Raw genomic sequence first — 72,089 nt, forward strand, 5'->3', positions numbered from 1 at the left:
AAAAGTAAAGCTTTCCTTTCTAGGTTTTAAATTATTTTTGCACATTTTTTTTTTTTTTGTCTACATTAGTGACCATTTTAGTCCCATCTAGAGCCCTGCAGAGATTACCTAATAATGCGTAGCTGCAGTTACAGAGCAATATGCCAGCTATAGCCTGAATTTTTAATGTATCGACCAAATTGTTAGGGCTATTTAAAAACACTCTGGTAACAGGTTGCCTACATGTTTGACAGTAGATTACATTATCTAGATTTAAATAGATTTTTGAGGCACTGTAAAGGTACCATGAAGTGAACCAAGCTGGTAAATTGAGCTGTGTGTCAAGAGGAGATAGGACCTCCCATGATGATATTAGTAATTTATCGCCAAGCCGAATTATGATGTGCTTAAAATGGAATTTTTAATGTTCTGACAGCAGAAAATTAAATAGGGCCATGGTTAAATACACCCTCATGACCTCATTAGCCTCGAGCTAGCAGGCGATTAATCAACTGATTGGAGAGGCTTTAAGTATGAGGAAATCTCTGACGGCAGAGACTGGATCAGCTGAAACTCTGCTTCAGGTTATTTGTTCGAATTTTATAATGTTTGTTTTCTTTACCTTTCAAAATGGCTTTGCAAAGGTCATGTCTCGCAAGTAGCGCCAGGAGGGGTTGTTAAAAAAAATCTTCTCATGAATCTTGTATGGATGGTTATATATTCAGGTGTCCAAGAAGTAATTTGTAGGCTGTTTACTACATTTCAGCAGAAAGTGATTGACTCACACAGTTCATCATTTATCTCCAGTTGTCAAAAATATCTAGGTGTCAGTTCAGAACAATTTATTGCTCTTATGGAACGCGCCTAGAAATGGCATCTCTGTTAGGACTGAGAATTGTGGTATAGGACATCTTCCTGCGGCTCAGGCCTCATGGTGAGAAAGGAAGCCTATAGAAACTCTATAACGGTGAGATGGATGAGAGGGCTGAGGATCACAGGAACTGTAATTTATCACTCCCTACAGCTGGCCTACATGGCAGCCAGAGCCAATCAGCAGTAGCCAAATTGCTTTCTGCACCCCATTCTCACCAAGTGGAACTGCGTCTCAAAGCTCATGTAGAATCACCCAGTCCTGCCGTTTCTCAGCGGTTCTGGCACAAGTGTTGGCTGGGTGTGGGAGTAAATACTATGTGTTTTATGTTTGTGCTGAAGTTCAATGTTAGCTGGATCTGCATTTGCTGTTTTAACCCTTTGAGCGTAACGGTCCCACATATGAACGTTAGAACCGTCAGTGACGTCACATAACTGCCAGATTCAAACTTTTGCGCTTTGGCTGCGAGACGGAGGCGTTTAGCTCTTGTCATATATCACAGCTATGCAGTTTTTAGCCACATAATGTTTTTTTTTAAGGTTTCAGACATTTAAATACGCATAAGCACCAGTAAAACAATACATTTAGAGTTTATAAAATACACATTGATGTCAGACATCAGTGGAAGCAGCAATAACAATCAATTCAAATACAATTTGCCGACATTTATTCATATCAGACACACATAAAGTAACTATAAAGTTTACTCTATTATTCTTCCAGTTCACCAGCCACTTACTTGCATATATTTCGGGAGAAACTGATGAATTCACCTGCTGTAAATCCGACTGACAGGACTCGGGCGCAAACTAAGATGGCGGCGCCCGTCTCGCGTTATAGATCTAGATAAAGATCATTTATAAAGGGTTTTAAATGACAAAACACACTCACTTACACATATTTGAGAATCGGAATATCTGATAGTTGATGACATGGTAAGCAAGTTTGTGAATATGTTAAATAAAAAAGGAAAAACTAAATAATAGCGATCCATCTGTCACACAGTGTTATGTGGCTGCGTTCAGCGTACGTGACACGCATGACGCGTCGCCATGGAAACAATAAGAGCAAATGTTCTAAAAAAAACTCACTCTGGGGGGTCAGTAGTTAGAATATTTTAAACTCACGCTTAAATAGGCACAATTCAGCAAACATGCCACAATTTCAAGATTATGGAGGTTTTATTACACTTTGCAACATTTAAAATGTCACATCTAAAAGAAAAGAAAAACAAGATAATAATAATAATCATAATAATAATACAATGATCCTCTTTAAAAACATGACTGGACTGTATATTAATTCATGTATTATCATCCAATATTATCTGTTTTTTCTAATGAACTCTCTTCCGTACTCTCTTCCATTCTATCCACCCACACATACAGGCATACAAAACTTAATAAAGACTGAAAATTGTTTTTGGCTAATTAAAAGTTTCTAGTTTCCATTTGAATCCCCAGGAAAAGAATCCTGTGAGAGTTGTTTTACTTTAAAACATGCTCACATCTCAACACGCAAAAAAATGATTTTCATCTTCAAATCACACAAATCTTTCAAACATAATTTGAAGTTCACTTCTTGCCTCAGATCTGTTTACAGATTGTGGTAAGAGGAGTGGACTTAACTACTTGGTGTGCTTCGTTTCTCATTTTTCACTCATCAGCAAGCCCAGATGGGAATTTCCTCACATTTTATGCACAGATTTTCGGAGGGAAAATCAGCAGAATTGTGTGAAATTGATTTAAACATGATGAGCTGAGAGTATTGATAGCAGAAAGCATATTCAAACTAGCCAAAATATTTTATAAATGAACACACAAAGGGCAGGGCAACTTTGAGGAACTTTGAAAACGACAAGCATTCAGATTCTACAGAAATCTGTGCAGATTCCAAGGTGATCCACCATCACACAAATCTCTTTAAAAACATCCCATATCTAACGTCACAAAACAGCTGCGTGAAATTACAAAATCTGGTTAAAATCAAGATCTTGTGAGCTGCCATTTGTGCATCCGAGCATCAATGGCCTTTGAACACTCAGCCTAGATGAGTTGCACTTTAAAAATATTCTTCAAAAACTCCTTGCTCAGTAGTAAAGGGACCAGAAGAAGGATACTTCATATTTTCCTGGTCTAAACTAACTAAGGTTTTCTTCTTCCCCCCTTAACATTAAAGTCTTTGACATTTTTGTCAGCTCTGGTCACGTGTCAATGACCTCGCGGGCCGGTGAGTGCTCTTCGGGAAGGGTGGTCGTGGCGTTCGGTAAAGTTTGATTGTGTGGCACAGAGTTCTGCTGTATCTCCATTGCAATCCCAGCAGGATCTTGCGGGGGAAACTCCTTAACTTGCCGCCGGTACTCCAGGAAGGTGCAGGCCTTAGTGGCGATGGCAACGACATTCTTCCCGATGAAGATGGTCGAGACTCGGCTGTCTTGGAACAACACCATGTTGACACCTCGGATGAGGATGGTGACAATGTTGATGGTCACCAAGCTGAGGACCGGGTAGAGCATCATCTTCTGAGGCGACACGTGCTCGCCCTGCACGCTGATCTCGCTCAGAGAAACACAAGGCAGGATGAGCAACAGGATGTAGCAGTAGAAGAACATCAGACCCTCGGCCCAGATGGGCAGACCTGTCCGCTGTGGCTCCCAAAGGTTAGCCTGGATGTCCAGGACATCCAGAAGGTCAAGAGCCACCCAGAATAGTCGACCCCGCATGTCCTCCTTCTTCCGAAAGGTTCTTACGTACTCCATGCTGTCAAGTGCGACCAGGACAAGGTAGAGTCCGGGTACGCAAACCGAGAGCAACAAAGTCAATGCTTTCCGAGCTACCGTCTCCAGACTTTTACGGTCAGCCTTGTAGTTCTGGAAGACGAAGTAGAGCTTGATCTCCAGAACGAAGATGTAGAGGAACCAGAGGATCATGGCGTAGCCTCGCTTCGCAGTCCTTACCTCAGCACCCACCCAAACCGCCACATAACGCAGCACTATAAGAAAGCAAATATCTCCGACCAGGACGATGATGCAGACGCCGATTTTGCGTGGGCCCTGGTTCTGCTCCACAAGGTAGGCATCCATGAAGGCCATGCTGGTCATGATCACAATGGTGGTTAAACACACATGCCGCTTGTCGGGTGGCGGCAGAACCATGGTGCTGTCTGTTTATCGAAGTAAAATAACGAACAAATCGTATCCTTCAAAAAAAGTAGCAAGGTTAGTTCATGGTGTGCAATCCGTTGTCCATCGATGCTGGTGGTGACTGAGGAGCCCGTTTAGCAAAGCTCCACACAGTCCAATGGCCGCTCTTTACCGCATTTCGAGCTTCACATGGCCTCCACAGTAGTTTAGTATGTCAATGTCTCTTCAATGATTCAACGTGACCGTGATATATCTGTACGTGTATCCACTGCTGAGGCAGATTGTGTCGATTTCCTACCGACATGGGCCTGCTTGTCTGTGTCAGCTGACCCATATAAACAGCATGGCTGTGCTGGTCTCTTGTTGTCTCTTACTCCAGCATCGGAGCCAAGCGTGCACAGGAGTATCGTCAGTCGTGAAGACGGAAGGGGAGGTCACAGCTCTCTTTCTGCTCTGCCGGCTTGGAGCATCTGTTAAAGAAAGAAAAATTTGTTCTCTTCAGAGAATGTTTTTGACCTTGTTCCAACTGGTGAAGCTTTAAAACAAAACACTAGGGGTCACTGTGGTAATTTAGCACAATCAGGTGTAACTAACCATCCCACAGGTCCTTGGGTTTGTTTCACATTTCTCTGAAGCCTTTTATGTTGAATAGGATTTAGCAGTTTTGAAGGACACTGCATTTGTCATGTTTAAATATCCAAACAGGAATACGTTTCTGTGCGTAAAGGTAAGCATTCAGTCACTTACAGTACATAGAGCAGGACACAATATAGCCTGAATTATGATTTCAAGGTCTTTTTTCTTTAACATCTAACCTCATTCCTCAGGTTCTTTCTGTGATTGAACACTTCTGAATACTTTTAATTTAAAATTCCTGCTTTTTATATGAGTTCTATAAGCTCGATCTCGCTATGCTGCATTATCCATATTTAGGTATGACACTGTCAGCTACTAGAATATCATTCCCTAATATTCCTATGAGGTCTGAGTCACCAGCTTCCATAGCAACAGTTTCTATTGAGAGAGTGATAATAAGTGATGATGAGTCTAACGCAGCAGGGAACCCTCGGATTTCTGGAAAGCGAGATATTATTGGATGTGCGACAGGCAGAGGGTGCGCACTCGCTCTGATATCTAGGTGTGAGGTGGCCTGATGTGAATGACAATAATCAAAAACTGATTTCCAACTGATTCTTTGCGAGTCTCAGTATGCACGGTAGACACGAAGTGTTAAAATAAACTGCATCACATTTAAAGTGCTGACAACTTCCTGGAAGCAACTGTTTTAAGATAAAGCAACTCTAGTGTTCTTATTAGGACTCGACTCACGGTCACAATCTGGATGTTACCGTGACAAGATTTCCTCTTCAGATGGAATATTAGGGAATAACAGATAAATTTGATCAAGAGATTAGCATTGATATACTGTCTGTTTTATGAAATTCCAATCACAGCAACATTTCTTGCACAGAAGCCCTTCGCCATCTCCTATTGCTAGTTAGTTCACGTCAATGCCGCTCATGTTTGATATATATGGAAGCAAACACTGAGACTATTTGCTCACGCATCTTCTCAAGTGATTGATTTCTATCTCAAAGAGATACACAATAAATCAGTACACTGAGAGAAATACATGGATCCATAGAAAACTAATGGATGTTAAAGGAAAATACAGAGTGCATGTGGCAGTATATCTTGTATTGTGTATTCTGCTGTTCCACAATCGTAATTTTTACCTACATTTATCTTGCATCTTGAATGCATTTAGCTTTAGATAGGAATTCTGGATCCACCCAGTGTAAATTGTGCTATGGATCGATATCTCTTCTGCAACATTATGTAAAGCACAGATGCGGCCTGATGCACATGCTCTTACGTTGCCTTGTGACACATAACTGAGTGACCCCAGTTTCATTTTCTGATCCTACACATATTAAAATAGAACAGAGAATTGGTCTGTTCTTTTAATATGACTGCTCTTTTAAATTCCTCAGAACAGAGTCTGGTTATGCATTGTACACTGATTCTGGCCCCCTTCTCCTTCCTTTCATTTCTATTTTAGTGCACAGATTTTCGTTTCTGACAACATGACTCTCTGACCTTGTGAACTTCTCTCATCCGTTCAGTTTCAGAATGTGCAGCTGAGTGGAAGACTGAACTAGCTTATTTATTTTGGAGAGGGTGGAGAGAACCAAAGAATGGGCCTCATTCATGAAACATGATCTTTCGTAAAGACGTTATGATTAAAATGTTCGTATATTTTCAAAATGTTAGTTGGTATGAAAGAAATTTACACCTTCTCCCTACCACGTGTAAATGGTAAGTAAAACATTTGAATGTTGTGTTCTTTTAGGCAAACTGATGACACTGCATTTTGATGCACTATGTAATATATCATGAGGTTGTTTGCCCCATCTTTTTATTTATTTATTTATTTTTTGTAACTGAGAGTTGAAAACTGTTCAACTGGGTACAACCAAAGACTATAGATATAGAAAGACGGTTCACTCCTATTAGTTATGAATGGGAGAAACTGCAACGCACAATATGGCGGAATACATCCCGCCTTCTAAGTAAAAGAGCCAATCGCTGATTGATAAAGTCATTGCATCACTGCAGCTGCCGTTAAAAGCTCCGGTTCCCACAGAAACCTGAGACTCACGCTTAGGACTGCACATACGCATTGGCTTGTCTAGCCTGAAAAATATGCTTTTTTAACACTATTTGAGCATAAGAAACAACATTTATGGAACAGTTCATGTCAGATTTTGTTGCTGATTTGAAATATGTTATTGTGAGTTCGCCAAGCAGTTTTTGAGATTTCAAGATTGATGGCCTTGGTCTTGGATGGCCGAAATAGCTGCCCGGAGGCATTGCAAATATGGCCGCCGAGTAAACAGACTTTCCTTAAAAGGGACTTTGGTACAACGCAGCGCTCGTTACTGTCACTTTCACCCAGCCGTCCAATCACAGTGGAGGAGGGGTGGGACAAATACTACACCGACCACTTGTACAGCGACTGAACAACAATGGAGAAGTTAATATTTCTGGTTACTGCATTTTTATATTCAATAATATTCTTCAAAATTAGATACTAGTAACACATTACTGCCTGGCATATTCTGTATCATCATATCAACCAAAGTGTCTCAGCAGGGAAAGCGCTGCGCCTCCAAAACGCTCGCAAGCACCATCTGCTGGCCGTTTTCAGAAGAGCGGCTGTCTTTTTTTTTTTTTTTTACCTTGTTAAAAATGCTTTGGCGGACATTTGTTAATTGAATATTTATTGTTAGGCATATGGGCTAATTAGTCTCTTTAGCATTTATACAATATATATTGGAGCCAAACTTGAGAATGAGTCCAGAAGATTCCACAGCTTTCTTGGACACGTGATTTGCGTAGTTGTAATTCATAGGCGGGGATTATGCTAATTGTGAATGAGTGCGCTCTATTTAAGAGTGATTGGAATTCATTAACATACACGTTTAACTATCAAATCTGATGTTTACGAAGTGTTTGTGAATCTGGAGGAGAGTTTTTGGAATGGTCCGTTTTATGCTCGATTTACTCCGAATTTACTCATTTACAAAAATTTTATGAATACGTCACACAAAGTATGTTTTGTGGATTCGTTTTTTTTAAATGATGTATTTTGACATAAAATACATTGAATTAATTACTAGATATCAATCCTAGTATAATTGTTGCGACCACACTGGACGGGTGAGCCCTGAGAATAGTTTCCACTTTCGACGCCTTTATTTATAGCACAAGTGAATCTTGAATAATATAGAAGAATGGCTCAAACAATATCACGTGCTCACAAATAAACATATGAAAAAGGTATTAATGTCAAACTTCTTTGAATATGACATTATATATTTCATATGTGTCCAGATATTGAGTATTTGTTTTCCTTGAGTAGGTTTCCTTTTGACAAATCTCACACACCTTGCAGTGTGTTCTGCACTTTCTGGGGTTTCACACAGAAGGGATGGGAGTTTATTTATTGTAGATTTCTAACTGATATCTTTGTGGTGGTTTGCAAAATAAAGAAAGTATGTAAATCTGTTTCATGTATCATCACTGTATTCTATTTTTAAAGCCAGTCTATCTATCTGCATGGCAAGTTTATGTCCACAAAGTCAAGCCATATTTTCACTTATCATGTCACTTTTAGGAAATTTAGGAACAGATAATATTCCAATTTACTCCATTTTGCTGTAATTTAAGCCAATGTTTTAAATGCTTTTCAATTTGGTATGCTTTAATTGAATTTCTATCCTAGGGCTCTATAAAATTTGGTTTCAGTGGAAGTCTGTTTCTGCCTAAGAGTAAAAAAGGTAATTTTGAGATAAGTAAAGCTGTGAAATATAAAGTTGAATTGGGAAATATAAGTTTGCAGTTACAAGAAAAAAAGTTGCAACTCTGAGAATTAAAGTCTCAATTATGAGAAACAGTCACAATTGTGAAATATAAGTCAAATTATAAGATATAGGGTCAAGCTTTTTTTTTACTCTGAGGTGGAAAACAGGCCTCCATAGGTTTCTGAGCACAAGCATAACAACAATTATTTAATAGTTCTGGCTTTTGGTAGAAGACCTGGCTTTTCCACAGCTGGTTCTGGAACAGTTCTACAGACACACAAGCACATGCACACACATTCCTCCCCCAATGTACCGTACTGTAAGTGAAGAGAGCAATGGAGTGAGAGCATTAAATCAAGAGTTTAATTAAAGTGGCAAAACACATGGGAGCAAATAAGTGTCTGGAGTAGTAGAGAGCGAGCTCATCAGGCCAATCAATACACACATGAAGAATATTCCCCTCCTGTGAAGCAGACAAACCCAAGACACTCACAGGAGCCAATAAGGCAAAGCATTACAGGCAGTGCTCTATGTTTGCTAATGGCTTCAAAATGCAACACAGTTGCACAGAACATAAATTGCACACAAAGTTGCTGCATTGCAGCTGCAACCCGTATAAATAACAAATGAGACCTCTATAATATCTCAGTCTTTTCTCCTAGACAGCAATAGGAATAAAGGATGCACAACAATCCTCCTTCTCAGATGTTTCTTCAGAGAAAAAGACCCCAGTCATGTCACATCTCTACTAGTTTCAGATCTCAACACCTTTACCAAATACATCTAGAGATAAGTCTGCAGAGATTTCAATATGAGCTCAAATAGTTCTCATCCATTCTTCTAATATCAAATGATCTGAGATGCTATTTACATTTTGTAGTACAAAATAAACCCTAATGCTCAAAATAATTAATTGGTTTGAGTAGGACAAATTAAATTAAACAAATTAGTTCAGTCAAAGTAACTTTTATGAGTATTTAGCACTTTCTTTTTCTTTCAAGTCCACAGAACTGATATATTTTAAGTAAACTGAACTGTTTCATTGTTTTGAGTTGTATTAACTTATTTCTTTTAATTTAGACGAACTTAAGTTTAACTGAAACTGGGCTGGGATTTCTATTTCCCAGCATGCTTTGCTCATGACACTCGAAAGCCAGAGTAAATGCTAAAATTAAGTGTTATATAATGTTTTTGTGCAAGATTAATGTTAAGTGGGAGATTTAGTAGTGATTAATGTTTTGTTATGCTGTTAATGTGGGTTTTTGGAGAGTTACCATCATGGTGACAAGTGGTGCATGCAAGTGGTGTTAAATGCTTTATACTGCTGTACTCATTCATCAAGTGTTAAACCACGCTATTGTTAACATATTAACAAATTAGCAAGTTAGCATTTTCTAAATTAGTTTGTTTTTTAGCTAGCTAAGTTTACACTAATAAAAATGTTCACATTGGTTACAATATTCACATTGAGGCAACTAATTGCCTCAAAATTTTTGAGTTTTGCCAACTTATTCGGGCTTACAGTGTAGCTCACTATTAGCTAATCAATAACTATTCCATACCTACCAGAGGACTACTAAGATTTACAGGTTCATAATTAATGTGAATAATGCATAATGTATAATTAATTCTAAAGTGAAGATCATAACCCACTAGTAATAACTCAAGTGTTACCAAATCATTCTAAAGGAATTACTAATTATTTGGATCAGTATTCTAAAGTGAAAAGCATGAAAACTCCCTAATAATGACTGAAGTTATTGTAAACTTGTTTTGAGGTTTTTGTAAGGTTTTGGATTCTAAAGTGTTACCAAATGTTTATTTCTTCAAAGGAATTTTTGGAGGAACATCTGAGACAAGTAAAGTAAGTAAAGTAAGTAAATAAATAAATAAATAAATAAAATGCTCATAATAAAAATCTATCTAATTATTTAACTGGCAAAGTATTTTTACATTATGGCAGGCCCATCACATTTTAAACTGAGCTGTCTGGCATCTTTAGTTATTTACACCTCCGTTTCCCTGGCTGACACAGATCTAGCAACTTCCAAACAAGCTTAGCAGAGAAAGTATGGACAAAGCTTACTAAACAGTTTAAACACGGGGTGATTTGCATTCCGCTTCAGCGCCAGAGACACTTTATTAATTTTCAATGAGCACACAACAAACTTTCCCGAAAGATATTTTCGAGAGAAAGTTTCTAAATGATGTTTAATGTTTAATTTGTCACGCATACTTTACAAATGGAAAAACAATTTAGTTTATTTAAAAGCCAGAAGCCTGTGGCTCTGTCATACATTCACTTATAGCTAAACAATTAGTGAGGGGCTAAATATACAGTAATATATATATATATATATATATATATATATATGCTTAGAGGTTGCTGTGTTGCTGTGGTAACAGGCATCCATCAGACCAAATGAAAGAAACAAAAGAAGAGAAAACAATAATGAGTGTGACTCTTATTTTTGCCCAGTAATGAAAAATAAAAAAAAGACTCTCTGTGCTTCAACTTGAAGTGGAGGATTTCGTGCTCTTTCCCTCTTTTCATCTTGGTGTTATTACAGCAAAAGACTCTGAGATCAGACAGAGCATAGTTTTAAAGCCCTTTCTGTGGGATTTACACAGAATGGATATATAGCCTGGTATTGCAAAACATAAACACAGACTGCTGTTTGAACATTCCCAGCGCATCTGTGTTTTCTGTGAATAATATGGCACATCTTTACTGTGAGTATAAAAAGAGATTAAACTAAACATTATATGAATCAATTCAACGGTCAGTTATTCTTATAGAAAGTGATTCAACCATCAATTATTCGAACAGAAATTGATTTAACACTCAGTATTTCTTACAGAAAATGAATCAGCCGTTAATCCTTATAGATTTCAGGAGAATGTGACTTCAGTCGTATACAAACTGAGGTTGTCCTTGTATCTCCTCGCTCTCTGCCCACCTTCATCTGGTCCGTCATCCCCCAACCCTCATGAGCCAGGTCTCTCATCCTCCTCCATCCCTTTGGAGTCCTCTCCAGGGCTGTTTCATACTCTCTTTTAACTCTCCTACTCATTGATTGACCTCTCTCCCTCTTTCCACTGCATTCCTCCCCCTCATTCACTTAATTAAAATGGCGAGCGTCTGAAAATCTGAGAGGGGCTTTGTAAGGTAATGAATGAGCATGCATTCTGTTCTAGTTGGGAAAATCTTACAAAAAACAAATCCAGGTCACTTTTCACATCAAAATGAAACTGTAAGGTATTTTTGCACAAAGAAAATAAGGTCTATTATTATTTTTGCTTTTTATTTTAATTTTCTAACATTATTTTTGTGACAATTATGCACATTTACCTCCCCAATTTCGCATCTGTATGCTGTATTATTGATTTTTTTTATAGTTGTTTTTTTTTTTTTTTTTTTTTTTAGTAGGGATGTAACGGTACACAAACATGACGGTTCAGTACAGCAGGGGGAAGAAAAAAATCATCCAATGCTGTAAACTATATACACGGAGCACTTTCTTGCACATCACTATCATATTAAAGGTTACAACAGATCCCAAACAATTAAAGTCAGTTGCTAATTATTTTTTAGATATAATAATCAACACTAAAAAAACAAACATGTAAATTGCACATAAGGCAGGTTTTGCATTAACTTCTAAATCTAATTATACAATTATTTTTCAATTATGTTTCAACTCCAATTCATTTTTGAAATATAATAATTTACACAGTTACTGTCATAACTTGTTTTCATGACAAATTTATTTAAACATATATTAAGACATTACTAACAGGTAAAGTAAACATAATGAATATATAAGCTAATATAGTGCAGATATTTAGTGAAATGCTCCCCTCTACAGTTTATTTCTCTAGTGAACTAACATGCTGTGGACACAAAACGACTTGCCTGAGGTAAATGTTATGCTACGCGAGATATTATTCTCAAGCTGTTTCATTGATGTCTTTCTGCAGTTGAAACACTAGTTGAGAGATTACACATAAACATATCTAAACATAGATTGTCTGTTGTTCTTCTTCTGCACTTTTTCCTGTTGTGGCGGTTAGCAATCAGCATTGCATTACTGCGCACACGCCCTTCTGGATTGGAGTGTGGATCACCTGTGACCGACTGCATTCGTCATCTGACTGTATGCACTGAACCGTGACATCTGTACTGTAAAGGTTCGGGATGAATATATGTACCAATACACCCCTGTTATATAGATTTAATTTTGTTCAGTCATTTAACTGTATAACAGTACTTTTTTATTTAATCTGGATTAATTAAAGGCAGTTAAACAAATACTGGGCCCTGTGATGGCAAGATGTGATGGGAATTTTTTTTTATTTTTTTTTACGATTTTAAAATCTATTTTTTTTATTCCAGAAACGATATTACGTCATATTAAATTGCTTTGTTTTAGTCCTTGCTTATAGACGAGGCTGAGAAAAGTTACCTCTTTTATTTCAGTAGAGGGCGGTATGTGTTGTGGACAGGAGAAAGTGAAAAATGGCGGACGGAGAGACATCTACAGATATACGACCTGCACCATCATGTTTAAGTGTATCATTAAACTTTTCCCCATGGTCTAGAGTTAAAAAAGCAAACACAACTCTCAATACATAGCAATATCAAATCACAATACTTGTAGAATTGCAATACTTAAAAATCACAATATATATCGTATCGGCACCCAAGTACCGTGCTAGTATCGAATCGGGAGATAGGTGTATCATCCCAGCCCTACTATATAAGAAAGCATATATTTTCATGACTATTTTTTTACTGTGAAATATAAAATTGTGTAAAATATTATTCTTAAAATATTTATTTTCAATTAAGCTGACATCTGTTTGTCTCTTATCTGTCAATATTATAATTTGTGATTATTATTATTGCTATTGTACTTAATATACATACATACATACTTTTTATTTTATTCTACATTAACTGCCAAGCATTTGGAGGTCCCTAGACCATGATTTAAAAATACTTTAAAATTTTACAATATTATTATTATTATTATTATTATTATTATTGCAATTGGAAGGAAAATCCTGCTTAAATGTTGAAAAATAAAATAAAATAATGCCACAATAGCTGGGTTTCCATCCAAATGTTCGAAGAAAAAAACAAAAAAAACAACTAACAAATACAAATTTGGTGTGTTTCCATCAAGTTGTTCGAGCGGATGATGGTGGTATTGGTAACCTAGTAACCAACAGTAAATAAAACACCATCAGCGGAAACAGCCGATAAGTCACGTGGGTTTAATGTTCGCTACGTCAGAATTTATTCGGCAAATGCGTTTCAATCTCCCATAATTCGCCTAAGTCAAAAACCACCTCAAGCGAGCGAAAAAACTTTTTTGTGTTTCCCCAGCGTTTCCATCACTCGTTTCTGATGTGATACTTCAAAATGCACATAAAAACAGGGTGCTGGAAACATAGCTTATGAAAAAAAAAAAGCTTTGATTTAAAAAAAAAAAAAAAAAGTAAAATAAAATTTCTCATTTTCTTCTGATGTTGAGGATGAAATATGTCCCAGGCATGTTCTTGACATTGGTTTCCTGTGTAATTTTCTCCCCTGTGACTGTGTATGTATCATTGGCACTGTGAATGGGCTCTGTGAGTAGGTCAGTCAGGAACAGACAGGACCGGAGGGGAGGAAACAGAGCTCAGCAGAATCAGATAGAGAGCTTGACGGCCTGAAGGCCTCTCCAGTAATCATATCAACATGTTCATCCAGCCTGGCAGCCGCAATGAGCAAGAACTCCCTGTGGAGCTATATCAGCAAGAGCAGTCTGAGCTCAGCAACACAGACTCATAATGCTATCTTGTCTCTGCTCAGAGACAGGCCAAGACCCATCCTTTAAGACAAAGTCCCCTCTGTGGATTTGGGCTATTTTAGTGAAACGTCAGTTCATCTTCCATTTGATGTTTACACGCTTTCTGGGTTAAAGCCGTATGGAACAGCATTTGCACTATCAACAAGCTACCAACACTATAATGTTTTTGCATACTATTTATCAAAATTAAATCACATCAAAGCAGTGGCAGCTGGTGGGTTTTAAAATAGGGGAGGCACACTAAATTGTAGCAGTCTTGGGATCCCCTCCTGAGTTTTTTTTTTTCCCCTTAAATGCTTTAAATGGCTTTTTTGTTCGCTTTTAGACAAAAAATTTAAAGGAAAATGACACAAGACAATATAAATATAGGCTAATTTCACTAATCTTTCACTTGAAACAAAAATCCATCCTTCTGTCCTTTTAAATATCAGTGTTAAAAGAGAATGTTTGGCTCTTTATTGAAGCTGATTTCTGTAGCCTATATGTCCAACTTTGGCATGGCGTCCTCCTTGATTTTTAATTTGTAGCTGCTGTTCGAATGGTAGCTTGGTAAATTTGTTTACAGTTTCACAGACAAGGCTTAAGACTAAAATGCATCTTTGCATGTTTTAACTGAAAGCAACTTGCACTGGCATATCGACTGTCTCTGGGCGCATTCATATGTAAATTGCGCAAGCTAATATTGTCCATTAGATAAAAAAAATCATAGACCCTCCCCTCGAAGACATCAGGACAGAAGTGGTTGAAAGTGGAAAAAAAGAGATGGATTACATTACCAGGTGTATGTGTCTCCCTCGTCCAGGTGTAAAAATGGCCTAAATGACTTGCCTGAGGTAAATGTAATGCTACGTGAGATATTATTCTCAAGCTGTTTAATTGATGTCTTTCCGTGGTTGAAACACTGGTTGAGAGATTACACGTAAACGTTTCTATGCATAGATCATCTGCTCTTCTTCTGCGATTTTTCCTGTCATGGCGGTTAGCAAACAGCGTTGCATTACCTCATGCGCCCCTTTCTGGATTGGAGTGTGGATCGCCTGTGACTGACTGTTTTCGTTGTTTAAATGTGTGTACTGAAACGTGACATCCGTACCATGATAGTTCAGGACTAATACATGTACTGTTTCACCCAAACATAGTTGTATTAGTTTTTATTATATCCTGTTATTTTATTTTATGGTAATTTTTTTTGCACTACATCTAATGTGGAGCACTTTGGTCATGTTGTTTTAAAGTGCTATATACCAAAACATTTTATACTTTGCCTCAAAAACAGTAACTACAATACTACAGTAAAAAAGCATATTTAGTTTTTATTCTTACCACTGGCCTATTATTTATAGTCACTTCTTTTTGGACCATTAGTCAACAATCCTCAGTCAACACCACATGTACAGTAATGGCAGAAAATTGCAACTTTAGTTTAACAGAGCTCAAAAGAGCTCATCATGTTATATACTAGAGATGCACCGATACTAAATTTCTCTGCCGATACCGATCATTCAGAATGATATTGGCCGATGCCGATACCGATAGTTTGTTTTTTCTTAAGGAAAAAGAAATCTCCCAAATAATGTCCCAAACAATACAGGGAACCCTCTCATTTGGTACACTACTATATTAGAGGTTACAATTAACAACAGAGGTATTATATTCAGCTGTTGTTTATTTTCAGATATAATAATTACACTCAAATAAAAACTGAAATGTTTGTATTAGTATCACAAAAGGTAGTTTTCATAAGCACTTGTTGTCTTTATGGCAAATTTACACAAACATATAATTAACAGTAAATACGCTCCTCTGTAATGTTTTTTATATAGATAGATAGATAGCTAAGGAACTGTGAACATTGGAAAACATTCCTGAGGTAAATGTGACATGATGGGACATAGTCTTCTACTCAAGCTGTTTATTGACGTCTTTCCGCGGTTGAAACACAAATAAAGTGATTACATGAGACATGACACATTCTGGTAAGTTGTACTATATCTTTCAACATACCTTTGATATTCATGCATGTTTTTCGAGATATAACTTGTATTGAAGAGGAAGAAAAGACTCGCGCTCAGCGCTGCCGCCTGAACTGAGGCATGACAGCGATCTGACACGTCACATTTAAGAGCGTCAAAACGCCATTTATTGTTTGAATTTCATGATAAAATGGACAGAATTTGAAAACTGAAACTTTTATTCTTATCAGAAGTAATAAAGCACAAAGCTTTTTGTAATTATTGGATGGGAGGCGCTACAAATAATTTTTGATGTAGGAAAAAAAAATGCAGACCTGGCAACCCTGGCTTGAACTATGGGTGATTCATAGGGTCAAAAACAGCCTGCTCTAACGTCACTATTTGCAAACAGTTAATGCGTTAAAATTCAACACGAGTAATTTTCTTCACACACAGTATGTATGAGTTGCAGTCTAAACATGTTTTCCTGCACCCTTTTGATTGACAGGATATAATCGGCCCTGATCATCGGCGGTTTTTAAACAATCGGCCGATGGCCAATAGTGATAATAATAGCTTTTATCGGCCGATACCGATTGTTGGCCAATACATCGTTGCATCTATATTATATACAAGTGATTATTTTCTCATATTCCTGAGAAGGCACTGCATTCTCAGAGAAAACACCTCTGGCATATACACACTGCAAAGTCTAAATGAATCAGCTAAATTACTGTGTATGTAAAGAACAAGATCAAGAACAAATGTTCAAATGCAAAGTGAAATCAAAAGAATGAATCTTATGCGAAAGAGAAAGCAAAGGAAAGCCAACTGCCACCAAAAGCCAGATACATACAATATTTTACAAAGAGCGCAGCTGTTCTCAGATCTGCGGCACGAATTTCCGACTTGGCACAGAGAGCCTAGAGCTTTCAATATTTTGCCGACTGGAACACAGAAGAGTGTAAAACAGAGTGCATTACGTCTGTCGGGGATGTGCCCCAAGCACTACTTCTGCCTCCCTCTTTCTGCCGTGACCTCGTTCATTTTGTCCTTTAAATGCCTCACTTCCACTTGTCTCCCTTCCTCTTGTCTCTGTGGCTGCACTCAGAGCAGCTTTATCCCTATGAAGTGTGCAGTAACAGGATCTGTGATGACTGGTTCTGTGAGGGGGACCCTTAGGGGTGCTGCTTACTACTGTTGCATGTTCAAAGCTCTTCCAACAGCCTGGAAACAGCAGACGTAATGCCATGTTGAATCCCTTTCCATGGTTTAAACACCAAACGCCGCTTGTCATCTGCCTAAATAATCAAAGTAAGACCTCCCCGGGTGCCAAGCAAAGCTGTCTGACAGTCTCCATGGTGCCTGAAGATGGTTGACCTTGCAGCATCTGCTGGAGCGAGGAAGAATGGGAAGGTATACCACTGAGATATGAGAAGACAGATATAAAGTCTGCATCAGCATACATTCTCAGCAGGACAAGAGTGAATGTGCAGAGTGCGCAAAGAAACCAGACTCTACAATTTTGTGTAGCACATAAGGAAACAACCAGCGCATGGATACTTGATGATACTATATTTATTCATGTCACATAGAACATAGACAAACAATATTGTTGTTACTAAATTATATTTCTAAGTGACCAGACTTACAAAAATCCCACAAATGTACAGTAGGGTACAATAGGGCTAAATGTAGAAAAGGTGCATTAAAGGCACAAAAACTTGCCTCAGCACTTTCCTAAACATCCGCTTTTCAAGATGCATGTGGAAATTCGGCTAATTCTTGACGCGATCGCGGGTATCAACGCAAAGTTGATTATGTGCTAAATTGAATTAATATTTAATGTTGTTTAAAATGTTGTAGATTTAAGTAGCAATTGAGAATCGCTAAAATTACTGAATATATTTTGAGACAAAGGTCTTGTTAATAATTTTCAGTTTTGTTCAAGGTTAATTAAAGCAACAGATTTTTGATAACGGAAGAATATGTAATAAGTATGGGATTTGGGGTAAAAAGCACCCCTGTTGTTGGGGCAAAAGGCACAATAATTAACATGATGATAAAAAGCTGGCATGTTTGTTGACATGACATGGTAGATTAGGATGGTAAATATCATATATTAAATTGGGTGTCCACTTTAGAGATAAACAAATATGATATTAATCATATATAATAAAATATATTTATTATTTGTTACTACTGTAAAGCTATATTAAATTATGAAATCTCATTCAATGCTCTGAGAATCTTTACTTTTTTAAATAATTTTGTTTCTGTATGTTTAAAATGAGCATATTTTAATGCCAGTATATTCAGTGAACAAAAATGAATTGTTTTATTTCATTAAAATAACCCGAAAATAGTGTACAAACTTTGCCATTGTTTTGAACATGTATTAACTTAGACATTATTCAAAACATATTATTTTAGCTCAAATACTTTGTGCCTTTTGCCCCATGCTGGTTTTACCCCGTGTGTGGGATTTTTAAACAAAACAAACCATTTTTATGATTTATTTTCACACAAAATCTGTTGCTCCATCAATGTTTAATAAAAAAACACACATCTTTTTTCTGCAATCATACACTATGGGACTAGAGAAAATCACATTTTTCTTAAGGAGTGCCTTTAGTCCCTACTGTTTAAAAGTTTGGGTTCAGTAACGTTTTTGTTATTTAAAGAAGTCTCTTATGCTCACCATTAAGACAGCATTTATTTGATCAAAAAACAGTACAACAGTAATATCCTTAAATGTTATTACAATTGTTTTCTATTTTCATGTATTTTAAAATATAATTTATTCCTATGATGCATTACTCCAGTCTTCAGTGTCACATGACCTTTCAGAAATCATTCTAATATGCTGAGAAAACAGATAAAAACAGCTGCACTGCGTATTATTTTTGTGGAATCTGTAGAATCTGTAAAATAATACATTTTTTTTCAGGAGTCTATGATGAATAGAAAATTCAGATGAACAGGATTTTTTTGAAACAGAAATCTTTTGTTACATTATAAATGTCTGTACTGTTACTGTTGATTAGTTTAATACATCCTTGCTGAATAAAAGTCTTAATTTCTCTCCTAACTATGACTGAGGTGGTTCTTTTATGAATACTTCAAAAAGATGAGTTAGTGGTATAATTAACAGAATTATTCTCATTTGTAAGTTGCTTTGGAGAAAAGCGTCTGCAAATGACTAAATGTAAAATGACTAAATGTAATTATTTAGGAGATTTTTTTTTTTTTTTTTTTTGTAAGTAGCTATAATGAATCATAATCCAATCAAAATTAATTGTTTTCTAATCAATATCTATGTAGTGAACAGCACATTCCAGGGTCCAGTTTTATGGCAGGGCCTCGCTCTTACTGCAACAGTGGATCCTGGTGGACTAGCACAAACAAATGTCCAACAGGAATTCCCAGTGGTCCACAGGCAGTTTCTGCCCTGCCCCCATCATGAGACTAATCCCTAAGGTTTAAGCCACCCACAATAAAAATTCTTTAGGACTTTTTGGATTCAAGAGCAGTGGCTGAAACAAAGTGAGGCCACAATCAATCCAATCCATTCATAACTAAGTTTGGAAACCTTAAAACTGATGTAAACTACACACATCCATTTCATATTTGTTCAGAGAAATAAGTATTCTCAGTGACAGCTATTTGTACTGCAACATCTTACACAAATCCAGCTGTAAATGTACAAATGAATCCAATCTTGTTTGGACTATTTGTTTAGAGCATTTCCAGAGGGGTTTTCTGGTGGTGGTTTGGAAAGTGAGAAATGCATTAGTAAAACTTTAAAGACACTTTAAAGACTTTTATGCAAATGAGTTCCACAGGGGAAAGAAAGGTGGGCCACACTGTGTGTGTGTCCCCTCTGAAGCCAGCAGCCAATCACAGCACTGGAATGGAGAAGCGCCAAATTGCAATCTCCTCATTGAAAAGGAAACAAATGTACCCTTTCAACAAACGCTCCTTGTGCTAAGTCTCCGGTGTGACAACAGCAGATATACCATTCTGAGTCTTGCATCTGCTATAACAGATACGCCATCCTGAGGCCCTGTTTACACTAGTGGGTTTTCGTTTTAAAATGCATAACTTTTGCTATGGTTACGCCTGGCGTCTACACTACTCCGGAGTTTTCGACCCTCGAAAACGGAGACTTTTTTAGTTGCGTTTCAGTGTAAACGGACCAAAATGGAGACTTTTGAAAATGAAGGCATGGCTGCCCACATGACGCAACCAGAACACGACAATAACAGACCAAAACCGTCTCCCTCAACGGCTCTGTAGCCTTGACGACCGTGTAAACAATAACATGGAGACGGAACTGCAAGATTTGCTGACTTTGTTGCCCTTTTTAGCAGCCATTGTGCAGTTAAATTATGCAGTTTTTTATACTGCAGCTGCCTACATGTGCAAGAGGCAAGGTAGTATTAGAGCAATCGGCAACTGTTTACACTATGCGTATGCCAAGTGTGCATGAATGGTTATGTGACATGCATTTTCGGTCATGTAATGTGGTCGAAAACGAAAACACACTAGTGTAAACAGGGTCTCAGTCTCCAGCCTGCTAAGGTGAGACAGAAACAGATTCCATTCTGAGTCTACAGCTTGTGAGGAAGCAACAGATTCGACCATGTTCTGAGTCTCCAGTCTGTGAGGAAAGAGACATTAACAAACACTATGTTCAGGGTCTTCATCCAGCTAGACAGTAACAATTACAACACGTCTCGAGTTTTCATGCCACAGAGACCAAAGCGGATTGACCAAGTTCTGAGTGTCTGGTCCAGAGAGGCAGAAGACATACAGAGACGTTTGTAACAAGGTTAATCTCAGGAGAGCAAACCTTCCTTCGTCTGCGTGTTCCAGATTGTTAAGGACCTTCTGAACCTACTTCAGGACCTCATCTGCATGTTCCAGATTTTAGGACCCTTTTTGATGCTCTAGGAAATCAGCATCCCACAGGAGCTTCGTATTCAAGGCTGTTGAAACAGATTCCGGCTCTTTTCTCCACTGCATTGTCACCCAGCACAACCAGTGGAAGACGTCACCGCCGTAAATATTACTTTACCAAACCTCTTTCTACAGACCTTGTCGAATATTATCAGTATATGATTTTCTTACATTAGAGGTAATACAGCTGATGCTAGTTACAGTAACCTCAAATAATCTTTCGTTTATTTGTTTGATGCCTGATAAGGTTCTTCATCTTATTAGTTTCAGAAAAACAACAGTTTATCTTTCCATAAGATAACATAACTTGGGTCTTTTCCTGGGTCTAAAATGGTCTTCGGTGGAGGCGGGGCGAACACAGTCATCCACACACACAGTACAAAGTACCCAACACACGTTAAATTTTGAGCTCAGTACTGACAATAAACCTAAAGTAAATGCAAAGTAACACTTTACACATTACATAGAAAATGTGGCAGCTCTATTATTTTGCATTTACACTCCAAGACTTAATGCACAGATCATTTGACACACAGTATCAGATTATTTTGTTCCATCCATTGCTATGGTTATCACTGTCAATCGGATTCAATCGAGCATTTATATGGTTGTCAATCCAGAAACTCTGTGTAGTCAGCAGCATGAAAAATATACTGAATATACAGAAAGGAGAAAGCGAGCAAAGATTGCTGCCATTTTAAACACTGAAGCTATCAATTACTATGAGTTATCAGATACACAAAGCTGCACTCTTGCGAAAACTCCCGTTATAATCAATGAAACCGTAGAATGAATCTCTTATTGACGTTGAGTTTATACTTTGTTGGTTATAATGAAAGGATTTGTGAGCTTGCAGAACTCGCGCTGAACAAAAACTCTGGTGTTCTGAGCAGTGTTGAGTGGATTCTGACTAACTTAAACACATCTGATTGGCCAGTGCGTTCACACGCACAACAGACATGTCTGTGATTGGCTACAAAACTCAACGCTGCAAAAACATGTTGTATATAGAAACCTTTGACGCTCTTCACAGAGCGCTTACACAAACACTCACGGGAGCGTTTTAAAGTGCTTTAAAGAAGCTGGCTATCAGCAAGTACTGGTAGTGAAGAACGGCAGGTATCGTCATTCGCCACATTAAATTATCAAATAAATCTTTGTCAAGACAAAGATTAATTTTGGTGGCCGCCAACAAATTTTGAATGCAGGACAAAACCTGCGTATAGCCACACCCAACTTAATCACTTGTATGCACTTTTTTCTTCTCCAATTTTTATTTTTTCAACAATGATTCCTCAAAATTCCTTAGCTGGTGCCCTGAGGAAAAGGGAGTAAGAGGTCACCTGACGCTCTCACACTCACCTTAAGTGTTGTGAACAAACATCACAATATTAATTTGGCACTCATATAGACAAAATCATTACATTTATGGTGTCCATTTTAAGCATAAATCACCCAGCCCTAGACTTGAGTCATATCTAGGAAGCAGAATATCATAGAGATTTAGGGATGGGCTTTTTAGCAACCACATAACTTAGCAACTAAGCACTAAAAGCATTTAGCATCATGATGGTGCAGCACTCTTCAGATATAGTCGAATAAGTGCACTGAAGTTTTACGTAGACAAGAATCAAAGCATCAAAATCGCAAGACAGGGTTAATTAACAAAATCCCAAAGGCACTTTCTAAAAGCAATACCAGACAAAGACATTTCACACCATTTAACCAAAACAAAGGCTTTGACAGTAATTTTTTTTTTTTACAGAAAAACAGAAAATTCAAAGATGTCCCTTATTGCAACAATTATTCGCAAAGTACCTGACACTTTCTACATGGAAATGTAAAGAGCTATCAAGTCTAAATGCAGCCCTGCAAAATAACAGCTTCCAGTGACAGTTTTCTAGTCCATAGAGAGTTTTTGTCACAAACAGCTTTTTTTTTTCTTCTTCTTCTTCTCGACTTAGCATTTACCCCTTAACCTATTGATTTGTCTCTTCGAAAGCTGCCATTTCATTTCACTGGAAGTGGAAACAAGAATCACAAGCACCTCTCCTAATAAGCTGCGCACTACTCTGTGAAAAAAGAAAAAAGAAAACTAAAGAGATATCAAAGAAAGCATATATAGGTGTTGGGCTCTATTTGGTGTCAAGACTTTGGTTAAGTTTCTTATTCTAAGGTAGAATCTGACACATAAAGATCAGACCACTTTCAAAGTGAAAGATGTAAAACTTTATTTAATTCTCAGTTTTTTCAGAACACTTCCATTTAGGAAGCTGTGCTACTTTGTTCTTATCTCACTTCTCTCTCTGATACTTTTCCTTTAACATCTTTTCTTTGCAAATCGTTCTTCTTGACACTCTAGTCAATTAATCCTAACATCCTTTCCTTATTGCAAAGTATTCCCAGGTCAGCCCTCGTCTAATCTCTCTCTCCCTCACATTCAAAATCTCTGCTTTTTCTGCTTTTTACAGTCTCCTAAACCATATGTTTTCAAACTTTTTGATGCTAACAACCACCAAATATGACCTTCCCCTTCCCAAAATATAAAGAAAGCTATATATTTTAATGTACAAAAATGAAGATATACAGTATACAGAATATATTACAGTAAATATGTGATATGGCTGTTTATGAAACGGTTAGTTCCTGTCCTTGATTCTGATTGGTCAATAGCTGTGTTTTATTCACGATAAAACACGGCTATGACCGCTTTACCCAACGGTTCTGTGTATCACTACACAACACCCTTAGCAACGTAAACTGTTTGTTCTCAGTTGATATTGTTCATTGAAGCTTACTGTATTATGTAGAAGAGTATTGTGAGAAAGAGATCGAGTGAGCAAGTTTATTACCTGCATTCAGATTTAGCATTTTCCTTCAGGTCAGTACTATGTTCATAATAAAATATCTGTTTAAATGTATTATCTTGTCCTTTTAACAGTTAAGGGGTTTTCCCATGACTGACAACGCTAGTCAAAGCATTTGTCAGTTGTGTCTTGTTCTATGTTCACAAATTCAGTCTTTTCAATATAAAAGTCTTCGATACTGACTAACACACTCATAAAGACAGTCTTTGCCGCCATCTAATGGCGTAATAATGTAACTTCTGTTGCTGTTCACAGTCAGGGACTATTTTTTCCGCTGGAAGGAAGGCTTTTAGTGATTTTACTTCATAGTTGCATATATGTTTTGGTTTTAATATTTGTATTGTGTGCTAACCGTTTTATAAAAGCAATAAGGTACTCGAGGCTAGTGCTGTATCGTGAATAAGTTATGGCTGAAGTTATGTTATGGGTAACAACGCCCTTCATTCGTGACTTATTCACGATACAGCACAGCCTCTCGTACCTTAGTGCTTACATATCAGCTTGGCTATGAGTGTGATATTGAGTTTATACAACAGTTTGACTGCACAAGTGTGTAAATAAATAAGAACAACAACAGAGTGTCTTCAAAAACACTCTTTTGTGAGGAACTACTTCCTTCCGCCACGGATTTAAATCTCAAGTTGGCAGTTTAACTGTTGAGCCCAAGCATCCGTTACTAATTCTGAAACGTCACTTCAGAGCTAGAAACGAAGGAACGTTGAGTCGCTTCATTGAAGCGTATTGTATTATGTAGAGTATTATGGTATTATGAAAGAGAGATCAACTAAACGAGTGTATTACCTGCATCTGATAAAACATTCATTCTTCAGGTTGATGTCCATAATATTACATCCATTATAAAAAATCAGTTTGAATGTCCTGCTGACGAAAGCATCTTTGTCCTTTTAAAAGTTAAGTGGATTTGCTACAGCGCTAAAACAACTTCCTTGTTCTGACTCACTCATGAAGAGAGTCTTTGCCGCCATCTAATGGAGTAATAATGTAACTTTCACTGATACTATTGACAGACCCTTTCTCAATACCAAATACTGCATATTATTTATAATATTTATTGAACAACAATATTTAAATTAACAACAATAGCCATTATAAAAGACAAGCAAACAATAAACAATCAAATAAATAAAAAACTATTTTAAGTTATAGTTAAGTTAAATATAGCCTAAATATAAAGTTATGAAATTTAATTTTCCCCTTAACCCAAATCTGTTTGGTCTGGAACAAGTAATAGAATAATAAGAACAAAGATTGCCCGTTTGATATACCCCAAATGAATTATATTTTTAACCACTATCTACGTAAGAGCCAGCAGCAAATTCACAAAGGACTGACCGAGATGAAGCTGTTCTCTGCGGGTATATGAGCGCTGACAGCCCGGAGCTTGCATCTGCGCAAGCGTCAAAACAAATAGTAAAATAGGTGCTATGATTAAATATGAGTCACATATTTCAGGTCTAAACAACTACATTCTAGCCTAAAAAACTCTTAAAACTACAGTTTGTGGTACAACAAGTGTAGTATTTGTAAAAAATACAGTGGATTTACTCGGCCACTTCAAGCTGAGTGATACATACGGTGAAAAGGTAGGAGTGCTGTTATCACTAGAATATTGCACAGCTTTATATACATACATATACATATATATTCAGAAGACTTGAAATATACAATGTTTGTCTTATTTTGGAGCTCGACATTCATTTTCATTTGAAAAAACAAGCCAAAAAAAAAAAAAAAAAAGCCTGGATATTCAGGTTAATAAAATGTGTTCCACAAAAGAAAGAAAGTCATACATTCAACAACAACAACAACATCAAGATGAGTAAATGATGACAGGATTTTCATTTTAGCATGAACTATTTGTTTAATAGCTTTATCTTGCCCAGAATAGTGAATCAAGTTCAAAATCACATGCGCTGGCGAATCTTCCTTACAACTTCATTCTGAGATACTGGAATAGATATTAGATATTAGAATGCAGACCCCGTCTCACCGGCAGGATTTATCTTTTAATTTCTCAGCTGCATTGTTCCACTGTCTCAGTCATTCCCATGGGAATCTCAGCCACAAAATCAAGCAAAGGCATGAGGCGAGACCCAGAAAGCTCTAGCGCTTACTATTTATGTCTTTCTGGTTGGAGATGACAGGGAGGCTTTAAACTGCAGAACTTTGGCAAGCCGGGCATTGGGAGTCTTCTCACGTCCGTGAGATTCTTTATCTCAGCGTGACACAACTGTCCCCAGTGCTGTGCTAAGAAGGAGAAGAGAGTATCTCTTCTCTTCCACTCTTGTGCCTTCTCTACTCTGTTCACATAAGAGCTGGAGCTTTGAGCAACCCAAGGTGTTTGCAGCACAACAGCTTAGACACGTTAAAGAGAGACGGAGGACTAGGATTGTGTAAAGCTGAAAGACAAGAAACTGATACGGCCCACAGTGACTATACGTTACCTTTTAGGACCACTAGTTAAAGGTGCACTATGCAAAATGTTTTTGTTCAAAATTAACTATATTTAAACAATAAGATGCTCCAGCAACTTTGACACGTGTTGTGGGAGTGGCTTAGGATAGTTGACACAACGAGCGAGAAAGGTTGATATGGAGCAGCTAAATCTCTAACCTCTGGGAAATCACCTGTTTTTAAAAAATGAAATGTTATAAAAGCGACATTTTTATTACACAACAGGTAAGTAAGGTATTTTATTGAACAGGTAAATTGCCATATGTAGCTCTCTAACAGAGTTCATTGTAAAGCATTATCTATTGTGAAGGGTTGTTGTAGCTCTGTGCTGCAATTTATTTTCGAGGATGTATCATGTCTATTAATGGATATAGATACAGTAACGTCTTCAGCTAGTCAGCTTGAGATCTTTTCCATCTTTTCCGCAGAGCCAAAACACAACCAAAACAATGTTCTTATGCAAAATGCATGCAGTTTTGTTTTTCAGTGTACCTTTAAAATCCAAAATCAGTCTGTCATTTATTCCCAAGCACAAAACTTAGGTTTCGACAGCATTCTGGTTCACATTTACATTTCTTGCCAAAGGGTCTAATTTTAATTATGTTCATGATATTTAACTAAGCAGGTGGCTAACGATACAGAATTAATGCTTTAGGTGCATCATATTTTATTAAACCACACATAGCGGGAAGTTATGTGTATGGAATGACACTGCAATACAGATTAAATATCAGAAGCCTGATGAATATATGCATATTTAAAGGCATAGTTCACCCAAAAATATAACATTTTGTCATAATTTTCTCAACCTCAAGTCGTTCTATAATTGTATGGCTTCAGTAGAACACAAAAGGAGATGTTTAGAAGAATGTTCATGCTGCTCTTTTTTCACACGATCAAAGTGTAAGAGGACCAGGGTCTGTCAAGCTCCAAAAAAAAAAAAAAAAAAAATGATTATAAAAGTAATCCAAATGAATCACACAAGGTATTTCAAGTCTTCTGAAGCAATATGATAGCTAGCTGTGAGAAAAAGAATGAAACTGAAATTATTATTCACTAAAAAGCTTGCTCAACCGCTGTGGTCACCATTCACTTTCACTGTGTGAAATATCCTTATATAAACTCTCTGGTTGTCGTCCACAGACGAAAGATAGTAAAACTCACAAGAGTTAATAATTAATTATATTTTTTTGGTGAGCTGTCCCTTTAAAGGATTAGTTCACTTTCAAATGAAAATTAGCCCAAGCTTTACTCTCCCTCAAGCCATTCTAGGTGTGTATGACTTTCTTCTTTCTGATGAACACAATCGGAGTTATATTAATAAATATCCTGATGCATCCAAGCTTTATAATGGCAGTGAACAGGGTTCACAAGTATGAGCTGAAGAAAGTGCATCCATCCATCATAAACGTACTCCACACGGCTCCGAGGGCTTAATAAAGTACTTCTGATGCAAATCAATGCATTTGTGTAAAAAAAAATCCATATTTAACAAGTTATAAAGTAAAATATCTAGCTAGACCTCTTTCCGTATTCAACGTACAAAGAAAGTGTAACTGTTGCAGTTCAAAACGCTTACGCTACGTCCTACGCCTTCCCTATTCAACTTACGGACTGACGCAACGCCAGTTTACACTTTCTTCGTAAGTTGAATAAGGAAGGCAGTCTGGCAGAAGGTAGATATTTTACTTCATAACTTGTTAAATATGGATATTTTCGCTTCGCTTCAGAAGGCCTTTATTAACCCTCTGGAGCTGTGTGGAGTATGTTTATGATGGATGGATGTGGATGGAGACACTTTCTTCAGCTCATACTCGTTGATCCCGTTCAATGCGATTTTAAAGCTTGGATGCGTCAGGATATTTATTAATATTTCTTTGATTGTGTTCATCAGAAAGAACAAAGTCATATACACCTAGGATTGCTGGAGGGTGAGTAAAGCTTGAGCTAATTTTCATCTGAAAGTGAACTAATCCTTTAAGCGTAATCATTTGTGCCTGGATACAGGAACATAACCACAATATTCTTCCATATTCAGATTAGCAGACAATCGATGTTTTTCAGTGATTCGTTCTTGAAGTATTTCATTTGTTCTTCTGTAAGGTTGTGTATCCACAAAAGCGTTTCTTTCCAGCGGCTAGCATACTTTTCCAAATGTTTTCAAAGGGAGCGCCGGGTTTTTTACCGGTCGCCAAGAGTTGAAGAATGTTCAACTTTGGATAAAACGCTGCGCTCATCACTACTACCAAACAGGATATACTGTATAGCCCTCCGAAGGGCACTTCGGAGTGAAAACATTCATGGCCGCCATATTGGAGGGTCGTTCCAAACTGAAGTGCTCAAAACTGGCCACTTCAAAGGGCCCTTCAGAATATAGGATTTCAAAGGGTACAACTGATGGACACTTCGGGCCCCCATGATCCTTTGCACAGGAAAGTTGTTTGGCATCACAGAATGGGTACAGGAGGCTCGAAGTTTGATTTTACCAATAAATGTATGTATAGTATTTTTCTATACTACAGTAATATTTATAAGAGTTAGATTTGGTACATTATTATGGTCAAAATGACATTGTACTTCAACAAAAATACTTTACAGCTACCTTTATTAGTCCATTCAAATGTCCAATCACAGTGGAGGAGGGGCGGGACAAATACAACACTGACCAACTGCCACATGCTGCTTGTACAACGTCAACAGATGGCAATAACAAGCAACCATAAAAATCGGAACAATATAATTTAAAACAAGAGCCAGAGCAAATACTTCGATACATTTATATAAAAACAGTGAAATGAGATACTAGTAACACTTCCGCGGATATTCTGTATCATAGCAAGCAAAGCGTCTCAACTGAAGAAAAAAAAAAATGTTCTCAAGCTCTGGCTAAAAGCTGGCTAAAAACGCTTTGGTGGACACGTGGCCTAATGGTGATTATGTTGGTCTCAGATGCACTTGTATTAGAATCATAATTTTTAGTGTGCAAAAATTGCAACCCATTTGCAATCAATTAAATGCATCTCAGTAAGCTTAGAAACAGGCTCATGATTACACAATTCTCACCATTTTCATGCTTGCTACAGAGAGAGGCAACAATTGGAACGACTTAGAGCTCCAAATCTGCTACAAAAGAGGCAGTAACCAGCGCAATCACACATTGTGGCACATAGATGTTATCTTTGCAGCCTCTGTCTCTCTCTGACTCACTTTATCTTTCCCTCTCCCTCTCTGAAAGGTGATTCAATTCAGGCCCCACGCGCTCTTAAGCGGTTTCTGCTCTGAGACTCCGCGGTCTCTGCCCTTATGCTGCTGTTATGGAAGGGCTGCACTCTCCTGTCCAGGTAGATCAACAGAAACACCACACAGCCACGCTCCATTCAAGTGTAAAACTATAATAGCTATATTTTAGGTGACTCTGAAAGGCAGACCCAGAGTGCGCACTAAGCCATGGTCTTGTCATGTTGAATTTTTATAGAAGACAAAATTCAGCCTGGAAGGAGTCTTTCAAGCCACGTGGATTCCCAAGTTGATTTCATTGTCAGATATTTCTAAGGAAGAATGTGTTATGAACTGTCATCCAGCATCAGGGAAGAGGACCAAACCTGACTAATATATCTGTCACAGCAGAATACGTTCATTCACACAGCACACGACACACAAAGGCAAGTGCGAGCCGAGTCGCTATGAGCTTTTCAGCTCTAAAATGACATCTTACACACTGAAAAGAACTCCATTTGCTTTGGAACATTTGTCAAGCGAAAGTATGTTGGCTACTGTACCATTGTCATGATGCCAGAGAACTAATAGATGACTAGGTTGTCATGGGAACTAATGTTCAGTTGGGACAATGAATTACTCTGCTAAAATTGGGCACAGTAGATTTTGGGGGGGTTTAGACTAATGCTATTGATTATAGTGCCTGCAAAGCAGCACTGTATTGATATTCTTAGACATTTTGTTTAACCCTAACCCTAAGTATTACACTTATGCTATTAATTCAGCCCAAACCACTTTACATTTAGACATTTTTTCCCCTCAATTATAGGCACTTTTGGCCCTGTGGACTTTTAGCAAGTAGACTCCCTTAAAACACACTTTTTTTTTGTCTTTTTTCTAAAGGTTATTTATAACACTTAAAGCGTTAGTTCACCCAAAAATGAAATTTCTGTCATTAATTACTCACCCTCATGTCGTTCCACGCCTGTTCATCTTCTGAACACAAATTAAGATATTTTTGATAAAATCCGATGGCTCAGTGAGGCCTGCATTGACAGCAAGACAATTAACACTTTCAATGCCCAGAAATCTACTAAAGACATATTTAAAACAGTTCATGTGACTACAACTGAAGCTTTGAAGCTTTACAAATCTTTCGAATCAGTGGTTCGGATCACGTAAACGAAGCCTCGTTTACTGAAATCACGTGACTTTGGCGCTCCGAACCACTGATTCGAAACAAAAGATAAAGCTTCGAAGCTTCATGAAGCAGTGTTTTGAAATCGGCCGTCACTAGATTAAAAGTCGTTATTTTGTTTTCTTAAAAGTATTTTGTTTTCGTAAAAGTATTCTTGTCGCTTTATAATATTAAGGTTGAACCACTGTAGTCACATGAACTGTTTTAAATACGTCTTTAGTAGCTTTCTGGATCTTGAGAGGTTCAGTGACATTGCTGGCAATGCAGGCCTCACTGAGCCGTCGGATTTTATCAAAAATATCTTAATTTGTGTTCTGAAGGTCTTGCGGGTGTGGAACGACATGAGGGTGAGTAATTAATGTCATAATTTTCATTTTTGGGTGAACTAACCCTTTAAGTGTCATTTATTCTACATCTCAAATCATTCTGTGATTAAAATTACATTTTAAACAGTTTTGGAATAAAATCCTCTTTGTCTTTCTAAAGGCCTGGGTGTACATCATTATCCACGTTCTGCTCTGTCTAGTGCACAACCTTCAAAGTGGACCATTTGTTTTATAACCACTCATATCCAGTGTTGGGGAAAGTTACTTTTAAAAGTATTGCATTACAGTATTGTGTTACTCCCTAAAAAAGTAACTTTGTACTTTTTATATATATTTTTGGCAAATGTAAAGGCTCTTTCACACCAAAAGTATCAGAAGAAAGTCTTGAGAAGAAAGTTAAACACTCTTAAGCAATAAAAATTAAAGAATGAAACACAAATGTGATGTTTATCCAGAGTCATTTTTGCTTATTCGTACACTCTAAAAAATGCAGGGTTAAAAACAACCCAAGTTGGATTGAAAATGGACAAACCCAGCGATTGGGTCGTTTTAACCCAGCGAATGGGTCGTTTTAACCTAGTGGTTGGGTTAAATGTTTGCCAAACGTGCTGGGCATTTTTATTTTAAACTATTGTTTAAAAATTACTGAATGGCTGGCTTAAAATGAACCCAAAATAGGTTGAAAATTAAAAATCAGATAATAATTACTAGAGGCAACAATAATAATCAAAATGTTAACATTTATTAAAAAGCAATTTAATAAATGTTTATTGTTTAATTATTATTCATTAAACTTAATAATAAATGTTCATTTATTAAACATATTAATAAATGTTCATTTCCAACATACTTTGGGTTAATTTTAAGCAACCAGTACCGTAATTTTTAAACAATAGTTGAGTTAAATAAAACTACCCAGCAGACTGGGCAAACATTTAACCCAACCTGTTGGCTTAAAACAACCCAATTGTCCATTTTCAACCCAACTTAGGTTGTTTTTAACCCAGCATTTTTTAGAGTGTATGGTTGAATTGGATTATAGAAGGTCAGCAGCAAAGACATTGGTTAATAAAGTGAGGTTAAATACATAAAGTATATTTGTGTTTAACATGTTTAATTTTTGCTACAGTAATTAACTACAATAACCATCATATTGACAGCGCACACAACACCTCTTCATTTACTCCTGATTTCTCTCAACATGGGACAGGAGAGATGTCAGTCAATAAATGGGAAAACAAAGTAACTTGCGTTACTTATTTGAAAAAGTAACTAAGATATTTTCTTGTAAAAAATAATGCTTGTAATGTTACCCCCAACACTGCTCATATCACTCACACATGCACTGTTGTCTGCACACAAGTTGTCGCTTCTTATGATGAACAGATTTAATTTAGGCTTTTATTTACATAAAAACACACATACATAGCGCACATCACACAAACACAGAAACGTGTACGTGTATCATTAAAACAAACCTCATTGGTTCTCGTGCATCACAAATGCATGTTTGAGCTTCCATGTTTACCACATGTGTGTCGATGTATTAAGCGGTCATATTTCTTCCTTCAAAATAGATTTGGATTAAAGTGCTCTATTCATATGAATTCATTTTATAATGCCTTATGACCTTTTTGGATATTGGGTTACCTTTCATTTGAGGGACAAAAACCTCTCAGGTTTCATTAAAAATATTTTAATTTGTGTTTCGAAGATTAACCAAATCCTATGGGCTTGGAATAACATGAGTGTGTGTAAATGATGGCGAAATTTTCATTTTTGGAAATTCCCTTTATAGTTGATTTCATTACTAGCATTTAATCCATTTTACGAAATCACGTATTGTGTTTAAAAATACTGACTGGGCATTGCAACACCCCTCACGTCTCAAAGTAACAAAAGGTTTAAGAGCACATATCACCTAACCATCTGTATCAAAGCTGATGATATATAAAGTTCCACATACTTTCACATTATGCATTTGCCAATTTATGTTATTTAAACTGTTTATGTGCTTATCTAACGTATACGGTATGCACTTCACCAATAAACTCTGAACATAACTGCAGAATATTAAACATTCATCTCTTGTACTTCAGCACTGCATAAATTGTGTTTATTGGAATTATGGAGGTTTACTGTTGCCTTGGGAGCAACTCACCAAGTCACCTTCCTTCCCTCCTAAGTTGTTTACGTGGCAGATGAACTCAGTTCTGATTCTGAGTGCACTGGAGGCGTATGTTGTCACGTATGACAATGACTAGAACAATCTAGAAAGACAGCTACCCCTTAAAAATCCTTCAAGCATATTACAACACACACTCTAGAGTAATCCAACTATCTCTAATGAGCACAACCAGTCCATCTAAACAATCATTTCACAGTGCTGAAGGGCTGCGCATGTGCATTCAGCATGCTGTCTCATAGGCAATGCTGCATTGTTTGATGTGGGCATCCAGGCCTCCTACTGATGCAAAACTCAGTGGAAAGGCCTCCATCCAGCCAACCCGAGTCAAATGCTTCACTTCACAAAATGGCCTTGCCAGCTGTCCATGCTGACATTGTGTCAGTAATTAGCCAGCGGGGGGTTTGGACTGGCAGGGAAGCAGTTAGCCTGTCTGCCTGCAAATGGAGGCGGTCATGTCACACTTATGAAACCTCAGGGGAGATTGGAAACATGCAGGTGGAACTTCAGTGGACGGGGTAAGAATGTACCGGTCATACCGATGTCCTGATAATGGATAGACAGGATAGTGGAGGGGGTGTGACACAGTTCAGTTTTTATGCACAGGAAATGAGATAAACTACTGCTTTGCCTGTAGCAAAGCCTTGGCAAATTTGTGTGCCATAATCAGACCAATGGGAGAGGTCCCTTAAAGGGTTAGTTCACCCAAAAATGAAAATTCTGTCATTAATTACTAACCCTCATGTCGTTCCACACCCGTAAGACCTTCGTTCATCTTCGAAACACAAATTAAGATATTTCTCATAAAATCTGATGGCCAGCATTGCCAGCAAGACAATTAACACTTTCAGTGCACAGAAAGCTACTAAGACATATTTAAAACAGTTCATGTGACTACAGTGGCTCAACCTTAATGTTATGAAGCGACGAGAATACTTTTTGTGTGCAAAAAAAACCATAATAACAACAACAATATCTAGTGATGGGCGATTTCAAAACTCTGAAGCTTCGAAGCTTTACAAATCTTTTGTTTTGAATCAGTGGTTCGGAGCGTGTATCAAACTGCCAAAGTCACATGTTGTCAGTAAACGAGGCTTCGTTATGTCATAAGTGTTTCGAAATTTCAGCGGTTCACCACTGGGGGGCGTGACTTTGGCAGTTTGATACGCACTCCGAACCACTGATTCTAAACAAAAGATTTGTAAAGCTTTGAAGCTTCATGAAGCAGTGTTTTGAAATCACCCATCACTAGATATTGTTGAATAAAGTCGTTATTTTATTTTTTTTGCACACAAAAAGTATTCTCGTCGCTTCATAACATTAAGGTTGAACCACTGTAGTCACATGAACTGTTTTAAATATGTCTTTAGTACCTTTCTGTGCACTGAAAGTGTTAATTGTCTTGCTGGCAATGCCGGCCATCAGATTTTATGAGAAATATCTTAATTTGTGTTCCAAAGATGAACGAAGGTCTTACGGGTGTGGAACGACATGAGGGTGAGTAATTAATGACATTATTTTTATTTTTGGGTGAGCTAACCCTTTAAAGTCAACATGAAACTGACCCTGTGTACTGTCTTTTCTGCACTAACGGTGAACAATTCATCTTTGCACATTATTAAAAAAAAAAAGTTCATCTTCATAGTCTTTTCTCAAAATGCAATAACTTTCCAGCCTTGCTCGTCCAATCACCTGGCTCTGTTCCGGTATATAACAACCAATTTTCAAAATCCAATCAATTCCTGATGGAAAAAAACCCATCTCATCCCACACTACATGTATTACATAAAATGTTACAAAAATAAAATGGGTTGTGAATACAATTTTACATAGACTGTGCTAGTAATAATGTAACTGTTTTGGTTTTGACTTTTTATAAAAGTTATTTCTTTCCCACATAAATGTCATTAAATCACCCAAGCAGCTTACTATTTTGTATGGGATCACTGACTACATAAACTGTCCGGTGTGACAGATGTACAGATACTCAAGCACTATAACAAAATATTACTCAGATGACATATTTCTTACTCTCGAAGATTTCAACACTGAATAATTAAATTGTAGTCAGAAGGAAATTATTAAGTTACAGAGTAAAATCAACATACATCAACCAACCAACCAGACGAGAAGAAAAAGGAGACCTCAAAATTCAAGCGTTCAGGGAATTGTACAGGGAAGTTGTCACAATATTGCAGTAACTGTAAGGTTTTGAATCAAATTTCACAAATGTGTTAATGATTTTGTACTGTATGTTTGTTTCAATGCAACATTTACAAATCTGTTGGACAAAACATCGGTTTGATTGTATGTTATCCGTGTGTTCAATGACTTGTATCCTTTTTCCTGGCCAGTATGTTTAATAGCGTTTTTGTATCAAAGATATGATCCTATAAAAAATCTTGACTTTTAAAAACCCACCTTGTAAGCAAGGCTGCCGATAAAAGTGCATGCATGGTCAAGAGGTGAAAGGGTTTGAGGATCCCTTCTCAGGTTGTTTATGTGTCACGTGAGGCGCCTCTTGGCTTACCAGAGAACACACTGCAGCGCGCGTGAAAATGCCCGCGGGCTCCGAGCCAGCACTGTAAGTGGAAACGGATGGAGGAGTCTTTGTAAAACCCCTTAAAACCCTTCGAGGTGCTAGAATGATATTCAGTGAATGAAAACAGAAGCAATCGTCAAGACCATTGTTTGAAAGACTTAGAGAAATGCAGGGTGGAGACTGGTTTTTCGAGCCAGTGCATGGGTTTTCCTCACGGAACGTTTATGAATGAATCTTTTAAGTGAAGGAATCGTTCTCGTTCACTTATAGTGATGTATAGTTCGTGAACGAACGTAATAAACGAGGCATCGCATTTGTGAACAAGGTTCTTCTGCTGAACGAGAGAAACTTGTCGTTCAGTTCTACATGATGAGTCAGTTCAGTTTACAAGAAGGATGAAGGTGGTGTTGGTCTAAAAATGATGGATGAACATATAAAAATGCCATAATATGAGTACTTTAGACTTTGGTAGCCTATAGATTAAGTAAAATCATGCCCAGCAGGTTTCAAACAGCACGAAAAAAATGGTAACCTGAAAAATGTAGTAGGCTAACATCTAAATTCATTGATTTTATTCAAATAAAAATGATATTTAACATTACAGAATCAACATAAATTAAATTTAAGGGTAAAACCAGGTCGAAATAGGCTAGCTCTTTCATGGTTATCACTTTTTACAGTATAGATTTGCACATTTTAAAACTTGTTTCGATCCTTAGCATTTCTGTTTTTAAACGATTCAAGTGAACGATTCAATTATTTGCTCAATTCACAATAATTCTCACTTAGCGTAAGTACTTAACCTCCTAAAAATAGTCAATGAACAAATCCTTTTGGTGAATTGGATTCAAAAGATTTGTGTCACTTAAATGAATCAAAACCACCATCATGGAAGGAGAACCGGTTTGAATCGTTACTTTTTTTAACGGTGTATTAACGAGATACACACAAAACTACTCAAATAATCTACAGTAGATTAAAAAAATACCTTCTTCGTTATTAGACAATTGTAACTAAGATCTGTCAAAGCTTTGAATTCTGCCTTTTTCTTTCATTTAACAATCTTTAGCCGACAGTTTTGCAATCCCATTAGTTAGCTAAAAGTGCTAGCTGTCTCGTGAATTCACGAACGGATACTTTAGCTGTAGAAACTGCTCTAAAACTCGAACCCATTAGAAGACCCAACATAAATCACAATACTTTTCTTATCCACACATGTACTCAGCCAGCCATTAACTAATTGTCCTTCATGCAGTCAGTTCAATTAAGTTGATATTAATTTAGGAAGCACAACGCGCCTTATGTGCTCGCCACAGCTCATTGCACAACGGGTAATTCATGATTTTGACAGGAAACCCTCCCTCATCCGAACAGACCGTTCAGCAGACTGTACCTCTGGCATCCGCTGTCCAAGGTGCTGATCCGCTCTGAAACGAGATTGATGTTTCTAGAGTGATTTAATCCGCATCAAGCGCACGCTGATGGAAAACAAGAGATGTCGCCTCCAAAAGAAAGCAATCCCTTGTCAAAACTAGTGAAACGCGTGTGCACCACACCACTGAGAGAGGAAATAGACACGCGCGTGCGGGCCGGTGCTCGTCAGTCCGATCCACGTTACTCTCTCACTCTCTCTCTCGCTCCCTCTCCCTCTCTTGAATCAGTGATTCAGTCTCTTCCCTCACCCTCCCAACAGAGAACATAATTTATTGGCAATTTGCTTATGTTGGAAGACCGTCAGCCCACTGCCTTCCCCCTTTAGTGGACAATGCAACAGCTAAATGAAACCCCCACCAATATTGTGTGCGCGCGCGCTACGTGCACTTTAAAAATTATACAGTATATCTATTCAAAATGAATACATGCAACGTTTAGAACGGAGCGTCAGAGTAGCCCCTTAAAATAAATAATTTAATAATTTAAAATTAGTTACTGAACAGATCATATAAAACATTTATATCTGAGTTGATTGGAAGTAAAAGAACCAGCATGCTAATGAATAGCAGGCTACTAAATGTAATTTTGTACAAGTGTTCTAAGTAACTAAAAATACATTTGGATTAACTCTAAAAAGATGTATTAACTTTGAAAGAGTTATATGGAAATCAGCTCCTTAATTTACATGGTTTTAATTCTATGCAACTAATGGAGAGTGTCATGACAACTCTTAGAGTGTTTGGCATGCATGAAAATGGCAATGTTGATATGTTTGATCTTGGCTGCTGTTATTGCTGCAGCTGTTGGTTATAACTTATTAGAAGTACGGGACTTGCTACTGTCAATATACACACGACATGCTGCTGTGAGCAAGTAGACATGCTGCTGCTGTACAATATAGCACACTCTAAAATATGGTGTGTTAAAAACAACCCAAATTGGGTCGAAAATGGACAAACCCTGCAATTGGGTTGATTTAACCCAGCAATTGGGTTGTTTTAACCCAGCAGTTGGGTTAAATGTTTGCCCAACCTGCTGGGTAGTTTTATATTACTCAACTGTTGTTTAAAAATTACTGTATTGCTTGCTTAAAATGAACCCAAAGTATGTTCTGTTTCTACAGATTCAAATATAGAAGCCCCAAGGATGCAAGTATTTGAAGGTTGAGCTCATTGGCTATTGATACAGCAGGAACCAATCAGCAGAGAATGATGCGATTGCAAGTAGGACCTATCAGCCTGTACCATCTAGGGTTTCATGACAGAACTGTGTATTTAAAGGGTTAGTTCACCCAAAAAATGAAAATTCTGTCATTAATTACTCACCCTCATGTCGTTCCACACCCGTAAGACCTTCGTTCATCTTCAGAACACAAATTAAGATATTTTTGATGAAATCTGAGAGGTATTGTCCATAGACAGCAATATAATCAACACTTTCAAGGTCCAGAAAGGTAGTAAAGACATCGTTAAAACTATCGACGTGACTGCAGTGGTTCAAGCTTAAATTAATGAAGCGACAAGAATACTTTTTCGACAATATCTTCTCATCTGTGTCACTCTCATACGTTGTTTATGTTCAGAGATTCCAGGTTCATTATTGGCCGGCTCCTGCGTCAGCATCACTCGCATGTGTCGTGCTGCTCACGCGATCAGCTTTGGCCAGTACTGAGCCGGCATTCGGACGTAGAACACGGAAACCTTCACTGTGTTTACCTGTGTAAGGATAATGACAGGGTTGATAAAATTAAGGTTGAACCACTGCAGTCACGTCGACTGTTTAAACGATGTCTTTTACTACCTTTCTGGACCTTGAATGTGTTGATTATATTGCTGTCTGTGGATGAGTTATATACCTCTCGGATTTCATCAAAAACATCTTAATTTGTTTTCTGAAGATGAACGAAGGTCTTACGGGTGTGGAATGACATGAGGGTGAGTAATAAATGACAGAAATGTAATTTTGGGTGAACTAACCCTTTATACTGACAACATCACATGAACACTCATCATACATATGAGACAATAAACACTCAGGAAATATCTTAACATGCCTTAACACAACCCAAGGGTAACAATCAAATAACTGATTATTTTAGGAACAAATGCATTCTGACATTACAAAACAACAAATCACAAAATGCGACAACACAATCAACAACAACAGTATAAAGAAACTGGCAAAAGGTCAAACAATACATCTGCAATTATTCATGACCCAGAGCATGCTGGGAAGAAGGAAAATGGGACTAATAACCTTAATTGGAAGCAAAATGTGTGTTAAGACATAACAGAAATGCTTTAATTAATAACAGCTCATTCATGTTAGTTGGATTTAATCAATAATTAATCTGAATGATTATACAAAATGAGTTTTAATCGAAACATTTTTAAATTAACTCAAGTTATGGTCAAAAACATTTAATAACAAGAAATGGTTTATGTAATTTTTAAGAACTTTTCAGAAGCACAGCACCATTTTTTTTTTTTTACAGTATGTGCTTTAAAAAATAACTATTTCATGATAATTAGTTTGCGTATTTTGGCTCAGTTTCTCTGGAAAGCACAGCTGCAGGACATCGATTACACCAAAAGATGATTTTATGCATTTAAACATCTTGTGAGATTATTATTTTATATACAGCATTTGTGAGTCAGCAGTGAAAGTACAGATACCTGGCAACTTTGAAGGCTCAGATTCTGCCTGCATTTTAAATATAGCATTTCCCCCAAGATATTCGCTGAAGATAAAATACTCCAAAAGTTCCTTTCTTAGAGTATCATTGCACACAATTCTCTTTGCCTTATGAATTTTTCAAACACAACTAATTGGATCTGTGTTAAGAAATAAATGAATAATGTATCATGTTTTGGCACACATGGACAAAAAGAAAGACTTGGAAATGAAGTAACCCAAGAGACAGTGATATTCCACTCTAAGGTTTTCCTCGAGAATCTCCACATAGAGAAGAATCATGATACTAGCACATTTGCAACAAAACCCACTGTAATGAACCTTCTCACCAAAAAAATAAACACTACGCATGCAGGGTTGCTCATATAGAAGCATACATAAATGCATACATAAAAGAGAATACACAACACTGTGACTTGAAGGCCTCCTCATAGTAAAGTTCGTTTTGAGATTCTGCTGAAGAGAAGAGTGCATAAAGCTTTTAACCAAGAAAACCAACACCCTGAACAGTACTACTAACTTATAAAGATTGGGAACACTGCAATTAAAAGTATGTTACATAGTTAATGCAACTTAAAACAATTACATTTTATTAACAAGTAATTTAGTTTTATTTTTGTGTGGCTCAACATTTTTGAGTAAACGCTCCTGTTTAAATTATTATTTTTAAGTTTACTGAGCAACGTAAAGTGACGTCATCTACGTCGTTGCTTAAGCCAGAAGAATCTATTCAACATGGCGGACACTCGCAAGCGACCGGAGCAACTCCTCACACGTCCCGGACCAGGCGACTCCTCACACGTCCCAGAGCCTTGGTAAAAATTGCAATTTTCTCACAATTTACAAATAGTTGCAAATATTTGGGATATTGTAAATACTCAAGTGAACAAAATATATAACACTGGCCTAGTGGTTTTTAGATATTTTACTGCAAAATTCTTACATATTGCACCTTTAAAAGTTTTGAGGTAATTGGTGTCTACAAAAGTTGAGTACTCTGAACTTATTGGGTTTTACAGTGAAGAGAAGAGAAAGAGAAATCAAGAACAAGAGAAAGAATTGTCTTTCTATCCCAAGTTCAATTCGATATCGAACCACCTAACCACATACTTCCTCATTAGGCAGTGTCCTGATGGACAGACGTTTAATGGGAGACTGTTGGACTGTTGTTGGGCTGGCAGCATTTAGGACATGTAGTTTTAATTAAACATCACTCCGATTTCACACGCTCCGCTTCCCCTTCGCTTGCTATCCCTGTAGCAGTCTGACACCGTGTGGCGCGCGCACCACCTCTCATTAGCCCTCTACAGCTCGGCCAAACTAATTAGCAGTGTGTTGAGAAGTTCATGTGGGCGTTAACATCTTCATTTGCTACTAAAATCGGTGGCCTTGTTAGTTCTGGTTGCTGCAGGGTGAAACAATGGCTCTATTATTATAGGAATCTAAATGGCTCACTGTTGCTTAGAGTATATCAAATTAATAAAATGTGTATATCACACCTGAGTTAAAGAATAAATAATTTCGATTCACTCTGTCACATTCTCAATTAGTTTTTTTCAGCTCAGGATCTGAGTGATTAATTTCAGAGGTGTGTAAACTTGTATTCCCTCTCATGCGTTCTTGCTGTGAAGAGTGATATATTCTTTTGCCTTGCGGAGAAACTCAAGGCCAAAAGGTATTTGAAAAGCAGTGAAGGAAAACAGTCCTTTCAGAAAAACTGCTTGGAGATAAAATAGAGATTTACTTCTAAATGCAGATTTACGTCCTACAACATCTTTCTTTTTAAAATATAGATAGCTTTGTTCTTGTTTATTCTTTGTCTAATGAACAACTAATGGCCCTTAAGTTGCTGTTCTGAGAGCGATTCTTCCGCCCTCACTCACAGAATGCTAAAAGGCTTTGTAGGAAGGCTGTGAATTCACAGATAGATAAAATCTCTGATGGCTTTTGATGTCTGTTTGGATCAAAATATATGACAAGGAGATTGTTAGTGAAGGAAGTGTGAGTTGGTATGCTTGTGCTGGCCTGTGTGCGTATGTCCAGCAAATTAAAAAAGCACAACAGCAAATGATTTCTCCACCCTTCAGGTCCCTTCAGATGCCCCTCTTCTTGCTGTCTTTCATGCATGGAGCTGAGGGATATGCAGCACTCTTTACCATATCAAAGACTAGCTCAGGCCCTTTCTGCATCTCAGACGAAGTTCGCAAATAGACAAAAGGATTGTATAATCTTAACCTATTGTTTTGGCGTCACTGTGAAATGTTTATTTGTTTGCTTTCTATGCGTAGAGAAAAGTGTTCAAAAGCGTTAAAAAAATCCAGCTTTTTACTCTATGTTATTATGTGGTTCCGAATTATTTCACTGTTATTATTAGTGAGTCATTGGATCATTCACTCGACTGATTCATTCAAGCGCAGTGATTCTATAGGGAAAAAACACTATTACTGTCTGTTGCTGGTAGATCATTGAATCCACTTAGGCTTCATTTAGATCTATTTTTGTGTCTAATATGTTACTTAAAGGGGGTCCTTGATTATGATTTCACTTTTTTAACTTTAGTTACTGTGTATTGTTTGAGCATAAACAACATCTGCAAATTTATGACACTCAAAGTTCAATGCAAAGGGAGATATTTTCTTTTACAGAAATCGTTTTTAAGGACTACAACAAGCTTCTTCCCAGGTTGGTGACATCACAAACCCCAAAATTTACATAAACCCTGTTCCTGGAAACACACAACAAAGGGAGTGAGGCCATGTTGGGCTGCTTTAGAGAAGAGGAAGAGTTGTTGTAGTAGAGCGTTGTTACCATATTGTCATTTTATGCCAGACTGCTTCACAAACGAGGGTCAATTCAATGCTGGATTTGCACAAAAGATTAACATGACGGCACATGCTAGTTGATAAGTTGAATCAACTCCACAGCAACTACATAAATTTATCCACTAACCATTCAGAAATGTCCAGATGCATTCTAAAAGTTGTAACTTCTTCCTGAGTCTGTCCATCAGTGTCCGACTCCGGTTTGAACAATGTAAGTCTGAACACCGTTACTAACAATCATCATTTTGGCCGCGTGAGATTCCCTGCCTTTGTTGTTGTTGAGCAACCAAAGCCTGAGCTGTTAAAGCTCCACCCTCTTTTGGAAAGTGAGCCAGGAGCAGCAGCTCATTTGCATCTAAAGGGACACACACAAAAACGGTGTGTTTTTGTTCACCCCAATAGGGGCAAATTTGACAAGCTGAAACTTCACAGATACATTCTGGGGACACCAGAGACAATAATAGGTCCCCTTTATTACTGGTTATTTACTTCTTGTTTAAAGGCAATATTATACTTTCAATGGTACTGTTGGACTGAAAATAGCACTGATATCCAACAATAACAGTGTTACTCGTGTGATATTGCTTAGGTATACTGTAAATATTTTATATAAAAGAAGATAATAAAACATTGTTTTTATTGCTTTGAATCCAGTACAACAAATACAATCATAACAATCAACCTAAACATAAGTTAATAAATTATATTGCGGTTAAACACACTTTGTGTTTTCCATCATTCAGTCACATGATAATATCCAAAGCTTTCCATTGTTTGACGGAATCCTCTGAATGTAACGAAAGTGACTTTTGCGTTATGAGACTGTCCTTTCTGAATGACAGAATTTAGAATTGTGTGGAGCATTTTGTGTGCACAAATTGACACACTCATAACTCACATTTTCACTGTGAAAGTGACCATTCCCTCAGGCTAAAGTGGTATCTCACATCAGGGACCCTTATTCTTGGACTATGAGAGGAGAAACAGTAGCAGAAAAAAAACATTATGCCCTCTTAAATGATATAATTGCCTTTCTATTTTCTCATGGATGCGCTCATCACTCCTGATATTGGCTCTGCCATGATCGTGTGATAAGTTCTGGTTTCACTCAGCCACTCTGCTGGAATGCAGTAATTGTCTCTCGTCGGCCTGTATTCTGTGTATAGAGGGCTGTTTTGCAATGCTGATTTGAAGAGGCCACTCAGCAGTATCCTTCTTCCAAAAAGAGTCCATTAGAGTCAGTAGATACAGTATAATGCTGTTGGTTTTCAGATAAACACAAACTGTATGTATTAAGCGGAATGAATACAGATAGTTCATACAACGCAAATTTCACTCCCTCAAAGAACTGTCATCATCACTCACCGCAAATAATAACAATCTATGAGTGTTAAAATCCCATCTCTCTCACGGTCACACTCTTACAAAGGCAGAAGCAAAAACAAACACATTTAAATGTGGAAGTGACAGGCTTGTTAGCGATAAAAGAAAGGGTAAAACATCCACACACATCCTACTCATCTGATGTTGAGGTAGCTTGATGGTTAAGGATCAAGATCAAGGCTGTTTGCAAAGAGGCTGCAGATACAGTCCAGTGCTGGAGTCACCTGAAAAAATAAAAGAGTTTCTGAGACTGCAGAAATACATTACCACCATTGTGCTGTTGAACAGAGCAGCTGAAGGCAAGTTAAACAGATATAATTACAGAAATATACACACAGAATATGCCTACTTTGAATGCAACAAATGACTAATTTCAAACCGGTTTCCTAGACACTCCCTTCCGGGAACACAGATAGCCCCGCCCCAAACTTACACCATTGGTTGAGTCAGTGTTGCTGCTGTCAGGCGGATTGGGACGCTCAAACAAACTTGCTATGTTTTAATAGCAGCATAGTGTTTGCACTTTTAAGGGAAGAAAAGTTAAACTACTTAAGTTGTTTTTGCTTGTTAAACTGAGATAGGAGAGAGTACTTTAACATTGAAAAATTACACACACCACTGTTAATCATTATAGTCTGTATAGGACTGTAGTCCTCTGATAAGGACACAGTTTCAGAAAAATCAAGATGCACCGTTGATAGTAGCCTACTTAAGACTGATGCAGATTTTACTGGTATTGACAGCAGCTATCATAGTGATTCATCAGCTCAAGCTGTAAACACAAGGCTGAGGCAGTCCTTTTTTTGGAAAGGACGTCCTTTAAGTCAAACTTAATGAAAACATTTAAAATATGTTAAATATTTTATGCAGAACTAACAACGGGTGAGGAGGGTGAGACTGAATTATACATAAAACAACTTTTTGATGAATCATTTAATGAATCATTAAAACAAATGATGAATCATTAAAACAAATATTTAAGTTTGTCCTTAAAGGCAGTACTTTAAGGGATATTTTGCTCAAAAATAAAAATGTTCTCACCTTCATGTCGTTCCAAACCTGTACAGTATGTCTTTCTTTCACTGAACACATAAGGAGATGTCCATGAAAATGGCATGTTTTATACAATGAAGGTGGATCATAACTGGGCCATTCAAGATCTAAATAATAACAAAAAAGCACTATAATACCGAACCAAGAACCAATGGAGTTTTACATAATTTAACATTTAACACTTTTATGTTAGGCCACGTTCACACTGTCTGTTTTTGGGACTAACAACCGCATTTACTTACACTCAACACTGTGTACACGTGAACGTGCAGCAAGAGTCAAGCCCGTATTCTCTTACTAGTAACCATAACGACAGTGACCAACGTAATAATTAAAGATGGCGATGTCCATAAAACTGAAAAGTCTCAGCACTTTTGACATGACAAGAGAACATTTGAACCGTGACTTCATCCATTCAAACCTTATTAACCAACAGCAGCATCAATGTAAACGCGTTAGTCGGCGTCTTTAAACGTTGCACTCGCGTGTCACGTCCTTTGCGACGTCTCGCATGACAGGACATTTGAATTTCGAAAAGAAACACAAACCTGACGGGAGCCGCTCCGGTGGAGAACAGTGACTGGATCTAACACCTTAAAGTGGGGGTATAATGCTATTTCATGCATTCTGACTTATTTACACTGTTAAAGAGTTGGATTCTCATGCTAAACATGGCCGACGTTTCAAAACACGAGTTGGAGGTTTCTGTGCCAAAAATACTCTTCCAAATCCTCTTAAATTTCGGGATTTTTTTTTCGAGTATGTGCCTGTGTGACATCAGAAAGGTCGGAATTCCTTGTACGGGCACTTCTCCCGGAAGAGCGCGCGCGCAGACCAGAGCGAGAGAGCAAGACCACGCCCATCAACGCGCTTCGTTCGGCTTTACGGAAGTGTCGGCAGCCCTGCACAGGACTTGCTCTAGAAAGATTTGCCACTTTGTTTTTAGACCACGAAATCAACAATGCCTTGCTTCCCAAAGAACCCAGTGTTTAGTGGAGCTGAGAGATTTGTGCTCACACATTACATTGATGCGCTCTCGATATTTGTTATTAAAATAACCATAGAAACTGATAGTTGCAATCACTTTTTTATTGGTTAAAATGAATGGAGAATATCTTGTGTTTTTCTGTGGCTGCTCGAGCCCTCAGGATCTGCACTTATGGTTTCATAAACAAGGCCCATTTCTACGCTGGATTTACAGATCATTTGAAACTGAAAGATGGAGCGTTCACAGCGATAATGATCCCAGTCATGAGTCGGAACCGCAGGTGGTGAGTAAAACTGCATCAAATGTCTGTTTTGTTGGGAATAGGCGCCTAAGTGCATATAATGTAAACAACACGAACGTAGTGAATTCATAAATTCATTATTCATCATTCACTATACGCTATATTCATTATAGTGATTCAAAAGTTATCCATGGATAATGCGATGGTGTATTGTGTGTGTTTAAATACAGTTGTTTAGCTGACCATTGATAGCTTGCAGATGATCGCTACGCAAAAGCTGCGCGTGCTCATCACTCTTTAGCTCCGCTCACACGGCACGCCTCCAGGTGCTCGGCTGTTTTCGGAAAGACTCGGTACAGCGTATGTGTCTTTTATAAATATGATAAAACTAAAGACTTTTCGGCGATATGAAGGATGCTATACTATTCTATAGGTACCCAAGATTAACATGAGACTGGCAGAAACTGTGTGTGATACCCCCCCTTTAAAGGGTTAGTTCACCAAAAAAATGAAAATTCTGTCATTACTCACGCTTATGCCGTTCCAGACCCGTAAGACCTTCGTTATTCTTCGGAACGCAAATTGAGATATTTTTGTTTAAATCCGATGGCTCCGTGAGGCCTACATAGGGAGCAATGAATCTTCCTGAAGCAATGTTTTGAAATCGGCCATCACTAAATAAGTCGTTATTTTGTTTTTTTTTGGCGCACCAAAAATATTCTCGTCGCTTTATAATATTAATATTGAACCACTGTACTCACATGAACTGATTTAAATAGGTTTTTAGTACCTTTATGGATCTTGAGAGAGGAAATGTCATTGCTCCCTATGTAGGCCTCACGGAGCCATCAGATTTAAACAAAAATATCTTAATTTGTGTTCCGAAGATCAACGAAGGTCTTACGGGTGTAAAACGGCACGAGGGTGAGTAATTAATGACAGAATTTTCATTTTTGGGTGAACTAACCCTTTAAGATGACACACAGCTCATATCTCTGTCGCTGTAAGGTACCGAAAGCAAAACCACATACGCCTTAGAGGAGCGTCTCTCTCGCACTGTATGACGTGACAGACAACTAGTAGTCCAGTCCTGTTTTGTTCACACAGCGCAGATTTTCTGAGAATGCGGTTATGAGGCCTGAAAATTTACTGGTGTGAGTTCAGTTATAGAATGCGGTTGTCACTTCCGTTAAAAACTGTGTGCGTGTGAATGTAACCGTATTAAGGACTCAAATACAGGACTGACAACCGTATTCTGCTGCTGTGTGAACGTGGCCTTACTTTAGTTGTTTTTTTCCCACCCCAATATAATTTATTGTATGCAGAATAGCAACTTGGACATTATAACTTATAAATTTAAAGGGTTAGTTCACCCAAAAATGAAAATTCTGCCATTAATTACTCACCTTCATGTCGTTCCAAACCTGTAAGACCTTCTTTTATGATCCCCCATAGAAAGCAACGCAATTACCAATTTCAAGGCTCAGAAAGGAAGTAAAGACATTGTTAAAATAGTCCATGTGACTACAGTGGTTCAACCTTAATTTTATGAAGCGACGAAAGTACTTTTTGTGCGCAAAAACAAAAAGATCAAAACAAAAATAACGACTTTATTCAACCATTATTATACAGACTTTATTGAACCACTGTAGTCACATGGACTATTTTAACGATGTCTTTACTACCTTTCTGGGCCTTGAAAGTGTTAATTGCATTGCTGTCTATGGGGGAACAGAAAGCTCTCGGATTTCATCAAAAATATCTTAATTCGTGTTCATAAGATGAACAAAGGTCTTACGGGTTTGGAAAACGAAATGAGGGTGAGTAATTAATGACAGAATTTTCATTTTTGGGTGACCTAAACCCTTTAACTCATAAACATTATAAATAACTTATTTTGTGTTCCATGGAACCACTTCCAACATTCACTATCCCTTTAAAGTGCTCAAATAGCTCTGATCAATTGAGTCATTTGTTTAAGAAACAACAGATTTAGGTACAAAAATATCAGCATTCCACAATGCAATCAGAGTGATGGTTCTGCTTTGCGTCTGTGCGTAGGTGCAAGTAAGTGGGTGGTATAATTGAGGTCAAATTGAGGCTGGTAAAGAAAAAATGCTATCACAGAAGCATTAATGTCTCAGTTTGTGAACAGACAAATGCTGTCATATACAAAGACACTCTAGGATACCTCGTACAAAGATAGAGCACATGGTAAAAGACCCCCTCACTAGTAGGGGGATGGGACAAGGGCTCCAGGTGATAAATGGTATCTCGGCACTAGTGAGATGCCGTCTGCTCTGGAGAACACCTCTTGCTGGAAGAGCTTCCCCAGCCCTGATGAAGGGGAGAGCATGACGGATTTATGGACCTGCAAAAGTGCTGACCTTATCATTCTGCACGGCCGGCCGCACAGAGTCACTGCCATCACGGCCGCACCACACTTTTGTGACCCCCATAGCATGATCAGGTCAAGTCATTATTGTCCCAGGCATCAAAATATACATATAAATGTATTTTGAAGACAAATACCACAGAGTTATTTGGCAGTATGCAGGAGGTGGATGGTGGGAGTTTGAGCATCTGCTGAGAGTTTGTTTGTTTGTCTCTACTGCTGGCTTGGGGTCATCACTCCATCACAGATCCTCGTTGTTATTCAGCTGTGTGTGTTCTCCGCTGTAGGCACAAAATGTGAGGTTTGGGGATCAGTTTGCCAGGGCGCCTGGCTTGCAGAAGCAGCGCGAGCGATGCCTTTGTGCTGTCACTCATTACGCTCTCACTGTCTTTGCCTGAAAATATAATTTGAGATGGGGGAGATTAAAGCAAAAGACAGCTGGATGGAGATGCAGAAACGCAGTGTGAGAGGAAGAGAGCTCGGGCAAGTCCCTGACAGACCAGACAGATGTTTCTGAAGCGATATGCACACACTGCAAAATACTATCTGTCCGATCTGGACAGGCTCCTTCACTGAGAATTAGTCAGGCTGATTACCCCTGCAGTCATAGTCAAAGATGTGCCCCTAAAGAGAGCTAATTGATAAATGAGAACATCTGATGGATGTAATGGTGAATGGGTCATATTAAAGGGAGGCTGATCTAATTGGACAGAAATGCTGAGGCATGCTTCCTCTTGAGGACCTGTCACTCCCAACTGTAATGAGGGAAAGAGGCAATCTTGCAGACGTTGAGCGCTGCGGCAGCTACTGCCTCTTCTGTGGGCTTGTCCGGCTCACACTTCAGATATCACACAGCTGCAGCCGTTACGTATCTGCATTTAACAACAAGCTTCCTCCCTCTTTGATTGTAAACAAGCTTCTCGAGTTGACAGATGTGTGCAGTATAAATTAATGTGAATGTATATCTTTTGCCTGTAAGAAGATTGGTGGGGCCACAATCATTAGCCCAAGAAAAATATTTCCACTGGTGCTCATTTAGGATCAGACATTTGGTCTTAAAGGGGATTTATAATGCCCCTTTTCACAAGATATAAGAATACAAGGGTGTTTTCACACAGTTGTATCCATTTGTTTCGGAACCAGGTGCGATTTCTCCCTTGGCTCGGTTCATTTAGGCATATGTGAACACGGCAATCGTGCTCGGACACGCACCGAAACAATCGCTCCAAAATCGCCTGAACGAGGTGGTCTCGGTCCGATTGCAAACTAACTCTGTGGCGGTTCGCTTGTGGTGTGAAAGCAATTCAACCCAGTGGACCAACGATCCAAACAATATCATATTTCATAACAGGAAATGTCTTATATAGTGAGCACTACTGCAGTTAAAAACCAAAGACCGCCTCTTCATCTTAAAACACTGTGTAATCGCGCTTCTCCGTGTAAGAATGCTGTCCCGACGAAGTCTTGATTCCCGCTCTAGCTGCATTATAACATTCATACAGTGTTTGCATGTGTCTCTACACAGTCTATTAGACAGCGCTGCGAGATACAGAGAGATCGCGCTTGAATTAGTACGAACGTAGTACATAATTTAACAGCGGGAATGACAGCTACATTCGTATAGTGTTTGCATGTGTCTCGACAGTAGGTACTAAACAAGCCACAATATGCTCATGAAGCGAACTTGTCAATCATTTTAATGGATGACGCAGAGCAAACTCTGACCAATAAGGGGACAGTTGTACACGCATGTGACTTGCATAAACACATTTTGGTACGCTTTGAAACATTGCCTTGTGAAAGCAAACTGAACCAAGAAGAAAATGCAACATTGTAACAAATTAAGTCCCTGTTTCGGAACAATGCAATCATTCTACAGGTGTGAAAATGCCCTAAGTCTCTGGTGTCCCTAGAACGTGTCTGTGAAGTTTCAGCTGAAAATACCCCACAGATCATTTATTATAGCTTGTCAAATTTGCCCCTATTTGGGTGTGAGCAAAAACACACTGTTTTTGTGTGTCCCTTTAAATGCAAATAAGCTGCTGCTCCCGGCCCCCTTTCCAGAAGAGGGCGGAGCTTTAACAGCTCGTGCTTCGGTTGCTCAACAACAACAAAACTGGAGAATCTCACGCGGCCAAAATGATGATTGTCAGTAACAGTGTTCAGCCTTACATTGATCAAACCGGAGTCGGACACTGATGGAGAGACTCAGGAAGAAGTTACAACTTTTAGAATGAAACTGGACGTTTCTGAATGGTTAGTGGATAAATTTATGTAGTTGCTGTGGAGTTGTTTCAACTCATCGACTAGCATGTGCCGTCATGTTAATATTTTGTGCAAATCCAGCCTTGAATTGACCCTCGTTTGTGAAGCAGTCCAGCGTAAAACGACTTTATAGTAACAACACTCTACTACAACAACTCTTCCTCTTCTCTAAAGCAGCCCAACATGGCCTCACTCCCTTTGTTGCGTGTTCCCGGGGGCAGGGTTTATGTAAATTTTGGAATTTGTGATGTCACCAACCCAGGAAGGAGCTTGTTGTAGTCCCTACCAGCCATCTGTTGTAGTCCTTAAAAAGCGATTTCTGTAAAAGAAAATATCCCCCTTTGCATTGAACTTTGAGCATCGTAATTTTGCTCAAACAGCAACATTACACACTAACTAAAGTTAGTCAAGGACCCCTTTAAAGGAATAGCTTACCCATGAAATGAAATTCTATCAACATTTACTCACCCTCATGTCGTTCCTCATATTGTTTTTCTATGTAAACATAGTCAGATGTCTTTGACCATTGCACTATAGCATCTTGCACATGTCACAGTGTTCTAAAACTGCAGCGCAGTTTCACCTTTTGTTAACTGTGTCTCGAGACCTTGCATTTCTTTTCATTCCACTACACATTTTTCATTCCACTACCCTGGGTCACACATTTTTTAAGACAAAAACATATTCATTCTAGCCCCTCATGGTGCATTTGTGCCCTTTTTAAAGTTGAAAGACATTCATTATAATGCATTATAATTACACTATATTTTCCACAGCATTTCTCCTTTTGTGTTTCACAGAATAAAGTAAGTCATACAGGTTTGGAGCGACATAAGGGTGAATAAATGATGACGGAATGTTCATTTTTGGGTGAACTATCCCTTTAATCAAACAGAACAAAGCAATGAAAATGTTCTTAGATCTAACCAAGCGAAATGATGAGGAGAAGAGGTGAATGGCAGGTTCTCAAATTTAATACTAAAATTCATGGGGATAGTGTGTGTGCTGGTCATGGGGGTGGTGACACATCATAAACTTTATATGTTTATGAATAATAATTTGGTTATGTAACATGCACCAAGTAGTCCTAAATGATTTGCTGAAAAGCATCCAAGTAGTTGCTAACCATAATAAGGGTCATTCATATCATACATGTTCTTTGGCATCTTAAAAACAAAACACTGAGTATTACTGCCAACATAATTTTTTTCTTCATGCACAGACATGTAAAACAAAATTCAAAATATAAGGATTATCACCCAGAAAAGGGAGGCAAAATGTAGTAATTTATGTAAGTCATAATGGTTGCTACACTTCTGGTAAAGTTGATTAAATGAGGAAAACGAAGAGATACTCCGAGCATTCAATCTGCCGCTGTGCTAGCTATAGGCTCAGTAAATTAGGCAGTATTTTTGGAACCCAGACCCTTTTAATCTTATTACCATGTGCAGCATATGGAATAAAGCATGTTGAGGAATTATCTTTGTCCACAGTTCCAGCTCTTTTTCTCCTCTACTCTCTCTGTTAATTAAATGTGCTAATGACCTGGCAAGAGACAATGGCTTCTTGGCATAGAATCTGCACAGAACGACTACAATAGCAGAACAGTGTGGTTTGAATGCCTTCCAACTGAGTTTTCCTCACATCAACCATAAACATTGCCCCATATTGGAGTGTTTATTTACACCAAGTGCAAATATCCCGCCTTGTTGGCAGAAACTATGTACACTAACTCCGCCCACCATTATCTGATAGAGCCAGACAACATTACAAAATAATGTTGACAACAAAATCAGTGGTGTGGAAAGTAAGGTCTGTGGCATTAGCTTTGGGCTAGACCTCGGTGCAGATCATGGCCTAATGGTTAGAGAGTCAGAACCTGAAGGTTGCAGGTTTAAGTCTCAATACCAGCAGGAAATGACTGAGGTGGCTTTGAGCAAGGCACCTAGCCCCCAATCGCTCCCCGGGCACCACAGTAAAAATGGCTGTCCACAGTTTGCAGTTTGTGTGTTCACTGCTCACTACTCCTAATGTGTGTGCACTAACTGGATGGGTTAAATGCAGAGGACAAATTCAAAGTACAGTAACCCACTTTCACTTTTGGCACGAACGATCTGGGTTCAAATCTTCTCCCTTTTCCCATCACATATTGTAGTTTATTTTAAATACAAACTAAGAAAATATTCGAAAAGTGGAAAAAAAGGGCCCTATCATATATCGCGCCAGGCACGACGCAAGTGTTTTTTTTTTGCAAGTTTCAGTCCGGCACAGTTATCATTTTCATGTCCTGCGCCACGTTGTTTAAACAGCAAATGCATTTGCGCCCATTTGTGCACCCATGGGCGTGTTGGTCTGAAAACGAGGTGTGTTCAGGCGCATTGTTGGTGCATTACTATTTTGAGGCAAATGAAACAGACTTAAATAAAAAAAAATGTTGCGCAATATTTTTTTTTGTTATTTAAAGAGCGTGTTAGAAATATGGGTGCACACAAACATGCCAAATATTAAAAATAAAAGGATTACAATGTAAAAGATTATTATTGTGTACATAAAGATAAAAATGCTTTGGTTGAATCTGGCTTTTCCCATAGATGGTCTGCTCGCGCGCTTTAACCTCGAGCATGAGCAGATCCGTTTCCTCACTAGAGAAGCGTTCAGTTTTTCCAATTGCAAATTCCGCCATGTAAATAGCGAAATCCACCATGGCGCGAGCGCAACTGGCTTTTAAAAAGAATGGGAGATGAGACTCTAATTGGTTTATTGCACTTTATGCCCAAAACACACCCATTACTCATTAAGAGAATAGGGACAACCCTTTTAGACCATGAGCCGGGCGCGCCAACCATTTTTCCCGTCCTTAAACTACAAAAGTGGATTCAGACACACCCTAAGTGCACTTGCGCCGTGTGCTTTAGATCATGTGCTTAGATCGTTAAAATAGGGCCTAAAGTGCCTAACGGGTATTTAAAATTGGGAATAAAGAGTTTAATGGGTAGGGTTTGGACTATAGGTGTAGGGGAGGTAATGTCAAATACAAGTAATGCCCACATAAAGCAGAATCCATTTATGATTTTAATAAATATAATCATATACACTAAATATGTTGTTATTATTGCATATGGTTTTATTATTTAGGCCTACTGCAATGGTGCAAATAGCATCTGCCACTATTTAAATAGCATCTAACAACTATTTAAACAGTGCAAATAGGATCTAACTACTATTTACACTTAGTGCAAAGAAAATACTATTTTCACTTGGTGTATTAACATATTGAATAGTGTAGTAGCATACTAATTCTGCAGTACTTAGTATGTATAAAAAATGTCTGCTTGCATAGAATACCTTTGAATTGCCTACTACATTTATGGTTTGGATGAACCGGGATTACTTACTTTAGTGATTTTTACATGTATTTCATCTGAAATTTTTTGCACACACACAATGAAACTAACAAAACATAGCAAAATATCAAAAACAAAATATTTTAAAATATTACTTAGATAATATTTCTAAATTTTATTATAATATTGTTTATATTATTTATTATTAATATTATTTATAAATTATATTTTATTTGCAGCAAAATAACATGGTAATGTTGAATTGTTAAAGGTCGAAAGCACGCTGAAAACATGAACAATCTATTTGAAACATTTAGCATGGAATAATGCCTACTATTTTTAACAAGGCAGTTTATAGTGCATACTGTGCAGTACTGAGAAATAGTAAGCTAGTATTCCATTCTGCACATAGCCTTCCTGACATTTTCATTTGGGAGGAAAAGGTTGTTCCCTGGCTTTTCTGAGAGGTGATGGATTGCGTGCGAGAGGAGTTTGAGCTGATGGCATTTTGCCTTCCGTGGTTTACACCTCTCACTCATTCATGAAGGTATTGGGTGCTGATGTAATGTGGTTTGTTTTACTTGTCTCAGAAGATTTTTTTTTTTTGTCTCAGAGAGAGGCAGCACAAACACGTGTGGTTTGGAGTCACAAATGTCTCTCTCATATATGAGTCTGAGAAAAAGGATCATAAGTTACCATGGCAACTCCTTATAATATGGAGCCACTGAATGCAGATGTGGTCGGCATCTATAGTCTTCCCTCTGGATAGAGCTTGTGTGTGTGCGTACGAAAGTCTCTTAAAGTGCGGCACTGATCTGAAATCTTCACAATGTGCTGGCTATTAGAGAACAGATGGGTTGTTATTATCAGCTTTTTTCTTCTTCCCATAGGTCGAACTGGAACCTGCGCGGCTTATTAATTGTAGTGGCATCATCTCAGCCATGTTTAAAAAGGGATCTCTGTAGCTCCAATTACGTTACCATTTTCCCACACATAAGACACGGACCCCAAACCCCTGGAGAAGTCTGTGTGTGAGCTGATTTAAGTGCAGAAATCATGAGCCTGCTCTTGGAGAGTTGCTGCAACATATGGATACTTACCGAAACGGAGTACTTGCTACTGTATTTTCCTCTAAAAAAAAAAAAAGGCTTCAGCTCAGACTGAAATATTCATTTCTAAGAGTATATATGGATATCAACATTCAGTTGCATCACTTTTTAACAGTATTTGCTAAGGCAAGCATCATTTTTACTATTGCTAAGGTTAGGGATTTGAATAAATGCCTACCCTCAAGTATTAAACTTATTTGTTTGATAACTCAAATCGTGCTTGTTTAAGAGACTTTTCTAGGAGACTATAACTTTAAGTGATCGATTTTCACCATGCAGACCACAAACAAGCATAAAACCTCAAAGACTTACATTGAAAGAGTCACCTGAGACATATGTAGGTACCATTTGCTGGATTCTTTGAGGTCCAAATAAAACCAGCAATGTTTTTGTCTGAACTGCAACCATGTTTCTTCCTCTGCACCAAAATGTATTTCAGTGCCATTTCTTGTGGAAAACAGAATCCATCATGAGCCTGTAAGAGGCAGCCGTGGTAAAGAAGAGATTTTGTGGTGAGATGACGCAAGCATATTTTTGTGTGCGGTTTGTCAGTGACATGGACAAGAGGATTGGGCAGCGCTGGAGAGCCTATTAGTATTTGTAATTAGTGAGACTGAAGCCTAAGCATTCGCCAATTAGACAGCTGATATCCAATTACAGCAAGGCTGCAAGTAAGCAGGGTCATGTCTTATTCATCATGAGAGCAAAAGCTACTGTTAACAAAGAGAAAACTGCTTCTCCATGGAAACCTTTCCTGATTATGATGCTCTTTTATTATTTTTACAGGTGGATGTGATAAATAAATTTCAAGCACTATGTAGTATCTTCCAAAACAAGGAGCTCATTGGATACATGAGATTGACATTTTGTTGTTTCACTATGTAGTATTGTTTTAGAAAATAAACATTTGTTTTCCTAAATTTACTTAATTCTGCTATCAGCTTTTCCCTTGCTGCATTTTTGTTTGTGATATGCTTAATAATCTTGCACTATTAAACTGATGCTGAAGAGAGTAATTCACCAAGAACTAGTGCTGAGTATTTGCACATGATTTCTGTAATGTTTTTTTTTTTCCCCAGTTCAATAAATGAATTATGCAAATTAGGTAATGATGCAAATGAAGATACATTTAATCACCCTGATAATTCTAAACCTGTATTTAATGATAGTAAATGGAAACAGGGCTATTGATATCCAAAAATGACACAAATGCTTAATACTTAAAAACTTATAGTGCAACTTCAGCAATTTTCCACCTGCTTTGCTACAATTGTCGGGTACTAGTATATGTAAATGAACAATGTTCTCTGTGTTACCTGGACCGAAAAATTCATGTTTATTTGTAAGCAAAAGTCCGCTGGATGACGTGTTTTGCCAGACCTTTGACAGCTCCAGGGCTTTCGTAAAAACTACAGATTATACTTCCGTATTTTTGTATCCCCGCCCACGGACAGTCGACAGAGGGTTATTAACAGAACAGTTAATGTAAGAGTACTAGGTTTATCACTGAAAATTGTATTGCACTATGTCTACTCTTTATACAGAATTATGGTAAAAATGGAACATTATGGCAACAGTTTTCTTATCTATATGTGACAGCGTTTTGCTGATGGATCGGCAGTTTCTTTCAGTTTTATCCCCTCTGTTTGGCCTAAAACATTGCGTTTGTGGTCATCCAGTTTTTAACTGTTGACTACAAACACAGAAATCGTTCAGATTTTCAGTTCCGGCGTTTTCTCCGTATTTACGATTCTTTGCAGCCTTTATCCATTCCATACAATGCGCTGGATCCTTCACTGGAAACCGAAAGGAACTCACTCTTGCTAAATGTTTACTCTTTGAATTCTTTCACCCGGGTACAATAGCTACAAGTCAACACCATTATGACTAAAAGTTTGCTAAGAAGTATCTCCTACTAAAGCAAGGTGGTATTTGCATGCTTGTTTAAAATCATGCGCCGCATGTTCTCACCTAATGATGCGAAGTTCTGAGTTTTTGTTTAGGAATGATAGGCTTTTGGGTAGACTTGGCCATGCCTATTTTTTAAATGACCCTGCAATGGCTTTCCAAAGGTCAAAATTCAACATTTCTTTGATAATTACTGGCCTAGAGAGTCCCAAGAATTGTGCCGTAGTGGTTTTATCGAGGATGAGCCAAAACCTTGGACTAGTTTGCCAAATTTGGTTTTTGAAATTATCTCCAATATTCTCAATATATTCTCCAATATAACGATTCGATAGACAAGCGGCAAAGTTGCTCAAAATGAGGAGTTCTACCATGTGGTATGAATGTCGTAGGTGTGCGTGAAAAATTGCGTGATATACAATCCTTTACCCACATGAAAAATGTGAAGGCGCCCCCTGGTGGCGATTTCTTTCGAATTTCTCACAGGCCTCTAGGGCCATGAGTCAAACAGCCCTAGCGAGTTTTGTTCCGATCAGCCTCCGTTAACCTTGTCTGATAGCTGCTCAAATTCATTGGCCAATGGCGGACATGTTTTTTGAGATACGCTAGTGTCCTCGAAGACAATCATGGCACCTTGGACAAAGACACTGCATACCAATTTTCAAGTCAATCAGATTTGTAGTTAAAGCTATTTTTAAGTTTTATCCATGTTATAGTGCCACCCGAGTGGCCAGTTGCCACGTCCTTTTTTACGCGAACAGAGTGAGCTCTTGCATATGTGTGCCGAGTTTGGTGAAAATATCTCATTCCATTCACAAGTTATAGCCATTTTAGTAAAAGTGGCTCTGCCCACTTCGAATGTTTTGGCAGCTATCAAAAATGATCTTTTTTTGATAATTATTCACAATCAGACTCCAGAGAATCTTGCTGCACTGGTTTAATTCCAATTGGGCCAAAAACCTAGGTCTAGTTCGCAGAAGTAGGTTTTTCAAAAAATCCAAAATATCCGAAAAATTTCAGGATTCCAACGATATAAGACACTTAAGCCTACACCTAACTGTTTAGGAGTTATGAGCGATTTCATACTTTTCACCACTGAAGCGCCCCCATCAGGCTGATTGGGGCAAGCCTTGGTGACGTTGTAGACGGTGTGAGTACTACCAGCCCTCAAAGTTTCAAGTCTCTAAGACCTATGGTTTGTTCTGCCCGATCACTTTTAGGGGAGAATGCTGATCCTTGGAAAATTTAACAATTACAATAGGGTTTCAGAGCTACGTGCTTGAACTCCTAAAAAAACGAAACATATGCACGAATAAATCATTCAAAATAAGATCAATAACAAAAATTGGGTGAATTTTCATTTAATGCCGACTTTAAACTGCTTTCATTCACACCCTGTCTAACCTCACTTCCTCTCTCCTGCAGGACTGTGACACCCTCCTGTCGTGTCTCGCTGTGTGCTGGAAATGGCAGGTGAAGCAGCAGAGCTTGTACTGCAATGCTGTTCCCGTCAGCGCTCTGGCCCAGAGAAAGACGTATGTGCTCAGAGGTGTGTTTGCCTTGCTGGGGCGCATCCAGCTGTCACTGGTTGCCCTACAAACTGCTCTGTCATCGCTCCGGCCGCCTGGAGGTTAGGTCATTTGCTCAGGCTGATCACTACAGCCGTGAAGGGACCAGCTGCCAAAACACTTACAAAACAGCATTTTTCATGGCACAATTCAGCGATTCGCCTCTGTAAGAAAGAGGTGCACAACATACTTAGAATAATTTTAGTTATTCAACATAGAATAATTTTGTGGATCCATTTTACTCTTCCACATTGGATTTATTACAAAACTACGAAAACATTGAAAGAGATAGTACACAATATATGGAAATTTTTTATCATTTACTCACCCTCATGTCAGTCTATAAACCATAAATTATTTGCAGATTGTCCCAGTTGATCTTTTTCAAATAATTAAAGTAAATAGAAACAGGGACTATCGGCTACAAAAAATAAATAAATAGGCTAAATAAATCAAATATATTATAAAATAAAATGAAATCATTACTATTGTTTTCTATTAAATATATTAAAACATCCTTAAAATAAATTTATTTTATCATTTTTTTATAACTAATATATTAAGTTTGTTAAAATATTTTTTTACTGAAAATCAAGAAAAATACTTAAGAAAATGATTTTCACAGTGCAAAATGCACAATAAAAGAAATCCACTAGAGCTTGCATGACTACACATTTTTACTAGTCGATTAGTCACCCAGAAAAGTTGCATACTAGTCAGCAGGTCAGTCGTAACTTTATGTAAATGACAAAACGCCATGCAGCATCAGCGGTCTTTGCTGTTTCTGTCAAATCCAGTGGTGTGTGAACAGAGAGTGTATGTGTGCAGCTAAAATGATGTGGGCGCTGCTTGCATCAAATACATGCCACTCGCTTATAGTTCCTGTCAGCCTCTGGGTGACACTTGGTTATTTTCAGGGCGGTTTATAAGAATTTTTTTTTGGGCTTGAATATGAACACTCAAAAAGACCATCTCAGGAGTTTACATAGCGTAGAAGAGGTTTCAGTTTTGCCTTAAGGGTACACCATGTAAAAAATTTTATTCAAAATCGACAAAATTGAAATAATGAGTCAATACATCTTCAGTCATTCTTCCAAAATGATTTTTGTCTTACCCTGATTCAGCATGGTAAGCCTAATAAAAGTGTTTTTATTTTAAGAGTGACTGAAATAAAGTCAATCTGGTTAGTAATAAGTGAGGCTGGTAATGCTGTTTGTTGGATTTGTTTAATCCTCCTCTGCTGAAATCTTGAGAGATTTAATGTCTTCTTTTATCTTGAGTTGATTTCATCTAAGGCTGTGGCTGAAGTCAGTTGTGGTTCTTGTGTTTCTCTTTCCTTCAGTGATTCTGCTTGTTAACAGCCGGTGTTCATCACTAATGCTCAATCATCACTTAATTGTTTAATTATCTCATTAACTTTAACTCTGCTTCAGTGTTACTATAACACTATATAGAGAGGGACCATATGTACTTTGAGAAGTAGAGAGGGACCATATATACTCTGAGCAGAGTTGATTTAAGTCTGGGTATTTTGCTGTGTACAAATCGTCTAAATCCATATGGTAGCAATAGCAAATTAATATTTTAAACATGCTGCTAATATGAGATCTGACAAAGACTTATTCATTTATCAGAGAGACCTTTGATAAAAAAGATACTTGTTGACAACATTTTTAATAAGACTAACCATGCATCAGTCTATAGTATGTCTTTTGCCCTCTCTTTTAGTGCATGTGTATGGTACGGGAAATCCCTTGCAGAAAGCCTTGAACTGGTGCAATGAATTAATGAGGCATGCTGGGTAATTAACGTAATGAGCCTCTAGTGTGTCTGGCTTGACTCAGCACCACAAAAGGTGAATGCTGGAGTGGTCATATACGAGCGTACCAGTATGAGCGTGTGTGTGTGTCAGTGTAAGTGAAATGTGTTCTAAGGGTGGGCTCTTGTCTGCATTTCATGTGATCGATTAGCTGCTGTTGTACTAAAGGGCAACCTGGGTGTGATTTCATGCAGGAAATTGGAATTCACAGCAAACAAACAAATAGACTGTGTGTGCTGCCCATCACTTGCGACACTGTGGTCACATGATCAGCAGCTGTGCTGGGGGACACTGGGGCTGAATGTGATGCATGGCAGCCCTCCTATACTATTAACTGAGCTGTGAATCAGACAACCTTGCTTGATATTTCTATTAAAATTCCATTATAGATGGAGGTGAGCTCTTAATTTAAGAGGGCATTCACACACACACACACACACACACACACACGCACACACACACACTATTGGCTTAAAGGCCCTTGTCTAAAAATTAGAATTCTTTTTGGTATCTAAAGGTCATGTTAAAACTGTCTTGGAAACTTTTTACCATGCATTTATCATTTATTTTTGCTCCTTTTCAAATGCTTTTTAAAGATTTTATGGTTTTACTCCTGTCCCTGACCTAGACTTTCAATCGTAAATATGAAAATATGAAAAATATAATTGTTCAAAACTATGATAATCTAAATAAATAGTGGAAAAAAAGCACTTCAATATTATTCTGTGAAAATTAGTTATATTTTTATGATTTCATTTGCAGTTATTTTACTAATACTTATGTGATTTTATATATTTTTTCACAAATGACAGTCCCACACCAACTACAGTGGTGTAATTTCTTTCCAATACAACAATAATTTAAAAAGTAAGTGTACTTGTTTACCAAAGAGACAATAGTGTCAGTGAAGAGCTTGAAATAAAAACACCTTAAATTGATAGACGGGGCTAAACCGTGACATTCAATTGCTGCACCATTTACATATTTTGAGTTTTACCCCAGTCACAGAGATTCTGAAGAAACAAAGCCTGATTTTACATTGTGATCCAATTCCCTTGGTCCATCAGACTTAATTAACTTACTTTGGCTCCAGTGGTCAAGTGAAATAGCGTTTTTCCTGGTACAAAACAACTTGATTCAAACAAAACACTCCCTCAGCCTCACTTATCACCTCAATCCTGATTTCCTGTCAACCTCAAAGGTTTGAAAAACAAAACAAAACAAAACAACATCCTCTAAGCTCTCAAACTCTATTAGAACCATCTGGCACCGCTGCTTGAGGTCTATCTAGTATATGTCAGTAATAACCTTGTTTTTCAAGTAAATACTCTTCTTTTTTTTTCGTCTCCACTACAAAATTCTCATCTGCAATGATTGAAAATAGACAGGCAAAATGGAACACTGTACCGATTTGTAGGCTTCACAGACGTGCAAGATCCACATCAAGTGTGCCGTTTGGGACAGGGCCCAGACACCTGTCCCAGTTCTTCTCCTGAATCAGGACGGCTTGCTCTCCTCATTATATCTTTGAGGAACATATACAGTAGAGCAATGAAGGATTATACAGTGAAGAAATCTGACTTTGCTTTAAAAATGTGACCAATATAAAGGCCTTTAAGAGATTCAGATTCACTGGTGTGGTCCCTTACAGAAAAATCACATGAATTTCACATGTGCAAAAACATGTGGTCACATTTGATCACATGTACATGTTTAATTTAATGTGCAAAAACATGTTAAAATCACATGTGAAATATGTGGAACACATGAAATTCATGTGTTTTTTCTTAGCAGCTTTAAAACACGATTGTTATGCCCACATTTATGGGTGCCTGAAAAATGGGCATTTATTATTCAATCATTCTGTCACCCACCATCAACAATAAAAGAAGGAAACCCAACCCACCCACACAAACGGACTGCTATTCATCATTTAAAAGCCATTATCAGAGGGAAGCAGCTGGGAGACACCACAGTTATTGAGCAAAGAAATGTAGTAGGTCACATACATTTAAATTCGGGATTTAGACCACAAAAGACAGATGCCAATCCACATCCTACTTTTGCAAAAAAACAAGCTTTCTTTGCTGTTTACCTACGAACTTTCTAAATATCCACTTCATACATGACATGCTTTCTGTCACGGCTCTAGGACTGGACAAAAATGTGTGACATACATACATTTACATAATTAAATAAATAAAGCATGGGACAATAATTTAAAATGAAGTTGGGTAGGTCTTCTTTTAGGGTTTATTGGCAGTCAGCAAACCATCTTATAGGTGCATTACTTCCCCCTACTGGACTGGAGTGAAGATCAGAACTTTGGAAATGTCAATTCGCCGTTTTCATCAGATATGAAAATGTGTACTGTGATTTCCAATCCTACACTGACTCCACCTTCACTGAACTGCGAGTCATTTTCAGAAATTGAAATCGTTGAAATTAGATTTACATTCAAGTTGTAATAAAACATTTGAATATTTCACAAAAAATACTATTGGTAATTATAAATATTTTTTTAGCATATTTAAAGGGTTAGTTCACCTTAAAAATGAAAATTCTGTCATTAATTACTCACCCTCATGTTGTTCCACACCCGTAAGACCTTCGTTCATCTTCAGAACACAAATTAGGATATTTTGATAAAATTCGATGGCTCAGTGAGGCCTCCATTGCCAGCAAGATAATTAACACTTTCAGTGCCCAGAAAGGTACTAAAGACATTTAAAACAGTTCATGTGACTACAGTGGTTCAACCTTAATTTTATGAAGCAACGAGAATACTTTTTGTGTGCAAAAAAAAAAAAATTCAACAATACCTAGTTATGGGTGATTTCAAAACAATGCTTCATGAAGCTTTATGAATCTTTTGTTTTGAATCAGTGGTTCGGAGCGTGTATCAAACTGCCAAAGTCACATGATTTCAGTAAACGAGGCTTCGTTACGTCATAAGTGTTTCGAAATTTCAATGGTTCACCACTGGGGGGCGTGACTTTGGCAGTTTGATTCACGCTCCGAACCACTGATTCGAAACAAAAGATTTGTAAACCTTCGAAGCTTCATGAAGCAGTGTTTTGAAATCGCCCATCACTAGATTTTGTTGAATGAAGTCGTTATTTATTTTATTTTTATTTTTTTTGGCTCTCAAAAAGTATTCTCGTCGCTTCATAACATTAAGGTTGAACCACTGTAGTCACATGAACTATATTAAATAGCTTTAGTAGCTTTCTGGGCATTGAAAGTGTTAATTATCTTGCTGTCAATGGAGGCCTCACTGAGCCACCGGATTTTATCAAAAATATCTTAATTTGTGTTCTGAAGATGAACGAAGGTCTTACAGGTGTGGAACGACATGAGGGTGAGTAATTAATGACAGAATTTTCATTTTTGGGTGAACTAACCCTTTAAGTATAATTGTAATGGTGAATTTATTGTAATAAGGACAACTTTGGGTGTAAAACAGATGAGTGACATTAGGAAACATAGGATTAAAGATTAAAATAGCATGGGCAGTACTGGTTAGTTAATCAGCTTTCATGCGATAAATCAATCTCTTTTTTTGACACGGAAAACATTGTGTAATTTCAAAAGAACAGCGTGAAGGTCCATGCACTCACTGTGCATGTTGCTGTGGTGACATTGTTTCACAGCTTGCAACCGATCCAGACTTCATCTAAATTCTGCCGACAGAACAAGACAGTATCTACACATCGCACAGGCATGTGTTTACGAAATCACATCTACACAAGCATACACATACAGTATACTGTATATATCCTAGTCTGAGTACTGCAGAGAAAAGTCAGACTCAGAGCTGTTAAATAAACTCGACACTAAACTCTCTCCCCCAAGGGAAGTGCAGAGGTCCAGGCCCTAACTGTTACCAAAATCTTGTTAATGTCGCCTGCCGAGAGTCCGGTCTCGACAAATGAGACTATAAACGCAGTAAATTCTCTGGCATGTTGTCCATATCTGTTAGAGGTTATTTATTGTTTGCTCCCAGGTGAGCGTTTGCAGTCTTTGTGCTGGAGTATATTTCTCATCACATGACTCTGCAGCAGTCATATATCCTGAGGGGCAGAGTGTGTATGACACGTTGATACACACACACAGTCACACACACACGCACGCACTAGACAAGCCTTTACATCTTACATACCCTCACCTTTCTTTTTCACTATTTTTTCATGCTGCTCTGTTGGCCTAGACCTCACTGAACATTCAATGTGAAAACTAATGGGTTGATTTAAGTGTGCAAAAGTAAATATACTTATTTGGCTGTAGTAATGTTGATTAGGAATTGCATGTCTTAGCTGCACTTATTTAACACTTAGCATTAAACTAATGTGGTCTGAACCTAACCATTAAAGTGAAGAATTTGCAAGTGATTTCAGATATGAGATTACTTATTCAAATAGAATTAGCTCAAAATTATTTAGCAAAATCATCAAATATTATACATTAACATTCATGCATTTAGCGGATCACTGGTTGTTCCGCAGTGTATGCCGCGAGCAACACTAAGGCTATGGGATTACTGAGGAATGCATGAACTGATAAAATGTAGGCCTCGAAACATTTGCTAAATGTATAAATAAAAATATATGATTACACTTTACTTTCGATGGACAATAGCCTAAGTAACTTTGTAACTGATATACATTTTTAGCTGAATATTCTTCAATTAGTTGCATAGCTAATTTTACATGAAATATATGAGTTATAAGTTTGATGCTGATACCATAATTGTGTTTGTACCAGATACACAGCATTTTGCATTCTATTTGTAATCTTATAGTAAACTATATTTTAAAAAATCTCTTTAGTCTTCCTAACAAATCTGCATTCATCCCACACTAGATTATCCAAAGTCAAAGTTTGGCTTACTGTCATTTCTCTCCTGCAAAGCAGGAGATAATACAAAAAGAAACCACAGTGCAGAACATTCAACACAGCTGTCGTTAATGCTTAACTATCAGACACAGACAGTATAAACACGTCTACATATTCTAATAAATTAGACCTTAAATATGTGAATGGCCTGCACAGATAAGTGAGGTAGTCATTGTGCTGTGATTGACGGTGTAGAAGCCACATACAATGAGAAGTTTTGTTAGACACATTCAGTCATTCAGGCATTAATGTCTAACGTACTATGGACAAATTAAGCTTTCTTTTCCACTCATTAATGGCACATTGGCACCGTGAGACATTACCTAGTGCACTAGCCACGAGTACATTCAGTTCAAGTTCATTTAAATGTTTCTTCAAAATGTATTTCATGCCCAACATACAGTACCTGTCAAATAGTTATAAGAGCTCCTGTTCCAACAAGATGGTATTTTTTTCTAATGACCTTTTCTTTTAACTGATCTGAAAGGAATGTCAAATATAATGCATAAAAATTGGTCTTTGAAGTAAAGAGGAACATGACTTCCAGCATTTAGAGTGATTTAAAGATTTATGAAAGATTTTGAATAATGTTTCCACAGTTTTTGTCCATACAATGAAAGTCAATAGGATCCAAAAACAACAATGGACCCGAGTGACTTTCACATTGTATGAATAAAAAGACATTTTTCAAAACATCATATTTTGTGTTCCACAGAATAAAGTCATACAGGTTTGGAACAACATGAGGGTGGACTTAAAGGGTTATTTCACCCAAAAATGAAAATTATCCAATAATTTACTCACCCTCAAGCCATCCTAGGTGTATATGACTGATATTAAATAATGTCCTGGCTCTTCCAAGCTTTATAATGGCAGTAAATAGAGGATGAGATTTTGAAGCCCAAAAAAGTGCAACCCATCCATCATAAAAGATATCCACACGGCTCCAGGGGGTTAATAAAGGCCTTCTGAAGGGAAGCGATGTGTTTGTGTAAGAAAAATATCCATATTTAAAACTTTAAAAACTAAAATAACTAGCTTCCGACAGACGGCCGTATGCATCAATTAACGGCGAAAGAGTGAACTTTGACCTGACGTATTGACGAACGCAGAAACGCAAAGGATAGAGCAAAACAAAACACTGGTCATGAATTAGAAGTCTAAAACGAGACTTTTTAGAGAAAGATGTTGGAGGATTTCGATATAAGAGAAGAGGAGCTTGAGTTTATTGCCCAGCCCTATTTGTTTGAACTGCGATAGGCGTCAAAGCTTACGCTACTCCTACACAGCGTCAGCGGTTACTCTTTTGGCGCAAGACTATGTGCGTATGGCCAAAAAAACGAAATAACGACTTTATTCAACAATATCTAGTGATGGCCGATTTCAGAACACTGCTTCATGAAGCTTTAAAGCTTTACGAATCTTTTGTTTCGAATCAGTGGTTCGGAGCGTGTATCAAACTGCCAAAGTCATGTGATTTCAGTAAACGAGGCTTCGTTATGTCATAAGTGTTTCGAAATTTCAATGGTTCACCACTGGGGGGCGTGACTTTGGCAGTTTGATACGTGCTCCGAACCACTGATTCGAAACAAAAGATTTGTAAAGCTTCAAAGCTTCATGAAGCAGTGTTTTGAAATCGCCCATCACTAGATATTGTTGAATAAAGTCGTTATTTTGTTTTATTGGCGCACAAATAGTATTCTCGTTGCTTCATAACATTAAGGTTGAACCACTGTAGTCACATGAACTGTTTTAAATATAACTTTAGTAGCTTTCTGGGCATCTGAAAGTGTAAATAAAACTTGCTGACAATGGAGGCCTCACTGAGCCATCGGATTTTATCAAAAATATCTTAATTTGCGTTCCGAAGATGAACGAAGGTCTTACGGGTGTGGAACGACATGAGGGTGAGTAATTAATGACAGAATTTTCATTTTTGGGTGAACTAACCCTTTAATGAGAAAGCCAAACTATAGGTTTGTCCATTTACCTTAGAAAGTACAGAAAAGCTCACTTACTAATGTTAGCAGATACATATAACTATAGCCAATACTTACCCTATCCACTCCAAACAGAAGAGCCGATTAAATTTCATCCGTATTGTGGAGTTTCAATCAATCTGCAATCAATTATAAATGAATTATGCAGTCTTGAAATTGCTCTAATTCAGGTACACTCTCAGTCGATTCAATCTGCTCACCACAGTTAATTTGAGATAAACCACGCAGTTTAAGTAAGCACTTTGTTGGGATATTGTGAACGTACTCATAAAAGCTGACGAGATTTATATCAGTTCAGTAAATCCTGTGAGATGAATAATGATAGATCAGAGTAGCAGAAGAACCGGAGGCTGCTAAATAAAACTCCCCTGAAACTCGCTCGTGTGTGGGCCTGTCAGACCTGATTATAATTATACACATTATGTACTCTGTTCTGTGACATCATGAAACATGACTGATGGTTAGGGTTCTTGTGAAGTGTCGCATGTTGCCGTTTTGTCTCGTTCTCTCTGCCTCTCTCTCTCTCCATCTCTGTCTGTCGTACTGTTTTAGCTGTCTTTCCCTTTGTCTTCTCCAGACACTCATTATGCACGGTCTGAGCAATTTTTAATCAGTGCTTGAAGCTGCCGTGGTTTAAATGCAAAAGACGGTTTTCTCCATCCTGCTTACTTGCTCCAGCGATAGACTTGTGGGTTGCAGTCAGTGATAGCAGGGCCTGTTATGCAGAACACTTTCAACTCTGTAACTTTGAAAAGTGAATGTGTTTTAATTAGTGCTGGTATGATGATATATATTGTTACCATGATATAAAATGTCTATAGTTAGTGTTTCATTTAGTTGGGCAGTTTGACTCTTTGCTTTTTATGTCAGTTTGGGGATTTTGTAATGGTGTTTGCTAATTTTACACATTTTTAATGGTTGACTTTTAAGGAATTAATTTGATTAATTCTAACTCAATTCTTATATGTTGAATTTAATTAATAATATTGCTTGTAATCTGTTGCCACAATTTTGTTGAGTAGACAGAGTGTATTACTTTTTACAGTGTATATGGAACTGGAGATTATTGCATCACCTGTTCTGAGCCCTGTGAAAAAATTTAAAATATTGCGTAGAAGTGTTTAGACCCTTACAATTCTCATGCTTTATATTGAAAACAGACGTTAAAGTCTATAATATAATATAATATAATATAATATAATATAATATGTAGCTATAATAGGTATAATAATAATATGGTAACACTTTATTTTACACTGTTATTGTTACATATGTTACATGTAGTTACTGTAGTTATAACTAAAATTATGCATAATTACATGCAATTAACCCAAAACCAAACCCTTATCCTAACCCTAACAAATATATAGTAACTTATAGTAACTAATATATATAATAAGAATACTGTAAAAAATAATTGTTGGTTTAACTTAAAAAAAGTAAGTTACCTGGTTGCCTTAAAATTTTGAGTTCAATGAAATTAAAAATTTGAGTTAATACAATGAAGGCGATTGGTTTAATCAACATAAACTCAAAACAATTATGTTATCTGAACCACATTAATTATTGAAGTTGATTTGAATGTTGCATTAACAAATCACGAATATAATTTTTTAGTGAACATTTAGTTAATTATTATTACTCAGTACTTAAATGTATAATTACACTGTAATACTGGCACCATAAAATAAAGTGTAACAATATAATATAATATAATTCTTGAGTGACCCCTATGTTAATCTAAAACATTTTTTACTTTTCAGTATTTTCTTCTATTTTGCGCCATCCATACTTCATTCCCTTTTAACAAGACACTGATGAAAAGCATCCCTTTAGCATGAACTACCACCATCATACATCACTAATAAATATCACTAAATTAATTTTAACTCAATTCAGCAAAACATCAATATGAGATGTATATTTCAGTAAAATGAGTTTGGTTCAGGGTCTGAATCCTCTTGCAAAGCACTGTATAAATCAGAGGCATTTGAAGAGCTCATTTAGAACAGGCGCACTAACGAGAAGTCACAAATACAAATATTTATTTCACTATAACATACAAGTCGTTTCTTTAGTGCAATTACATGACATGTTTGTGCTCAGGGGTTGGACAGAGCCATCAGACTCCAGTAAACGAGGCTCATTTAATACCCGTTGGCATCTCCTCTGCATCCATATTAAATGGAATGTAAGTAGTCAGGCGAACAGCATGCGTTCTCTGGCAGGACGGGGTTTCGAAAATCAATAGAGCTCATCTAGCATTAGCTGGGCTATAAAAGGTCAGTGTTAAAGAGCATGGATGAAAGTGGGTTAATAGCAAGAGCAGCACTCATGAGGCTCTGGGCGTGGCTAACATAAAGGGGGGAAGCCACTTGAGTGAATAAATTATGATTGGGTTGAGGAGGTATGAAACTTAGTGCAGAAAGCACGGAATAGCATACCAGGACACCACTTTTTATGTAGTATATAGTATGTATACTTCGTACAGTATGCAAATGTGTCCATGGAAAAAATAGAAATAATGTCAATTATATATATATATATATATATATATATATAATTGGATGGATGGATCACTAAAGACTTCTTGCCTAGCAACTGTCTTACTTTATTTTATACCTAAGGAATCCCATGAGAACCTGTAATTAACCCAATATGATAAATAAATGCACATATTTCTCAATATATCAATACAGTGAAAAATAAGCATGCGAATTTAGCAACGTCTCTAATGAACATCAGTTAAAGTAGGGCTGAATATACTGAATGCAAGTTGGAGCCAAAGCCATCTGCTATAGAAACCCTGTATCCCAGAATGCCAAGAAAAACCCCAAGGGATCTGTTCAGTGGCAATGACTTACATTAACATGATCCATTTCTGTGCTTTCCTGTGCTCAGGGGTCCTTCAGTGCAATCCTGACCGCCAGCAGACGCAATCATATGTGCATAATGCATCGGTCTAATATTTTATTTGAGCCTTCAAGAACTACGGATTCTCAAAGCAATCTGAAGAAGCTTCCGGGTCATTCCGAGAAGTATATTTGAATTTCCTCATCATATATGCCTTATTTTACAACCATTAGTTCCGGCCTTCTAATTTCAGTGTAATATTTACTCTTGCGCATGTGATTTTGCTTAAAGATTGAATAAAATATCAAACTCACAATTTTTGAAAATATTAATCATATAAGTTACAGTAGATTTATTTTATCACAATATCACAGTTTAATGAAATGGTTCAAGTGGATGTTTACATGTTTACCCAAAGGCATTTTTAGATTGGAAAATTTATCACAAAATATTCAAAACATTCCTCAAGTTATGCATTTGCCAGGCACTTTTATCCTAAGCAACTTATGTTGCATTCAAGGTATCTATTTGATCAGTCCTTGCTTTCCCTGGGACTTGAAACTATGTGCTACTGTTTGAGCTACAGGAAGACTCTTCTTTTTCTAATCAAAATGGTTTAAACAAATTTGATTTCTTGAGAATATTGTTTTAATAGTAATCATTTAATAATTTTTCATGTGTCCTTAAAGGGTTAGTTCACCTAAAAATGAAAATTCTGTCAATAATTACTCTCCCTCATGTCATTCTACAACCATAAGACCTTCGATCATCTTTGGAACACGAATTAAGATATTTTTGATAAAATCCATTGGCTCAGTGAGGCCTGCATTGCCAGCAAGATAATTAACACTTTCAATGCCCAGAAAGCTACTAAAGACATATTTAAAACAGTTCATGTGACTACAGTGGTTCAATCTTAATGTTATGAAGCGACGAGAATACTTTTTGTGTGCCAAAAAAAACAAAATAACGACTTTATTCAACAGTATCTAGAGATGGGTGATTTCAAAACACTGCTTCATGAAGCTTCGAAGCTTTATGAATCTTTTGTTTCGAATCAGTGGTTCAGAGCGTGTATCAAACTGCCAAAGTCACATGATTTCAGTAAACGAGGCTTCGTTACATCATAAGTGTTACGAAATTTCAATGGTTCACCACTGGGGGGCGTGACTTTGGCAGTTTGATACACGCTCCGAACCACTGAATTGAAACAAAAGATTCGTAAAGCATCGAAGCGTCATGAAGCAGCATTTTTCTTTTAGTTTTATTGTAAATTTTAAGAAAAAATGTAACTTAAAGGTGCAATATGTAAATTTTAGGAGGACTGCGAGGTGCTGCTAAAATTTACACACTGCACCTTTAAAATTAGCACTTTCTCAA

General features: G+C 37.5%; 1 protein-coding gene and 1 long non-coding RNA gene across 4 annotated transcripts; both read right to left on the bottom strand.

The window, feature by feature from the left end:
* Positions 1-2,012: 2,012 nt before the first annotated feature.
* tmem121aa (transmembrane protein 121Aa) lies at positions 2,013-37,566 on the bottom strand. Of its 2 annotated transcripts, none has more exons than XM_051869135.1 (2): positions 37,334-37,566; positions 2,013-4,462 (listed from the first exon to the last, which is right to left on the bottom strand). In XM_051869135.1, exon 2 carries the CDS (start codon positions 4,002-4,004, stop codon positions 3,054-3,056), a length of 951 nt encoding a protein of 316 aa, XP_051725095.1. In that variant the 5' UTR covers positions 4,005-4,462; positions 37,334-37,566; the 3' UTR covers positions 2,013-3,053. The 2 variants fall into 2 exon arrangements, with proteins under 2 accessions (XP_051725095.1, XP_051725096.1); XM_051869136.1 differs by lacking the exon at positions 37,334-37,566 and adding an exon at positions 24,800-24,948.
* Positions 37,567-43,549: 5,983 nt separating this feature from the next.
* Positions 43,550-45,966, bottom strand: LOC127498738 (uncharacterized). Of its 2 annotated transcripts, none has more exons than XR_007925959.1 (3): positions 45,875-45,966; positions 45,315-45,433; positions 43,550-44,497 (listed from the first exon to the last, which is right to left on the bottom strand). It is a non-coding gene; the product is annotated as an uncharacterized LOC127498738 (long non-coding RNA). The 2 variants fall into 2 exon arrangements; XR_007925958.1 differs by lacking the exon at positions 45,875-45,966 and adding an exon at positions 45,569-45,741.
* Between the last annotated feature and the right edge of the window lie 26,123 nt (positions 45,967-72,089).

This window comes from Ctenopharyngodon idella, chromosome 17, assembly GCF_019924925.1.
Source record: "Ctenopharyngodon idella isolate HZGC_01 chromosome 17, HZGC01, whole genome shotgun sequence".
Taxonomy (NCBI): Eukaryota; Metazoa; Chordata; class Actinopteri; order Cypriniformes; family Xenocyprididae; genus Ctenopharyngodon; species Ctenopharyngodon idella.

Bases quoted from the DNA above. Each gene is read 5' to 3' on its own strand.
- tmem121aa (XM_051869135.1), bottom strand. From the start codon at position 4,004: ATGGTTCTGCCGCCACCCGACAAGCGGCATGTGTGTTTAACCACCATT.